The sequence below is a fragment of the Canis lupus genome, chromosome X, assembly GCF_003254725.2.
Source record: "Canis lupus dingo isolate Sandy chromosome X, ASM325472v2, whole genome shotgun sequence".
Classification (NCBI taxonomy): Eukaryota; Metazoa; Chordata; class Mammalia; order Carnivora; family Canidae; genus Canis; species Canis lupus.
The window spans coordinates 108,626,753-108,698,841 of NC_064281.1; the positions used below are offsets into that span (position 1 = coordinate 108,626,753).

The 72,089-nt window shown below is 39.7% G+C and overlaps 1 long non-coding RNA gene across 1 annotated transcript; it reads right to left on the bottom strand.

The window, feature by feature from the left end:
• Positions 1-17,989: 17,989 nt before the first annotated feature.
• On the bottom strand, positions 17,990-55,380 carry LOC118353673 (uncharacterized). The gene is made up of 2 exons (XR_007409278.1): positions 55,308-55,380; positions 17,990-21,128 (listed from the first exon to the last, which is right to left on the bottom strand). It is a non-coding gene; the product is annotated as an uncharacterized LOC118353673 (long non-coding RNA).
• Between the last annotated feature and the right edge of the window lie 16,709 nt (positions 55,381-72,089).

The window sequence follows — 72,089 nt, forward strand, 5'->3', positions numbered from 1 at the left end:
CTAGAGTAGGAATGACTGAAAAGGCATCTCATGTATTTAGAGGAAATTCAAAATACAAACCTTTGCCCATAGTTGCGTGAAAAGAGGGCTCAGTAGCCCTGATGTAGAGATTTCTGGTCTTTTGCAGCTCCACTGCTTTAAGAGGGCCTGGTACCTGAAGGCTGGCTCCTACTGGGACTAACTCCATCCAGACAGCTCCGAGTATGTTCATTAGGTGCTGATTAGCTTTCACACAGGTGGGGAAGGGTAGGAGCACAGATAGAGAGGCGGTGCTGATTGTGTTAAGCATAAAACACCATCTGTTTCCCAAGTAAGAAAAGGAACCGCATCCGTGCTCCCTTTTTTTTTTGTATATTTTTTATTGGAATTCGATTTGCCAACATATAGTATAACACTCAGTGCTCATCCAGTCAAATGCCCCCCCTGAGTGCCAGTTACCCAGTCACCCCACCCCACCCCCTCCCCCGCCCACCTGCTTCTTGAGGCATACCAGGCGGCCACTGAGACTGCTGCTCCTCCTTTGCCTACTCTCGTCTTCTACTTATATTTATGGGTCTCAAAGAAAGTTGGGAAAAAGTAAGAAAACAGCAAATTATCTATCTGAAGGCTGTTGAAAGAGATGCTAAGTTCCTAACCATCACATTCAGGCTTGCTGATCAGAGTGAATGGGAGATTTTTTTTTTTTTCCTAATGCAAGCATTGTACTTGGCTTGAAAATAGAATACTACATTGATTCTTTTTCAATGTAAGCACTTTTTCCCCCCCAAAACAAGCAGACTTCCCAGTTAGCCTGCTCTTCAAGGCACTTTAATATGGTTTTGTTTAGGACCAAAGAATGCAAATGAGCTGAAATGCAGATTCCCCTTTTCTAACAAAATAAACAGCCTGGAGGCGCCTGGGGGAGGAGGGGCAGCAGTTGCTGGAGTGAGCTGATGGGCACTTGAGTTCACCTGATAAGGGGTCCTCGCTACTTTGTTGCTGCCCACACAGAGCCAGAGGCTCACAATGCTGCACTCATTCCAGCCAGCCTCCCAGAGCAAACCACCCCACCACCTGGCCTTGCCCCATTCACCATTCCTCTTTCCTGATGAAGAAAACTTTCTTGCCCAGCAGGTGGTGGGGGGGGGGCCCACAGTGCTATGCAAAGCTTCTCCTCGCTTCTACTCTTCAATTCATGACCTCACTGGTAAAGAGCCCCATCTTTATTATTGTTAGAGCTCGGCAAAGCCAGCTGGAAGCCAATCAGCGTGACTCCCGCCCCCACCCCAGGCAAATGAGGGGAGCAGGCAGCCTGGCCCTAGAGCCGTTCTGGGGCTTCAGTTCTGTGGGTGCAGTATGAGATGTGCAGCCTGTGGCTGGGAGGGGGAGGAGAGAAGCGAGCCCTGCCTGCCGATGCCTGTCCCCATTGGATTCTCTGGGGCAGCTTTGTTGTACTTCTGGGGGAGTCAGTCCCCAGCACGCTGCGAGGGCAGCTGCAGTGGGGGAAGGGCCGCCTATCACGGCTCTCAGACACAAAGGGCCCTGGAGACTCCTTGACTCTGGAGGCTGACGCCGGATAACTAACCTCCCAGCCTCCTTTTCAAAGCACAGTGGTCCTGGCTGCTTCTCGATAGTGGCCACTTTATTTGTGTGCAGGACAATATATATATTGCCTCAGCAAGAGTGTTTCCCAAGTTAGAAATCAGGTTGCCGATAAGGCAACCCCACCCCACCACCCTTTACCAGAGACCAGTGATGCACTCAAGACCCTCCACCATCCAACACACTTTCCCCCTGCACCTCTTGCCTGACCTCCAAGGGATCCAGATTTAGTGCCTGGTCATCTTCCAACCCCGTTGAGCATACCCTCACCCCCACATTTGAGCAGTGTCATTTCTTCTGTTAGGCTACATTCCCTTCCTTCTTCCACCATGTCCCAATCTATTCTTCAAAGGCCATCTAGACCTGCTACTCTCCAAATACCTCTGGCATTTATTGTCTGTTTACCTTTGGGGCACTTAATATACGTCTTCGAGAATTCTTAATGTGTGCCTTTTCTGATTTTCTTGCCTCTACGGATAGATTGTTAGCTCTCCCAGGGCAGAAATTTTTCTTATATCCCTTTCAGAACTTACTAGAGTGCTAGGAAAATAGCAGGGGCCCAGTCAATATCTGTTCATTTGACCACTTACAGATTGACAACCCTTGATAGCATGGCTTAATGTTTGTTTTTCCTGCATTGGGCCTTTGCCTACCAAAAAGGGGAAGAAGGCAGCTCGGTGGCTCAGCGGTTTGGTGCCGCCTTCAGTCCAGGGTGTGATCCTGGGGTCCCAGGATCGAGTCCCGTGTCGGGCTTCCTGCATGGAGCCTGTTTCTCCCTCTGCCTGTGTCTCTGCCTCTCTCTCTCTCTCATGAATAAATAATAAAAATAAAATCTTAAAAAAAACAAAAAGGAAGAGAAACTAAAGTTTGTGTCTGTACAGTATATGGCTCACAAGCATATATCTGCCTCATTTATTCCTTTCAATAATTTTGTGAGGGTTGTTATTCCTACTGTATAGAGAAGGAAAACCAAGGCTCAAAAAGTGAGATGATTTGCTTTGGTTTACATAGCTGGAAAGTTGCAGTGCTGAATTTTAGTCCAGGTTGGTCTAATGCCAAATCCAAAGATTCTTATTTATTTGGTTTTTTAAAAATGTTTTATTTATTTATTTATTCATGAGAGACAGGGAGAGAGAGAGAGAGGCAAAGACATAGGCAGAGGGAGAAGCAGGCTCCATGCAGGGAGCCCGACATGGGACTCGATCCTGGGACTCCAGGATCACGCCCTGGGCTGAAGGCAGGCACTAAAACCACTGAGTCACCCAGGGATCTCCCCTATTTGTCTGTTTTTTACTATTATTCTGCCTCCCTGACTCTCGAGTACCAGTGTCCGGGTGGGGGTGGGGGACTGTAGTTTAGAAAGAATAGATTTTACTTTCTGATTATGCAGTCATATGTGATTCAATAAGAATTTGATTATTTTTTTTAGACTTTATTATTTATTTATTTATTTATTTATTTATTTATTTATTCATGAGACACAGAGAGAGAGAGAGAGAGAGAGAGAGGCAGAGACGTAGGCAGAGAGTGAAGCAGGCTCCATGCAGGGAGCCTGATACAGGACTGGATCTCGAGACTCCAGGATCACGCCCTAGGCAGAAGGCAGACACTAAACCACTGAGCCACCCAGGCATCCCAGCATTTCATATTTAGTAAAGCATTTTATATGTATCATGCTAGATACTGAGAGGGATGTGGGGAAGAACAAGACTTCTAGGAGCTCATACTCTCACAGAGGAAAAAAATACCTATTGAACCAAATTCAGATAAAAAGCTGGCCCTGACATTGAGCTATAGGTTATGAGGAAATGAGAGAGGGATTGATTTTGACTGAAACTCTCAAGGAAGTAATCTTGGAGAAGGTTGAATATTAGTTGCATTTCAATGGAAGGGTCAGGTTTTTACAAATACAGATAGAGAACCTTACAGACTAGGGGACATTTGGAGCAAAGCAACTAAGGTTGGATAAGTCCTAGGTGTATGTATGGATATGAACCTATTCTGGAGCCCAGCACCATTGGCTGAGTAGTGTTGTGGTCACAAAATCCTGGTGGAAGAGGTCCTATCTTGTTCGCTTTATGCACTATGCCTAGGCCATAGTCCATCTCTAAATAAGTAAGATTCTTGGGCTCAGTGATGCAGTACCTGAAGTCTTCAACTCAAGCGGTGAAGAGCCCAATGTAGTGAGCAACAGATCTCTCCTCTTTTGACTCAATGGCTTATTGCAGGCTCATGATTTCATGGATGGTAAAAGTTATGAAGTCTAATATGAAAGCTGATGAAGTTTAATATGAAAATGAGAAATGGGTTATTAGAAAATGAAGAAAAGGCTATCCTCATTATAAAGTAGCAAAGAACTTGGGTGATTTGTGTTCATGTTCTAGTGTTTTGTGGTCCTTGTGAGCTATGAAATTGGATATTTAAGCTGAAGAAATTTCTTTTTTTTAAAGATTTATTTATGATAGACATAGAGAGAGAGAGAGGCAGAGACACAGGAGGAGGGAGAAGCAGGCTCCATGCCAGGAAGCTGACGCAGGACTTGATCCCAGGACTCCAGGATCGCACCCTGGGCCAAAGGCAGGTGCTAAACCACTGAGCCACCCAGGGATCCCCAAGCTGAGGAAATTTCTGAGCGAAGTATTAAAGGAGTGGCTTGGCTTTTCCTGACTGCTTATAGCAAAATGTGAGAGAAATGACTTAAAGGTGGAATTGCTAAGCAAAAATGAAGCAGAACTTAAAGATTCGGAAAATTCTCAGCTTATCCATAGAGCAAAAATGAGAGCACTAATGGTGTGGTCAAGCAAGCATTTGATAAGGCAATCAGTATGGACCAGCTGTCTCAACAGACACCAGGCACTATTCTTCAAGACAATGGAAGAATGACCCTGAAGGTGATACAGAGATCATCAGGCCTGCCATTCACATTGCAGGCCCAGGGTGCACAGCTCAGAAGACATGGCTGCCTCTACTTAGGTTTCAAAGGGCAAGGTAAAGACCTCAGTCTAGGAGAACCACAGGCACAGGACTCCAACCTGGGAGAGATGCAGGTGTGAGATCCAAGCCTGTCAGAGTTGCAGGGTTCTTGCAGAGGTGCTGTGTGGGTGGGGCCCAGGCAGAGAGCGGCTGCAGAACCAAACTCCCTTGTAGGGATGGCGTCACTACCCTAGTGGATCTGGAAGGTGAGCCATCAAGCCAAAGGGCATCATTAAATCATTCTTGAGCCTTAAGATTTAATGTTGTTTGCCCTGAGGAGCTCTGGGTGGCTCAGCGGTTTAGTGCCTGCCTTCGGCCCAGGGTGTGATCCTGGAGTCCCTGGATTGAGTCCCACATTAGGCTCACTGCATGGAGTCTGCTTCTCCCTCTGCCTGTGTCTCTCTCTCTGTCTCTCTCCTCTCTCATGAATAAATAAATAAAATCTTATAAAAAATGATGTTGTTTGCCCTGTTAGGCTGTGGACTTACCTGAGACCCATTATCCCTTCTTTCCTATTCTTCCCTCATCTATCCTATGCCTGTTTCAACATTGTGTTTTGGAAGCACACTTCCTTGATTTCCAAGGTTCACAGCTAAAGAAGAATTTGCCTTGGGATGAATCCTTACTCAAGTCTTACCCATATCTGATTTAGATATTAAGATGAGGCTTTAAACTTAAACTTTGGAGTTGATGCTACAAGTTAAGACTTATGGGGCTGTTGGGATAGAATGAGTGTCTTGTATGTAAGAAGGATATGCATTTTGGGAGATGAGGCATAGAATATTATGGACTGAATGCTGATGTCCCTCTAAACTTCGCTTGTTGAAATCCTAACCCCCAATGTGGTGGTATTAAGAGGTGGGACCTTTGGGAGGTATCTGGTCATGAAGATGAGGAGCCCTCATGAATGCGATGAGTGCCTTTATAAAAGATGCCACAGAGAGCTCTCTCCCCCATTCCTCTATGAGGATACAGCAAGAATACAGCCATCTGTATTCTCCAGCCACCCCAGGAAGTGGGCTCTCACCAGACAGACTTTGAATCTGCCAGCACCTTGATCTTGAACTCCAGAACTGAGAAGTGTTTATTGTTTAAGTCACTCCATCAATGGTATTCTGTTATAGAAGCACAAACTGACTAAGACAGTCCATGTGGATGGGAAATTCTGGTTGCTCTCTTAAGTCCCTATCTACAGGCAAGAGAGTGTCCTGGAAAAAAGGTAGTCTTTGGAATCAGACACACATGTGTTTAAATCTCAGCTCTGCAACTTTGTAGATTCATGATCTTGAACAAGTTATGGTACCTCTTTGAACCTAATTTTCTTCATCTGTAAAATGAGGATAAAAAGAGCTTCCTTGCTAGGTTATTGTGTGGATTTAAACAGGTAACATATATATGGTAACTGACTCAGTACACATCATATAGTTAAGTCCTCAATATATAATACTGATGAGTCAAATTTTTCTGCTTCCAGCAGAAAGGCCCCCATTTTATTATAATCCATATAAAGGATAGGGACCTTACTTGCTTTGTCTCATACCTAATACATTGCATTGCTATTGTAGGTACTCAAATATTGGTTGGTTGGCTGATTGGTTGGTTGGTTGGATGGATGGATAGATAGATGAGAAGAACAGCATTTAGCAAAGTGTCTGACATATAGTTGACGCTTAATAATTATTCATTAAACTGACTTAAAACCAGCCCAATCGGGTAAGGGACAGGGAAACAGAGACCAGATAGTTCAAGAATCCTTAAGTCTTATATCAGCCATTTTTTCCCCACCAGTCTTTGTGAATGGAGAGTTAAAAGTTTCCCTTCTCCCCTTTTAGTGATCTATCAACCTTTCTAAGATGGAAATTAAACAGATGGTCAAAGGTTAACTTATCAACCAACAAAGTAAAAGCTGACCAGCCACAAGGGTTTCTCTTTTTAAGGTAATTGCTTACTGCTAAGCTCTTGAAAGCAGCATCTTCTGGGAGGCTGAGAGGGAAGATATTCATTGCTTACAGTGAGCTTGAAATACAGCTTTGGTAAGGTCCAGAGAGGCCTGAAATTTGTTTGGGATCCAACAGAGAGGAAAAGATAGTGTTTAATTCATTTTAGATGAAATTAAAAATCTCTACCTTGGAATTGCTATTTCTTTTCCTTTTGTCCTTCTACAGTTTGAAACCAACTCCTTGACAGTTGCTTTCCACTCACTGTAGTAGCCAACATTTGTGTAAAAGGTTTAGTCTGCTCTAAGACTTGGGCTTGTGTCTTCATTAAGGACATATTTGCTGAGCACCCTGCCAGGCCCTGCAACTCTTCTAGTGGCTCATATAAGTTTGCTGAATCCCAGGCAAGTCTCTCATTAAATGGTATTATAATCTTTGTGTGCTAAATTTGATTTCAAGATTTGTAGAGATGCTTCCATCTTATTTATGTCAGAGTAGGCAGCTGCCTCCATGGCAGTAGTGGAGGGATGTGGAAAATAAGTCTACCCTAAAATATCCCTTTCTTAGCAGGCTCAAAACCTCTACCCTTAGCGTTACCAAAAAGGTCAATAGTAAAGGAGGGAGCATTATCTTTTTTGTAGAAAGTCCTGGGTGACAAAAAATGTTTTACCATTCCTGTTAACATGGTGACCCAGTTCCTTGGTCTGCTGAGCTGCCTTGAAGCTTGGCCTCTGAAGGGTTTCCATGGGGCCAAAATGACTAATGCCACCTGAGTTGGGGGCTAGAGAATAGAATACTTGAGTAAGCAACCATGAGATAAGAGGGAGCAGAAAAGATTCCTGAATGGCAGAGCCTGGAACAAATATGATCTGCTTCATAATCTTGCTTCCAAATGACCCTGTAGATGAGCCTCTCTTAACAGAAAGCAAAATGTAGTCTGAGTAACTTCAAGTTCAAATTCAATGAAAACCATACTTTGGGACCATTGCCTACTATTTTGTATGCATTGAATGCTACTTTCTTTGTTTTCTCTGACATAAGCGCATTCATGGTGCTCTCTTTCCAAATGTCATCAGCATTATCACCTAAATTTAAGTTCAGAGGTCAAGGTATCCTTAGTCCACAATAAAAACTCTGCCAAAAAATCTTCTCAGATCTGGAGTAACTGATCTTCCAAAGTTCTAGGGAGGGGATTTTCCTTCCTCTGAAACTAATCTAGACAAACTGAGAAGTTGAAAATGGGCATGAATTATCTTTCATTACACATATGTCTACTTTAGCCCATCTCACTTGCCACAGCTCTAAATGTATAAATAGATCAGGGTACAAGGCAATGGGAAGGAAGGAGAGAGAAAACTGTTGAGAAAGCCAGGACAGAGAGATGCATGGGGACCAGGACAGAGAGAGAGAGAGAGTAAGGGAGGGGATGAGAAAGTGTAAGAACCAAGGAAATGAGAAGAGCTATAAGGCTATATTTTGTTATATGCCAGGTGTTTTTAGAGGTACAGATGATGTAGTAGGAAACAGAACAGAACAGACCTACCTAATCCTTGCTCTCATGAAGCTTACCATTCAATGGGGGGAAGGTAGAAAATAAACAGGATAACTAACTGAAATATACAGTAAGTCAGTGGTAAGTACAATGAAAAAAATCAATTAGGCAACAAGAATAGCAAGCATGCGCCAGGGACTTGCTCTTTTAGATAAGGTCAACAAGAAAGGCCTCACTGAGAAGCTAACATCTGAGTCACTTTCTCAGCTATTCCCTAACTCATAGTTCTTGGTCAGGGTGAAGGCTATTCAGTGTGGAGCAGGAAATTGCAGGATGTGAGGTGATGAGGTTTGGCTCCAGTGGAAACAGTATCTCTTCTGGTGGCAAATGTCCTCAGAGGTCATCTCCTCCAGCTCCTATATCTGCATAAAGGTGGTAAGTGATTTGCCCAAGCATAAAGGCAAGGGAGGAGCAAAGCTAAGAAATCTGTTGTTTTAATTCCAAATCCAATGTCGTTTCCATGTTACCTTGGGGCAATGGGACATAGCTATTTCCTCTTACCCCCTTGAAGAATAGAAAATGTGGATATTACCTTAAATGTTTATGTGAATCTCCTGGGAAGCTTGTTACAAATGAAGATACCAGGGCCCACCACCAGAAGATTCTGATGTAGATGGTTCACAAATCCCACTTTGAGAACTCCACCTAGGCTCTTGGGCAGAATAGTAGACCTTTTTATCAGTTTTGTTTTGAGTCATTTTCAGATCTTAGTTCCTCACTAAAGATGCTTTGAAGTCATTCCATTTGTCCAGCAAGTCTTGTCATATTTTCTCGAAATGGGTCACCATTCTTCTCATCTGTGTTCCTTTAGAATCTTCTGTTATGCTCATTGGGCATGTGAACCCATAAAAGAAATAGTCCAGAGCACAGAGACTGTGAAAAAATGTAGTGGATATAGGGGCACCTGGGTGACTCAGTTGATTAAGCATCTGCCTTCATTCAACTCAAGTCATGATCCAGGGTCCTGGGATCGATCCCCATGTTGGACTTCCTGCTCAGCAGGAGAGTCTGCTTCTCCCTTCCCCTCTTCCCCTATCATCACTTGCTCTCTCTGTCTCTCTCTCTCTCTCAAATAAATAAATAAGATCTTTTTAAAAATGTCATGGATATGAAGCTGAAAAAGAGATTTGAAGGCAGATGATAGAAGAGTTTTAAGGTCAGGCCAAGGAATTCAGACTTTTTTTTAAATTTTTTAATTTAAATTCAATTTGCCAACATACAGTATAACACCCAGTGCTCATCCCATCAAGTGTCTTCCTCAGTGGAATTCAGAATTAAACCTGTTGAAAGGACAGCTTTTATAGAGTTTTCAAGAGACAGATGATGTTATCACATTTTTTTCTCAGAAAAATAAGTCAGGCAAGATTGTGTGGGATAGGTAGTGGTGAGCAACTGATGACAGTAGGATAGTTTTATTAAATAATTTTAATATTTCAATCAAGAGCAGAAATGAGCTATAGCTATGAGCATGAATCAAAAGAGGGCATGAGCAATGGAAGCTATTGGAGAGGTTACAATCCACATGATTTGATGACTGATTGGCTCTGTGTGGTAAGAGAGGATAAAAGAGTCTGAACGACTTCAAACATTCTGGGCTTGCAGTGTCATGATCTGAGATAGGAACTGCTATCTCAGGGAAATAGGAAAGAGCAAATTTGGTAAAGCAAGAGGCAATGGGGCTGCATATTTAAGAGAGGGGTTAGATTTAGAGATCCAGATATGTCAGTGATTATTCAACAAAATCTTTTGAGCACTTGCTATGTTCCAGGTGTTTGGTGTACAACAGTGAACAAAGAGATAAAATCCCTTTCTTTTGTGGGGCTGACATTCTAGCATGGGTGAGGTGGGGGCATTAATAAACAAAATAAATATGTATATTATCTTATAAATCAGAACATAAATGCTATGGGAAAAATATTTGAGATCAAGGGAATGCCTATGATAGCTCCAGAAGAGAGGGACACAAAGGGAGAGTGCAGAGTGAGAAGCAAAGGGGGCTAAGAGCAGATCCTTTGCAACACTGACATTTAGAGTTTGATGGGAAAAAAAAGAGTTTGATGGAGAAATAACAGTGATTAACCAGCAGAGGAGACTAAAAGTGAAGTAGAAAGGCTAAGAGGAGTACAAGGTGATGGGAAGATAATGTTTCAATGAGAGAGTGAGTATCAGTGTCAAATGATGGCAGGCGGGGTCAGAAACAGAAGGCAGAGATGAGGCCATTGAGATCAGAAACTAAGAGGCCATCAGTGGAGTGGCAGAAGCAGAAGCCAACTCATAGGTGTGACTTTCATTTATAGTATGATACACAATTGTAGGAGATTAAATAGAGAATGAACAATAAAGAAGTAGAGATGAGGAATGAAGGCAACTCTTTTTAAAATTTAGAAAATAAAAGGAGCGATTAGGATTGTACCTTGAGTTAGAAAGAAATAAAGTGATGGGGAGCATTTTTGGTTGGGGGATGGTTGTGAGGAAGACTTGGGAGTGTCTGGTGGCTGAGAGAAAGGACCCAATGGGGAGGGAGAGTGTGATCATTAAGAGAATGGGAAATTACTACATGACAGTAGAATTGAGAGTATAAAGAAGAATTTATATTTTGGCACTAAAAAAAAAAAAAAAAAGGCTGAAGTTAACATTGGAAGCAAAAACCAAACTATAACAGGAGACAAGGAAAGCAACAGCCAAGGAAAACAAAAGTTGACTTGAAGATATGGAAGGATTGTGGTGGAAGGGAATGGGAACTGAAGACGTTTATGTTTTATAACTTGACAATTTGAGAAGCATGAAAATGGTCAGAAAAACAATCATGAAGAGATAAATGAGAGAATTGGGCAGCATTGTTCTTGGTCTGATTGGGGTTGTATATATGAGTGTGTTATGGGGTCACTCAGCATGAGTTGCTTGTGTGTTCACTAGGATCTCTATAGATGGGAAGGATTAAAACTATGCGTGCACTAAGGATTGAGTTTAGCACAGTAGTCTCAGAAGAGGAGGAAATTAGGGAAGATAGATTATCATCGCATTTAAAGTAGAAATGGTTGCCTCTGGTTTCCAGAATGGGTAGAACTGGAGGTAAAAGCAAGTGCTGTTGGGAGACAAGAATAGAGAGGAATCAAGAGAAAAAGTCCAATGGACTGTTGGAAGAATAGATTTAGTGGGAATGAGGGAGAGCAGAGCTAGAAGGCTCCTGTTGGAGACAGAGCTTAGAGAGGGCATTTATAATAATTAAGATCTCAAGGTTAGAACCATTTGAGGTAATAATAAAGTCATGGAGTGGCCACTGAGTTGATTGCTCAAGTACAAAGGAGATGAAAGTCACTGGAATAAAAGAGGTTGTGATATTGTGATTTATAAGAAATACATATTTGGTCAGTCAGCTGACCAAATATATATAAGAAACATACAATATAATATATATAATATACAATATAAGATTTATATTATATATTTATATACACATAAAATGTACACATAATATATAACATACTATACACATAATATATGATATATAATAATAGTACATAATATATAGCACATAATACAGAACATATATAGCATACATATTACATATATAGCACACAACACACAATATATAATACATGACATATGTTATATAACATATATACTATACATCATATACAATATATGAAAATATACTATGTAATATAATATATAACACACATATCACATATAGTATATAACACATGTAATGTATAACACATATATCATATAACATATCATATACAGCATATGTAATATATAAAATATTTCATATACAATGTATTATATATTATATTGCATAGTACATATACCATATCACATACTATATGATAATGCCATATATTATATTACATATTACCCATAATGTGCAATATACATATTACTTTATATAATAATTCACTATATATCATATATTTATTAAACCTATTATATATCATATGTAGTATATGGCATATATAATGATACATACCATATCAATATGTATATGTTACCATATAATGCATTATTTGCATAAGATATATAGAATATACCATATATTACATATGATACATAACATATCACACATCACATCATATATGCACATATAATATACACCATGTATTACAGATTGCATATAATATAATGTAATATAATATGAAATACATATAGCATAATATGCATATAACATATACAATATATGATATAATATAAAATACACATGATATATAACACAGTTATGACATATAACACACAGTATGCATAACATACAATACACACAATATGCAACACAATATATAACACACAACATATATCACATGCAGAATACCATATCACATGCAATATGTTGCATATTATATATGCTATATATCACAAATTACATACTGTACGAGCTGCATATATCATATATATGCCACATCATACATCATATATTGTATATCATACCATGATATCCCATGGTTTATTGCATATGGGATGAATTGCATGCTGCATATGCAATATGTGATATATTACATGGGACATATATGCATACTGCATATATGATGTATGCAATATAACATGTCACATATTGCATGCATTTAATATGTGGCACATTATATGTTCTGTATGCAATGTATTGTGTATCATATGTGTAATATGTGATATGTAGTATATCAGATATGATGTATGGTGCATATCTCATATGATATACAGATATGATGTATGGTGCATATCTCATATATACATATGATATATCTCATATGATATATGATGTATGTGATACATCATGTGTGGTATGTGATAAATGTAGTATATAGCATGCATGATGTATGCAGTTTATGCATGTGATATATAATTTATAGTATGTATAATGTATGTGATGAGATATTTCACATATATGTGGTGTATTATATATTGTGTTGCATATTGTGTATGATATATGTTATACCCAATATGTTATATGTCATGACTATGTTATATATTATGTATTATATATTATATCATGTTATATATTGTATATGTTATATACATATAATATATTTATATATTTCCTTATATTATATGCAATATGTAATATATCGCATATATTATATATGCATAAACAACATGTGGTTTATGATATATATTATATTGTATATTATAATTTTTCATACATATTATATATGATATATTCTATATATGATACATTCTGTATGTGATATATAATGCATGTTATACACGTATTATATACATATTAATATGATATACATTACATATTACATATCCTATATTATTATATTATTATGATACATTATGTTATATGTAATATAGTGCATGTAATAATGTATATAATAAATATTAAAAATTAAATGAATTAATATATAACAAGTATATAATGTATAAGTTATTATGTACTGTAATATATATATACTGTATCATATTATATATGTAATATATCATATAGTATGTGATATATAATATATGGTATATAATATATAATGTAATAATATATTTTTCTCATATCTATTTGGTTTTTGTACACAGTTCCTGGCTCAGAGCTCCCCAAACCCTTAGAATTTCCTGAGCAATAGGAATATCTTTTGTCATAATATTTGGTCTCTTGCTTCATGAACTGAGGATTTTCTGAAATTGCTTCAGAGCAATAAAAGTGAAATAGGTTTCTTGTTATTCTTAACAAGCCCCTTTGGCCAAGACTGGATTTATGTTAATGAGGTGACTTTCAAGAAGCACCATAAGATGGAGGTAGGTTGCCAGGGGAACCAATCCTGACTAGAGGATTGGAACTTTCAGTCCTACCCCCTGATTTGAGGGAGGGGAGACAGGCTGGAGGTTGAATCAGTCACCAAAAGCTAATGACTTAATTAATCATGCCTATGTTATGAAGCCTCCATAAAAACCCGAAAGGACTGGATTCAGAGAGTTTCCAGGTTGATGGACACATGGAGTTTGGGAAGAGTGGTGGCCTGGAGAGAGCATGAAATTTCATACCCTTTACCAAGACCTCACACTATATATCTCTTCATCTGGCTGTTGATTCATATCCTTTATCACATCCTTTACTGGTAAACATGAGTGTTTCCCTGAGTTCTGTGAGCTGCTCTAGCAAACAAATCAAACCTAAGGTGGTTGTTGAGATCTCCAATCTGTAGACAATCAGTCAGAAGCACAGGTAATAGCCTGGGGCTCCCAGCCAGTGCCTGAAGTAGGGGGTTGGGGGAAGTCTTGTAGGGCTGAACCCTTAACCTGTGGAATCTGATACTAGCTGTGGGTAGATAGAGTCAGCATTGAATTGAATTCTCAAGACACCCTGCTGGTGTCCAAGAGTTGCTTGGTGTTATAGAGGGAACTGTCCCCGCTCCATTGGAATTGGATCTGGGAACACCAGTTCTAAAAAGAGAGGTCAAGGCCAGTGTCATGTGTGGGTCACGTGAAGACTCAAGTTGTTCAAGAAGGTAAGAGGAGGATATATGATGGAAAGAATATGACAATGTGGGTTCCAGGTTGTTCAGTGGATGCAAAGGAGTGGCTATGTGGGGGATATGGAGATGATTGTGAAGATAGTTTATCTGTCAGATGATGAGGGCTTCAAAAGAGAAGGAGGAGTTATTGATGAAAGGAAGTCTAGAAGATACAGTGGGAAGTCTAGAAACTCCTACTAGTTTTCTTTACCCCAGGAATATATGGAGTGGGGATGAGTGAAGGAACTATAGTTTTGCTAATTAATGTGTAGCCTGTGGACCAGCAGCATCTGGACTCACCTAGGAGCTTGCTAGAGATGCAGAATCTCAGGTCCTACCCCTGACCTACTGAATCACAGTCTACATTTTATCAAGATCTTTGAGTGATTTAGATATATAATACAATTCAAGAAGTACTGAAGGAAGTGCCATTATCAGAGGAAAGCTAATGTTTGGTGAAGGAGTAAAAGAAACTTTCCAAAAAATGTGTTAACAAGGCCTAGGGATGTGTGTAGTTGGCCTAAGTGGAGAACTAACCAGTTACAGTTGGCACTAAGGTATGAACTTACACTGATTAAGATGTTCCTCTGGTGGGGTGAACCCAGCCAGATGATCTTTGTCCTGGGTTAGCTCTGGGTGATGGAGGGAACTGCTTGGTTGTGGCTGCTCAGGCAGCTGGTAAATCTTCCTGGAAGGTTCTTCTTAGGGAAAAACATCAGTGCTTATAGTCTGTAGCTTGGTTTGTAGCTGAGGCCTGGTGGAGTTACTTAGAATAATGAGGCTTCTTGCTGTGGAACAGAATCCATGTTGGAAGGCAATGTGAACATTTTCTCTTAGTTGATGAGATAAATCCTTTGTGAGGTGATCTGTTTTGAATCAATAGTTAAGTGTGCGATGGTGGTGTCAGCAAAGTTCTTTACAGAATGTTTACCCTCCCCACCCCGAGATTTTGAAGTGGGTCTGGGAAAAAGTTGAAAATGTCAACAAAAGAGGACAAAGGTTCTTCCAGCCAAAAACTTACCAAAGTTGCCTTTAGCTTTGTTTACTGCTTTTTCTTTCTATATTTGTTTTACTAGCTTCATCATTTTCCTTTCCAAATAAGAGGTGAATATTAATCTGGCAATATTAATTAAAATACCCTAAAAACTCGAAGTCTTAAAACTTAAATGAGTACAACGTATACTGGCTGAACATATGTGCATGTAATAATATCAATATTGCAAGCCCCTGCTGTGAGAAGCCATAGCAAAGCATTTTTTGCAGACTTACTTCTGGGATCACTAATGATTAATTAGTGTGTATCATAATGTAAAGCAAATGTCACCCTCGCTACCTGGGGTTGCTGTCATTTGAGAGCGGAGCGATTTCCTGTTGCTCCCTGACACTAAAATGTAAACTGCCTGCCACCTTGTGGAAGATGGTAGGTATCTCATGCCCAGAGTAAAAAGCAAGTGAGTCTCTGATCCAAGTTCTCTTGGGAGTTTTCATGGATGCATTGTTGCCTGCAGATAAGTGTAGTAAGAATTGAAATGGAAATGATCACATCTCAATTAAAAATTGCACAACTGCATTTCCTTTCTCATCGTGTATTTCGAAACGGAGGCATTGATACCAAATGGTAAACGAACAGTGTCTTCCCGTTGGACGGCTGTTTCTTGAAGAACCGTGAGGTGGCCAGACCTGCTCGGTGTATTGGCTAGCCCCAAGAGAAATCACAGCTGATTGAGCATTTGAGACCGCTAGCTCCGAGGCAGAGTGCTGGCTACGAAGCAGTGGACTGAATGCCACGCCAGTGGTTCATGTAGTTTTCGACCGAAGTAGGATTCTTGGCGCATTCCGGAGTTTAACCTGCTCCTCGGGGGCCCTCAAATGGCTCTACTCAGGCAGCCATCAGCTCAGTTGATTACTGTAACTCGCTCAATCCCAGGAAAATGTGTGTCCTGGGGAATAAATAGTTATTCCCTAACTCCAATCACAATTTAGAAAACAATTGCATCAGTAAAGGGCCGCTTGGAGGAGACAGGCGAGTAGAGCCGTGGAGGGAATTGGTGTTTGGAAGAGCAAGAAAATAAGACTGTCCGCAAGTTCCCTAACAGGTGGTTTTGGTCAATTTGAGGTGGGAGGGAGTTAAGTGGCTGTTTCATGAAATTGACTGGTCAATTTAGTCAAAATGGTCAATTTGGTAAACTTGGATAGACTCAGTCAGAGTTTTTTCCAGAGGGACTGTGACAACCTGGATTCACTCTCATCTTACAGCCCCAGTCCTTAGGAGTGCAGTCTATCTATCTATCTATCTATCTATCTATCTATCTATCTATCTATCTATCTATCATCTATCTATCTATCTATCTATCATCTATCTATCTAATCATCGTCTATTGGCTTTAAATATCAAATGCACTTCTGGGCTTTAAGTTCATCTTTGCATTCCTGACTTTCTAGTAGTAGTGCAGGAGCTAATCTTAGTGATATCGAGATTTATTTTTAAAATATGGAAGGAGGGACGCCTGGGTGGCTCAGTGGTGGCGCATGCCTTCGGCTCTGGGCTTGATCCCTGACCAGGGATCAAGTCCCGTGTTGGGCTCCCTGTGAGGAGCCTGCTTCTCCCTCTGCCTGTGTTTCTGCCTCTCTCTCATAAATACATAAAATCTTTAAAAAATAAATTTAAAAAATATGGAAGGAGACTATATATTAAAAATAATGTATACCCAGGGTGCCTGGGTGGTTCAGTTGGTTAAGCATCTGCCTTCCACTCAGGTCATGATCCCAGGGGGCCTGGGATCAAGCCCCTCATCAGGCTCCCCTCTGCTGCTCCCCCTGCTTGTGCTCTCTCTCTGTCAAAGAAATAAATAAAATCTTTAAAAAATAATGCATACCTAAACACACTCATAAGTTCAGAGAATAAACTTACAAGTGCCTGAGGGGAGGGAGGATGGGCAAAATGGGTGAAGGGGAGTGGGAGATGCAGGCTTCCAGTTAATACAATGAATAAGTCATGGGAATGAAAGGCACGGCATAGGGAATGTCGTGAATGGCACTGTAATAGGGCTTTATAAGGACAAATGGCCACTACAGTTGTGGAAATCACAACATAATGTATAAATTTATCGAATCAGTACAGTTGTACACTTGAAACTAATGTAATATTGTGTGTCACCTATACTTCAATTAAAAAAATTTAAATAATACACATCTGTTGATGAATGACTTAGGATAGTTTTTTTAAATTATTTTATTTACTTATTTCAGAGAGAGAGAGTGTGCGTGAGAGCGTGCACACAAGCAGGGGGCAGGGGGCAGAGGGAGAAGCAGACTTCCACTGAGCAGGGACCCCAACCCTTGACTCATCCCAGGACCCCAGGATCATGACATGAGCCAAAGGCAGATGCTTAACCGACTGAGCCACCCAGGTGCCCCAGGATAGTTTTGATAAGAACTTAAAATTATTTTTGCTACTTTGCAGCCTATATTTTAATTGAAGGGCTTCCATGCTAGCTCTCCACAACAAATAATTATAGAGTCATCAAAAATAAACTTTCAAGTATTTATTACTATTATTCAGGAACAAAGTTATATATGAACATGTACTCAAAACTTGTATTTCTCCAATGAGAAACCACACAGTTGTACCATCAAAAATGAAATGAATAAAAAATACTACATTCACTCAGTAGAAAATAGATCACTTGGTGACCTTGCCTTTATGTTTCCTTTTATCCAATTTCTTGTAAGAATTTCAGAATGTGCCCCCTCCTTATAAATTCTGATTCAAGCATTTTTATCCCTATTAGTTACCTAGAAATGAGAACTATATCTTTGAGGAAACCCAGTAGCATTTTGACACAATAATGGCCAATGGTAAAAACAAACAAACAAAACAAACAAACAAAAAACAGTTCAAGTATATCACAGTAGTCTCATTCTCTTTGGATATGTGCTCGTGTACATTTTTTGAGACAAGCATGAAGCCGGATATGCAAGTTGAAAACAAACTAACGGGAAAAGCTCCTCATTTTCAATTATGCTCTTGACAAAGTGTGAGTTTAGCGTACGTTCTTTTAAAATATGAATGTAGCTATGTATTTATACCTATAAGAATAAATGTCAACCATGAGCATTTCAATTTTTTAAAGGTACTTAGAACTTAGTAAAGAGTTGGAATTTTGGAAACCAAAATAAGAATTTATGTTTTCCAACTGAGATAAAGCTTTCTGATGGCTGGAATATAGTCTAGGTCCAAAAAGGCACAGTGGTGAGAATAAATAAAATAAATTGCTTCCCAACTGCTGAAAGAGTATAATACCCCTCGTATGATTGTTAACAAGCTGCTGTTAAGGCTGTTCTAGGACCATTCAAGCGGTGGGTCTTAGCTTTCTCTCCCTCAGCATTAGATGATACACATCATTTAAAAAGAGGAAGTTCGTTAAATGTTTTACCCTTTATAATTTCAGGCTACTGGTGATGGACAGAACCGTATTATAATAGAGGTGGAAGTTACTGGTATAAACTATTTTCTTTCACTCATTAGGAAACACTGAGTAGCTCACTTAAGGTTATGTTACCCTGGGGCACAGCTATTATACTTTTAACGGAAATATTCTACTAGACTTGAAACTACTATGCATTTTGTTTATTAAAATAGTGTTTAAAACTACATGTTTGTTACAGAAGATTACACACTAAACAGGAGAGCAGCAAAAATAGTCTCCTTCTATAGTAGAGGACTCAAACTGATAGCGAATCCATCTGCAATTTAAATTCCTTTTTCTATAGGTATTATCTCAGGTCCTCTTTGTGTGTTTTCTCCTGTTTTTCTTTGTGTTAGCTATGGCTTGTGCAATATGAACACTGTGCCTTGCCTTTGGCCCACAGTTGAAGCAGGTTTCATGACATCAGCGTCATCTTGTTCCTCCTCCTGATGTGTCTTTGTTTGATATGCAGTTTCATTTGCTGTCATTGTTTAGCTTAAGCAGTTGGCACTTGGGAAAGTCTGTGGAAACCTTCAATTCATCCAATCAGGATGGGCTGGGAAAAATATCTCTCACTAATACAGACAGCCCCATGTTTGGTTACTCAAGAATTGCATGTGAATTTCAGCCCTGATTAGAAAGAAAACCTTTGGGGGTCACACAGCTGCCAAGGTAGGGGGAGGTGCAGAGAATGGTTGGAGAGGCTTAGATGAGAAAATCTCCAAACAGGAATGACTTCAGGTGTCTAATATTTGTAGTCTTTCGAAAGGGGCATTTGAGAGGTGAAAGGAATCTGATACCTTACTGAGAGGGAGGACGCTGATTATACAAGAGCCCTGATTATATAAGTAGTGAAAATTTGAGTCAATCAGTTGGGTATTTTGAATTCACGACATCAAACAACTGATCTGGCTGTTCTCCACCCCCACTCCTGAGGGGACTAGAAGGACTGGTTGTAGACAGCCTCTTAAACCACTGTTTGGTCTTGGGTTCATGCTGATGATCACAGCTCAGGATAGGGATGTGATTACATCTGCCAGACACTAGCATGCATTTCGATTTATTTTGTTTTTATATCTTCCTTTTTTTTTGTCAATATAGACAAAACACTGGGCTGCACAGTAGAAAAAATACCAGTTAAACCAGTCATTTGGCTGGTCTCCTATCTCCATTTACTGACTAGTTCCACAAAGCCAACTGCTTCAGAAGAACTCTACAGACATAGACTGATCGTGTCCCTAGGACCAGACACAGGAATTAGGAATTAGGACTCAAATTGTACGTTTGCTGACAACAAATGTTGACAGTGTGACCCAGTTGGCAGGGATGCTGAGGTTGATTTAGTTTCAATTGTTCATTCACTCATCCACAGTATTTTTCTTTTCTTTTCTTTTCTTTTCTTTTCTTTTCTTTTTTTCTTTCTTTTTTCTTTTCTTCTTTTCTTCTTTCTTTCTTTCTTTCTTTCTTTCTTTCTTTCTTTCTTTTTCTTTCTTTCTTTCAATCTAATTGGCTTTATTGATTCACGAAGTAGTCAGCATCCCATAGCAAATTGAAGGAAGCTCTTCTCATCCACAATATTTCCTGAGCAGCTACTATGTGGCAGTCACCCTGCTGATGATGAACAAGACAGATCAGTTGCCCGGGTATAAAGGCATTAAAGAGGAAAATTATAATACTGTGTGTTAAAAGATGTGTAACTGACTTTGTAAAAATCTTCTTCCCTTCTTCAACCCCTATTTTCTCAGGCAAGATGGTTAGTTCCTGCTTCCTACACTCTCTCCCATCAGGTGATGCTTTGAAATTCCAAAATGTTCTAACTAACACTTCTGTGTTATGTGTCAGCACTTATTTCGCATCAACTTGAAACTGCCACTGAGTCTGGGAGCACACATGAAGGATTTCTCTGTGGCTAGTTCCACAAAGGAAATCAATTGTGCTCCAGCCCAGCAGCTGTGGGTTGGCTTTGCTTGCAGAGTATACCCTCCTGCCTGTGAAGTGCAAAAGGATCTCTAGCCGGCCGACTTTCTAGCCCAGCTGTGATTGGGTTTGCTCTTATTCTCCTCTTGCAGATCCTGCATCCAGCCATCTCCTGCTTAAGAAGAGCTTGAGACATTGTAACAATCACTGCTACTTTGGAAGGCACCAAAGGGTGTGCCTCACCTCCAGGAGTAGTTTGACAAAGTGAAGACGGTCCTCAATTCTGTCAGTCAAAACAGAAAACATTAGCTTTGGCCAATCCTAGAAATGAGTTGTCAACAAGATCATCTTCAATAAGAGAAATTACTCCCTTTCTTTCTGTAACTCTGTACTCTCTCACTACACACACACACACACACACACACACACACTTGCCTTTTAGGACTGAAATCTTCCTGATTTGGCTCTCAGTAATCTCTTCCTCCAACCTACGTATTCTTTAAATCACTCACTTGACACTTTTGACCCTAGCTATAGTGTTGTTAATACAAGTTCTATCTTTCTCTCACATCCTACATCTAATATTTCAGCAAAATCTTTTGGCTTTTTTTTTTTGGCTTTATTTTTTAAATATGTCCAGAGTTTGACCACTTTTCATCATCTCCACAGCCAATGTCCTGGTCCAAGCCACCATCATCTGTGTCCCAAATTACTGCAATAATTTTTTAACTGGCATTCCTGTTTCTATTCTTGACTCATAGAGTCTATTTTATATACAGCTGCCAGAGTAATTCTTTCAAAACAGACAGTAGATTGTTACTCCTCTGCTCAGACCTCACTATTGTCTGCCCATTATCCTTAGTTATAGAATAAATTATTTACTGTGGCCTCCAGGGCTCTACATATTCTGCTCCATGCCTAGTCTCCAATCTCATTTTGTTTGACTTTCCTCTCTGTTCACCAAGCTCCAGCCACAATGGTCTTCTTTTTGACTCAAACATGGCCAACCTCATTCCTAACTCAGAGCCTTCATATCAGTGATTCTGTCTGCCTGCTTCAACCCAGATCTTCTTATGGCCTGCTTCCTCGCCTCACTCTGATCTCAGCTCAAATGAACTCCTGCCTCTAGATCTTTACTTGATTAGCTCCTTTTCATCATGTGGATCTCAGCTGAAGAATCCTCTCCTCAGAAAAGCCACTTTGCCCTATCTATAGTAATTTTTCTCTCTGCTCTACACATTTTAAAAGTCAATTATGGGATCCCTGGGTGGCTCAGTAGTTTAGCGCCTGCCTTTGGCCCAGGGCGTGATCTTGGAGCCCAGGGATCAAGTTCCGCATTGGGCTTCCTGCCTAGAGTCTGCTTCTCCCTCTGTCTGTGTCTCTGCCTTTCTCTCTGTGTCTCTCATGAATAAATAAATAAAATCTTTTTTAAAAAAGTCAATTACTTGTTATCATTATATCACATAACTATTTGAAATTCTCTTATTTATTCCTTATTCATTATCTCTACAACCCTCTTCTAGATGTGCCTTCCATGAAGACAGAGACGATCTACCTTGTTAATTACTGTATCCCTAGCACCTAGAACAGTTTCTGACATATAGCAGATATGCAATCAGTATTGTTGAATAAATGAATGAGTGAATGAATGCTATGTAGCAGGCACTATTACACAATGAATTGATGCAAAAAAGGAAAATTGGATTAGTACATGATCTGAATAATGCATATGGATATGCTTTTATTTCCAGGTAATAGTTCCCTTCTGTTTTGGTGAGGTATACCAGGAATAGCCAGTGGACAAGCTGCAGTTAAAGTTCACAACTGATTAAAGTCTTAAAAATTTCACTGCTATTGCATGTCAAAAGGTGTTAGTGTTCCACCCACCATGAATGAAATGCTCTCTAAGGAGTGATAAGTTTCCTAAGGAGACTTGCAACTTTTCCTGAATATCCTCTTTCCTGCCTCATCTGTCAAATTCTAAAGAGAAGCACGGCCAGCATGAAGATAGTGGGGAATCATTTACTGTGAGAAGACCCCTTCAGGTAAGCAGCACATTTACTACTCCCCTGCCATAATTTCCCATCACCACCACCATTAACCCATGTACCACCTAAATTCCCCATTCGATACTGAGGCACTCCTCCCTTAGACTGCTGGGCATGCTGGCTGCTGATGACTCACAGCTGAGTCCCTCTCCAGGCTCTGGCCTCATCTCAAGGGAACCACCTCACCTAGCATTACACCCTTCCTCTGGAGAGCAGCTCCTATCTAGGTACTTGATATAGGACTATGGGACCTAGTCCCCTTGCCTCAGTTCAGTACAACTTTGAGGGGCCATCCTAACTCTATAATCCACTGTACGATTGGCTGGAGCCTCTATTGCAACTACATGGTGGTTTAAATTCTTCCTGTGTCCAATCCTGCTTCCCCAGTTCTCTTAGAGGTGTTATTCTGAAAGAACTCTCCTTCTCCAAAACTCCTGTATTCAGATTCTGTCTCAGAGTATATTTCCCAAGAATCTGACTTAAGACTTGATTCTAGGAAGAATATTCTAAAATGGGATTTTGGAAGTGTATTACCCACCAACAAATGCAAGTGAAAACCTTTTCACTGGTGGTAGGGGGAATTATAACATCGATTCCTGGCATCCTGTAGCTCTTAAATTGTTCAGATTTTTATCAGTGGTGAACTGGGATGTAACACCAGAGGAAATGAAGACTGGCAGGAGCAATATCTTGTGCATTTGAGTGTTTGGGTGAAGTAATAATTATAAGGACTGGGGAATTGGATGGCTTTTTTTTTTTTTGAGAGGGAGGGTGAGGAGGGGCAAAGGGAGAGAGAGAGAGAGAGAATCCTAAACAGGCTCCATGCCCAGCACATGAGACCAACGTGCGCCTCAATCTCACAACCCCAAGATCATGACCTGAGCAGAAATCAAGAATCAGACACTTAACAGACTGGGCCACCCAGGCGCCCCTGGATGGCTTTTTTCTGAGATGCTTTTGACAAAGACAATGAAACACTAATGAGGATTAGTAGCTGATTTAAGGTGGAGTGTGAATGCCAAATATCCTTGGCAGCATAGAGATTCTCATCTCTTTCAGCTGAAAGATAGAAAAAGTTGAAGATTGAGACCAAGGCATAACTGTAAGGATCTCAGGTTTCCAGGTAAGGTTGAATTCTCAACCCTAGCAAGTTGGTTATGCCAAGGTCAGGACACTGATGGAAAGAACGGGTACTCTGAGGCATGGGGTAAGGCATCTGGATCAATTCGTTCTAAGTTCTTGACTTCCAAAATTGCCCCAAACTCTCTATGCCTTAGAAATGAGTTACTCCTCCTTGTTGAAGCTTAGTACTCTCCCTTTGCTGGAAGATGTTATAGTATAGTATAGTATAGTATAGTATAGTATAGTATAGTATGTATAGTATTTCTGCCTTGCAAGAAAACATGTACCCCTCTCTCCTCAGAATCTACCACCAGCTCCCACCCTTGCTGCCATATCCATGACTTAAAATTAAGTTACATTACCCAGTCGTGGAAATGCTAGGCCTCTTAAGGGAGAAAAGTGTATCACAAAGGAGCCACAGGACCCATTCACCATGGATTAACAGGGGTTGGGGAAGTATATATGGTACTGGATTCTAAGGGTGCTGGACCAAGAGAAGCAAAACATAAAGTTGGATAAACGAGAATTTTATAAACATAAGATTACTTTACTATGATATAGAACTTACTCTGCCAAGGACCCTGTAGGGTATGCTAACGTGCTACTAGGATGACTCCTAGAAGCTTGGGGAAAGTGACCATTCAACACAAAGTGAAATAAAAATGCTAGAAATTGCATGGCAAATGGTGGAAGAAGAAATCAGAAGTCTCCAGAATTGGTCATGCCCCTGAAAGGGAACACACCACAAAACCAGAAAACCCACCAGAGCTGAAGGTTAGAGAGGTTAAGGCTCATACTCAATATCTCTTGAGTAATAATAACAGAATTGGGAACCTAGGTCTTCTGATGAGAAAGTCCAGGGATCTTTTCAATACACTAGAACTGCCTTGTGGAATAAAGGGGAAAGGAGAAAAAATGAGTGGGAAATATCAGAAAAGGAGACAGAACATGAAAGACTCCTAACTCTGGGAAACGAACTAGGGGTGATGAAAGGAGAGGTGGGCGGGGGATGGGGGTGACTGGGTGACGGACACTGAGGTGGGCACTTGACGGATGAGCACTGGGTGTTATTCTATATGTTGGCAAATTGAACACCAATAAAAAATAAATTTATAAAAATAAAAAAATAAAGCTGCCTTGTGACAATGCAAGAAAGAGAAAACATTAAGTGAATCAAAGACAGTCCCAGAAGACAGTAGGGCATAAGGAAAAGCATTCAGACATTTTCAGATATGTGCATATTTTTTCAACTCGTTTTTCTCCCTTAGAAATTTTAACTGACGCTTGTAGAATGATTTGATCATCCCAAATTCTTTTCTTGAGAAATCCAAGACAACATAGAAGTCATATTTATGGGGAGCCGGCTATGTGTCAAGCACTGTGCAAGATGATTTACAGAATTAGTTCTTATAATCTTCGGTTACCCTATTATTTTACAGATGAGGAAATTGTGGTTCAGAGGGGACAAATAACTTGCCCAGACTTCCACAGCTTATAAGGACCTGCACTGGGAGTTCAGCCCAGGTTGTCTGGCTTCAAAGTACTTGTTACAATAGTTAATCAATCAATTAATCTAGAAGCATTAATTGGCCCCAATTATGAGCTCAGCATTGTGAAGGTGTATACAAGGATTATAAACTAGGCTCCCTGGTCTCAGAGGCTTGATAACCTATATGGCGAGGTAAAAGATTAGGATTAACTGTTCAACTGTGTGGCATAGACTCGTACTCCTCAAAGTACAGGTCGATGGATCAGCAGCATTTTTGTCAACTGGGAGCCCAACCAAAATACAAAATCTCAGGTGCCAGTCCTATTAAATTAGATCCTGCATTTTAATAAGATCCTCTGGTTACTTGCATACATAGCAAAGTTAGAGACATTCTCATATAGATAATCAGTGCTATAGGGAGTAGGCATTAGGTGTCAAGGAGGAGATGCCTGGAACTGGGTTTTGAACTGGGGAAGGATGAATGTTACTCTTCCTGTTTCTTGCAGGTTGGCTTGTTTCTTGTGAAAGCCATTTCTAAGGACCTGGGAAGGGCCTATCTGAGACAAGTAATGGGATGAGAGAGGGAGATAGGGTTCTCTTTGCTTGAAGTATAAGGGAGGGCTTCAGGGAAGCAGTTGAAGGAACTGAGAAGTGATGGGAGCTCAAGGGATGATCGGAGGGGTCCGATTCTACCAACAGGAATGGAGAACGCAAAGATTCATTTACATCTTACTTCACAACCTTCCCTTCCCTCTTCCCTTGCATGATTACCCCCTTAGTAGTCAGGGAGGGGGCTGAGAGACAGACCACTAGCTGGCAGTCTGGGGTGTGAGTGTGTGTGTGTGTGTGTGTGTGTGTGTGTGTGCATGTGTCGTTGTGTGTCTTTGGATGTGCACATACATGCTTAAGCCTCTACCTCTGGACTCCTTTAATGCTATAGGCCTAATTGGCACATTTTAATAATAAAATCTCTTTCCAAATAAGCTCATACCATAGAGCTACATTTTCTCTGGTAAAGCTGAATACAACTGGTCTTCAGTACAATTTCCATTTGCTCTAGGGACTTAAGAACATTAAATGTCTTAGTCTTAACCAAGCACCATTCTAATTAGGAAAAAAATTGCATTAGGGAGCACATGAATGTCTGAGAAGAACACATTCATTCTTGATTTTGATATTTTAAAATATAGCAGATTGCAGAAATGCAGATTACAACGTGTATATAGTGTTAAAATTGCTTTTGCTATTATAAAGATAAAAATAGCTCTTGGTTCAAATTTCCTGCTGCTTCTTTCTAAATGAAGGAGTTAAATACTGAAAGGCAGGTGGATGCTGCCGCTCCTTTAGAATGAGCTGAATAGGGTTGATGGCAGGAGCTACAGGGAAGCTATTGAGGCTGCAGATGCATATGCTGCCCTTACTTCCCACGAAGTTCAAAGTGGGGTGAAGCTGCCTGGGTAATTGGCTATGAAATAGCAAACCCTCTGGATAAAAATGGCCCTTGTACTTAATTACCCATGGTTCTGGGCAGCGGGTAGCCACCTGGTTGATTAGTGACCCTACCTATATTCACAACCACCCAAGTTTAAGCGTGAGTGCAATTGTTAGGACACTGGCACCGAGTTCAATCAGAGGCCTGGGAGTCTCAATCACTTCTGACCACCCTAGGTCCAGATCCCCCACCTTCTAGATCTAAGCAGATGGTTCTACAAAGCCCCAAGGCAAAAGCCCATTTTATAATTGAGTGGGATGAGGACATGCATATTTGTAAAATAGCAACTACAATAGGAATGACTTGATGATAAAAAGGCATTTTATGTGTATAGTACTTAATAATTTGCCAAGCCCTTTTCCTGGAATTTCTATTATGATCTTCACAATAAGCTTGTAACAGAGGGCTGATAGCACCCGTTTTTTAGTTGGATAGATTAAGACTCAGTGAAGTTAAGTGAGTTTCACAAGGCTGCACAACTGGTAGACAACAAAACTGCACTCAAATTGGGATCTTTAGACACAAAATTCAATCTTTATTCATGGTAGTATTTTGCCCTAATTATATCCTTGCAGTTCTGCAGGACTGCTTTAGCCCCAGGATACCTTTGAGTGGGAGATACCCATGTGTGAATCATACACAGGCTTCCAGTCTGTGAAGCAGCCAATCACAGTGACTGTCTTTTATTCCTTCACTCAAGTGTCATAACCTGTTCTAAAGTAGTAACAGTGGCCAACACTTAGTGTGGTACTAAGCATTTCACATGTATTTACTCACTTAAGCCTTACCTTACAACTGACTGTATCATGTATGTTTTGTTTGGTGGTTTTACCAACTCTTGCCTTAATTTTTTTTCCAACTTCATTGAGGTATAATTGACATAAAACGTTGTTTAACTCTAAGGTGTACAGCTTCTTTTTTTAAGATTTATTTAATTATTCATGAGAAACACACACACACACACACACACACACAGAGAGGCAGAGACATAGGCAGAGAGAGAGAGGCAGGCTCCATGCAGGGAGCCTGACGTGGGACTCGATCCTGGGTCTCCAGGATCACACCCTGGGCTAAACGGGGCGCCAAACCGCTGAGCCACTGGGGCTGCCCAGGTGTACAGCTTCTTGATTTGATACATTTATATATTGCAATATGATTACCACCATAGTGTTAGCTAACATCTCCATTGTATCACATAATTACCATTTCTTTTTTGGGAGCCTACGCCCTTAGAGACTTTCAAATATATAGTACCATATTTTTATCTTTAATCAAAATGCTGTGCATTCGATTCCCACAATTTACCCATCTTTTAACTGGAAGTTTGTACCCTTTGATGAACCTTTCCCCAAATCCCCCCAACTCATGGTAACTACCATTCTACTCTCTGTTTCTAACAGTTTGGCTTTTTAAGATTGTACATATAAGTCATATCATATAGTATTTGTCTTTCTCTGTCTGCCTTATTTCACTTGACATATGACCCCAAGAGCCATCCATGTTGTTGCAAATGACATGATTTCATTCTTTCTCATATATATATATTCATATACCCATCTTGAGTGCCCATGGCACCTGAAAAACATTTTTCATCAACAGATATGGTAGTTGTAATGTCCATGAATATAGGTACATAAGTGAAAATGGTCATAAATCATTCTTATCTATTCCTTATATATATATCTATATATATATGGAATTTCTGTCTGTGTCTGTCTGTCTGTCTCTCTCTCGTCTCAAGAAAAGGGTAGATAGATATACATTGCGTATGTTACATTTTCTTTATCTATTCATCCACTGATGGATACTTAGTTGTTTCCATATCTTGTCTATTGTGAATAATGTTGCAATAAATATGAGTATGCAGACATCTCTTTGATAGCCTGTTTTCATTTCCTTTGGATATATACCCATAAGGGAAATTGCTAGAATATATGGTGGTTTTATTTTTAGTTGTTTTGGGGATCCTCCATATTGTTTGGTATAGTGACTTCATCAATTTACATTCCCATCAACAGTGCACAAGGATTCCCTTTTCTCCACATCCTCACAGACAGTTGTCGTCTCTTGTCTTTTTGATGACAGTCATTCTGACAGACATTCTGACACACAACCACATTGTGTGTGGTTTTGGTATGTATTTCCCTGAATTCATTGATTAGTTCAGTTTTTTTCCTGAGTCTTTAGGATTTTCTGTATGTCATACCATCTGCAAATAAAGACAGTTTACTTTTTCTTTTCTTATTTGGATGCCTTTTTTCCTTTCTTTCCAAGCTGTGGCTAGGACTGCCAGTGCTATATTGAATAAGAGTGATGAGAGTGGGCACCCTTGTCTTGTTCATGATCTTGGAGGAAAAGCTTTCAACTTTTCATCATTGAATATGATGCTAGTGGTGGGCTTGTCACATATGGCCTTCATTGGGTTAAGGTATGTTCCTTCCACACCCAATTTGTTGAGAGTTTTTATCATGAACAGATACTATATTTTGTCAGATACTTTTTCTGCATCTATTGAGATAAGCATATGATTTTTATTTTTCATTCTATTAATGTGTATCACATATATTGATTTGCATTTGTTGAACCATCCTTGGATCCCAGGGATAAAACCCACTTGATCGTGGTGTATGATCCATTTAATATGCTGTTGAATTCAGTTTGCTATTTTGTTGAGAATTTTTGCATCCATGTTTTTAAAAATATTTTATTTAATATTCATGAGAGACACAGAGAGAGAGGCAGAGACATAGGCAGAGGGAGAAGTAGGTTCCCCGCAGGGAGCCTGATATGAGACTTGATCCCAGAACCCTGGGATCATGACCTGAGCCGAAGGCAGACACTCAACCACTGAGCCACTCAGGTGCCCCTGCATCTATGTTCATCAGGGATATTGGTCTGTAGTTTTCTTGTAGTGTCCTTATCTGGGCTTGGTATCAGAGTAATGCTAACCTCATGGGTTTGGGAGTGTTCCTTCCTCTCAGTTTTTTGGAAGAGTTTGAGAAGGACTGGTGTTAATTCTTTAAATGTTTGGTAGAATTTACCAGTGAAACCATCTGGTACTGGAATTTTGTTTGGAGGTTTTTGAATACTGATTCAATCTCCCTAGTTGTTATTTGTCTGTTCATATTTCATTTTCTTCCTGATTCAATCTTGGCTAGTTGTATATGCCTAATAATTAACCATTTCTTCTAGATTACCCAATTTGTTGGCATATAATTGTTAATGATAGTCTCTTCTGAACCTTGTAGTTGGTTTTTAATCTCCATTTTATGGTTGAAGAAACTGAGGCACAGAGAGATTAAGAAACTTGTTCATGGTCATATAGTGACAGAGCCAGGTTAGAGAGCCAGGTTAGAAACCCAGGCAGTGTGGTCCCTGAGTCTACCATTTTAGCACTATGTAAAATCACTTCTCTGTGGTAGAATTTGGAAATTCATCCACAGGTCTTAAGATACATATCTAAAATTGATCCATATCAATCTTGTAAATGCCTCAGAAATATGCATCTTTTTTATTGAATTGGGAGTGGGATGTATGAGGGTAGATGGCCGGAGGTAATTGCCATGCTGAGGTGAAAGGAGAGATGAAACTATGAAACTAAAATTAGAGGGGAGGAATATTCTAAAATTGACATCTACATAGTACCAGGTATTGCATTAGTCAATTCACCTATGTCTTCTTTCATCATTATAAGATTTTTTTTTTAGGCAAGGAAACTGAGGCTTAGTGAGTTTAAATAAATTGTCTAACATAGCTAGTAAGTGGCAGATTCATGATTGCATCCTAGGCAGTCTGATTTTATTTATTTTTATTTTTTAAGGGAGGGCAGGGGCAGAGGGAGAGGAAGAGGAAGAGAGAGAATCTTAAGTAGACTCCATACCCCGTGTGGAACCTTATGCAGGGTTCCATCCCATGACCCTGAGATCATGACCTGAGCGAAAATCAAGAGTTGGATGTTTAAATGACTGAGCCACTCAGGTGCCCCATAGGCAGTCTGATTTTAGAGCTTGCTACTTAACACCATCAGGGTCACATAATGACAGTCATTAAACATTACCACTTACTGGGGACATGCCAAGCATTACTTTGAATATTTTATCCGTAACAGCTCACTTGATCTTTACAGTGACCCTGTGAAGCCAGTATTATCATTATCCCCATTTTGAAGATAAGAAAAAAAGATACAGATCCAGTAAGCGGTGAAACCAGGATTCAGACCCACTCTTGCTTATATCCAAAGTTGTTTCCAGTAGAGAAGAGATGGAGGAAAGCTGAGCTTAGTCTGTGATTACCCAGGGACACTGGTGGCTATTTGCTTAGCTGACTCTGGGATTTCAAGAGGAACTCGATAAAAAGCAGATTTTCTTGGATTTTCTCCATAATGAACATCCCAACAATAAAACAGAGGTTGCTACTTCAATGTCACCTTTCTCTTGCCAAACAGTGGGCTACCCTGTGCCCATCTTTGAGTGCCCATGGCACCTGAAAAACATTTTTCATCAACGGATATGGTAGTTGTAATGTCCATGAATATAGGTACATAAGTGAAAATGGTCATAAATCATTCTTATCTATTCCTTAAAGCAGATGTCCTAAGGATTTCTACTCATTAGTGGGTTTCTTTCGTTTTATTGATGAACTGCACCTTTTGATTGAAGGAACTACATCTTTTCATTATAAATCAGAACAAAATAACTGATACTTTCAAACGCAATCTTTTGGTTAATTCTGTTCAATCCCCTCCACAGTTACTGAGATTTTTCTGTATTTTGTTTTATTTTTAGTTTTTCACATATGCTAAGGTTTAGGTTTAGAATTAAACCACAATCAATAAGGAAGCTGGAAATATGACAGCAGTGTTTCCCACAGTCTAGAAGTTATGACATATGTTCTAGAACCAAATTGCCTGGCTTAAAATCCCAGCTCTGTAACTAACTGGGAAACCTTGGGCTGGGTATTTAACTTGTCTTTGTCTCCATAACCCATCTGTAAAATGAGAATATTAACATTCTTTCCTTGTAGCCTTGTCAGGATTGAAGGAGTAAATACATATAGGTGCTTTAAACAGTATTTCAGTGGTAAATTCTCAATACACATTAGCTGTTATTTTCTTAGTTGAATCCACAGAAAATAGCAATTTGAAATATCCTGAAGGACTGTATCAATGATATTTTCCTTTGGTGGAAGACAGGTGAGGGTGGGTTATATCTTTAGTTCAATAAAAGGGGTAAGTGGCTTAGGTTGGAACTGGGCTAGGCTGAGATGCACAAGTTTGTCTGTGATCAGTGTCTTAGAAGAGAACATGGCTTTGAGGTGGTAGTCACAGTATAGGAAGAATGCCATGTTCTAGGATAATTGCATAATCGCATCAGGGTTCTGATCTTGCAATTGACTAAAGATTGTTAAAGCTGAGGTCTAAGATAAGTTCCGACACAGATTAACTCACATTAAGTGTTGAATGAGTGATTACATAATACATACAATATGTGTAAACACATCAGTTAAAAAATTAGAGCATATATTTTTATCACTTACTAATGTCAATGTCATGAAAGTTACTCAGTCTCTTTATCTAAATAGCCCACCATTTAATTGAGAAAGCAACTTAGATTAGATCCCAAGATGAGTTTTATAACAGAATCAGTGTAAGTTTCCTGCCAATGTCTACTCAAAATTCATCTCTGTAAATTGAACACTTTTTTCTTTCTTGCCAAGGGATCAGGCTCAAATTACTTATGATATAAGCCAAAAGTGCTACAGAGTTAAAGTCCTTGGAAACAGCCCTAAACCAATGACAAAGGAGGAGTCAGTGGACATATGATTGAGCCTTAAACAATGCAGGGGGGTTAGAACTGCTGACCTTCAAAACAGTCAAAAATCTGCATATAACTTTTGACTTCCAGAAACCTTAACTGCTAGTAGCCTACTGTTGACCAGAAGCCTTACTGATAACATAAACAGTTGATTAACACAATTTGTATACATATCAAATACTATATTCTTACAATAGAGTAAGCTAGAGAAAAAAGAATGTTAAGAAAATCATAAGGAAAAGAAAATACGGGCAGCCCGGGTGGCTCAGCGGTTTGGCGCCACCTTCAGCCCAGGGCCTGATCTTGGGAACCCGGGATGAGTCCCATGTCGGGCTCCCTACATGGAGCCTGCTTCTCCCTCTGCCTGTGTCTCTGCCTCTCTCTCTCTCTGTCTCTCATGAATAAATAAATAAAATATTTTTAAAAAGTAAAAGAAAATACATTTATAGTGCTGTACTGTAATTATAAAAAAATCCACATATAAGTGGACCTACATAGTTCAAACCTGTGTTGTTCCAGGATCAACTACATACTGCAGCTTATGGTCCCTCCATTGACATAACTCTGGAATTTTCTTCCCTGTCTCCCAGAGTTCCCAGAAGGATTGAGTTCCAGTTGTCCACCATGGCTAACTGGCTTGATTAGCACACATTTTATTGTCTTCCTTTCCTTTGCTGTCACATGTGCTCACTTCCCTCTCAGTGCTTACTGGGATCACATCCCAATAGACTCCTTGCACTGGGATACTTATTTCAGGGTCTGTCTTCGTGAGGGGAACTGAAACCAAGATAGAAAATAATTAGAAACCGTTTAACTGATCTATGAAAATGAAATTCCCATTTTTCTCCCCAAATTTCTTTTCTTCCTCTAAACTAGAACTAGAAGGGTAAAGCTATCACTGGGCATGTTGTTTTCTATTGCTCCTTTTTGCTTTTTCTTGTCCTCCCACTCCTTCATAGCAAGTAAGGCAACTTCAAGACTTCAAGCAGCTAGGCAGACTTCCCTTAGAGGTAGCCCTCTGGTTCATCACGTAGACTTTATTCTCCTTCCCTGTAAAAGTTGCAGCGAAGTACAGTATGCTGTTTTGGGTCAAATATTATAAGACACAACCCCATCTTTATATTGAAGTGCATTTGAGCGTCTCCTATATCAGAACGTTGAGATACAAACATATTTTGGAAAGAGGGCATTTCATCACCATTGTATTTACAGTTTTCCGTCAAACACTAAGCTGATTCTGGCACAAGACACACCTTGGGATTTGGCCCCAAATCCATAAGGCTTGTTGTTTCACCCAGTTAAGTGAGGGTTATACTAGATAGAAGGTTATTTAGGTAAAGAAATAGGGTATTTTTCATGATGTAGGGCTTAGTAAGGAATTAAATATGTCGTCCAAACACACACAGTCTTGCTCTTCCCAACTCACATGATAGGAACACAGTCTCTGTGTGAATCTCCCTTGACAGATTAATTTTTTCTATCACAAGACATGGGTATTGAACAAAGGTTAGTCCCAGAGCAACACTCATATTTTTCACTTTTGTTCCTTTCATTTCCAAAGAATCAATTCTAAATGTATTCTGGTGCATGAAGAAGAGGAGATCAAGAATGATTTCATTGTGCAACTTCACAAACCTAGTAAGGTTTTCAGTTATTTAGAAGTTTTAGTAACTCACTCTGTATTAATTGAGCCAGGAGGTTCAGCTGTGTCAGTGTATCCTGGGGTGCTATTTCTCCTAAGGCTTTGTAGGGAAGAAAGAAAGTACAGATCTAATTTTTCTTGAGCTCATAGCTCTGAGAAGAATATAAATTGATCATGTTTGACTTGTATTTTTTTAAGCTTGTGACTTGCTGTTTCTCAGCGCTGGAAAGGGCTTTGGGTGAGTGTGTGTCCTATGCTCTTCCTTTGTGAGTCCCTAGAACTCTACATGTACAGGTCAACTCCCACCATTTTGTCCAATCTGGATACATTAAGGATTAGATAAAGGAAGGAAAACCATTGCTTTCTTTTGTGTGTTTACCACCCAAGCTAAAGATAAAAGGCTACATTTTTAGTCAACAAGTAACCTTTGCTCATTTCTAATCATGGTATACTTCTTGTGGTGTGGAATGTAAGAAAAGAAAAGAGAAAAATTAGTCACTGTCTTGTAGAAGCCTGAGTATGTCTTTGAAAAGAAATAATTGACAAGTGTTCTTTTGTCATTCTCTGACTTATTTCATGTAGTATCATACCCTCTAGGTCCATTTAGTCAAAAATATTATAATAACATTGTTTGGTGAATGATGATGACTACACTTATAGAGTAACCTACAGAATTGTTGAATCCTTCTGTTTTGCATCTGCTGGTAATATAACACTATATGTTAACTATACTTCAATAAAAAAATAAAATATCTATTCCTATACTTCCCCCTTAAAAAAGGATCTTTTAAAAGTGAAGGAAAACACATTACTGGAAAATAAGACAATTGCAGAACTGCAGTAATAGAGCATTGAGAATAAACCTAGAAGTCACCCAGCCTAGTGTCCTAACCAATACAGGAATTGCCTCTTGAATTCTGAGTACTTCCAGCGATGGCATCTCTACCACCTCCTCAAGACAGCCACTCCATCTCTGGATAGCTCTAACAGTTAGAAAATTATTCCTTATACTGAGCCATTTTCATTTTAATGCATATGAAGATGCTAGAAAAAAAATCAAGCAAGCCATTTGCTAACAAAAGATTCCAAGGCACTGTCTTTATGATGAGCAACTCATGTTAAACCAATTTAATTTCCTTCTGCGATAGAGTTGCAGGTCTTGAATAAAGAGGAGAGCAATTGGCGTAGGACACATCTGGACTTCGCTAAAGCTTTGTGGATCTGCACGGCATTTCCATTAATGAGTTAGGGATATCAGGTCTGAGCTATCCTATTATAAGTGTCTATTCCAAGGGCACTGCACAACTCTTAGAGAGGAACCTGGGACAATATATCCCAGGAACTGCAGAGGTTTGTCCCATAGCTTTACGTTTTTTTCTGGCAAGGTCTGAACTGAGAGAAATAAGAGAATTCCAACTAAATTTGCAGAAGACACCATATCGGGAAATGGGGCTGGAGAATAGGGGAAATGAAAGCTGAAAATTCCTTGCAAGCAAGAGCAGAATCTGAGGTGACCTTAACCAATTAGAAAAATGGTCTGTCAGAAAGAGGCTGACATTTGATGTTCAACAGGGACAGTGCTGGGCAATCCATGTGCTTCCCAAATCCAAACCACATGAATACCTGCTGAGGAATGGCTGGGGAAACCATCACTCTGAATCACACCTTGAATAAATGGAAACAAGACAGGGCCATTGTGTAAAGAGCTGGTATGGGCCTGGGTTTTGTGAACAGAGTTATGATGTACAAAAGCCAGGACATAATTCCTCTACCCTATATTCTGCATTAATAGGGACTTTATTAGATACATTCAGACACTCAGCACGTTAGTCTTCATATAAACCATGGAAGTAGAGAAGCTGGAGAGACTATCAAGGTAAAAAGGATAAAAAGCAGTCCTCCTACAGAATTCGTGAAAAAAGTTGAAATGACTAGAAGACTCACTGTTGACTCCTCATTTGCCTTTCTTTTAGCTGATTTCTCCACACTTACATGACTATAATACCTCCTCTCTGCATTGTTTATGAAATTCTATCTAAAGATATCCCTGTTCAGACCTGTTTATCAGGGAGGATATTGCAAATTTGATTTAACTTTGGTCATGTGTCATGTAGATAAGCCAGAGTGGAAGAAAACATTTGGTGCTAAATGATATTGCCTTGTACCTAGCACTGGGCTGGCACACAGTAGCTACCTAATGACTGACTATGTGTTGTGGGAAGGAATGGGAGGAGGAAGTCAACTAATTGGTTTTTTTTAAAAGTCTGGATCCTCTCTGTCAAAATCAAGTTAATACAAGAATGCTGTGAGGAAGAATATGATTAATTATAAGCTGAAAGTTGCCTAAGGCATTGGGAGGAATCTCTGGAAGAGCACTTAGTTAGAAGAAAGGGAAGATGTAAACCTAGGGCAGTATTATTGATGTCTCTAATTGGTGACATGCTAATATGATTTAAGATAATTATTTGTTTTTCTAATAACTTTCCTTAATTAACCTGCCTCAATGTGTCTAAAGCACCTTGCATGATAACCTGGTACGTACTAGGTAGCAGATACATACTAGTTGTTGTTTTGTAAATTTCAGAATATTTCTTCAATTAAACCAATTATACTGGCACTGATTTCCCTGATTCAGCATTGACATTTCATGCTGTGCTTTGAACTCTACTGAAAACATACTGTAAGAATTTACTTAACTGACCTCTGAAGCATAAAGTCCTATGGCTATCCAGTTTAGCCTTTCAGAACTGTTCAATTTAAAAACCTACTGAATGACTTTTCCACTAAGATCAGGTAGCAGGCAAGACTGTCTTCTCTTACCAGTCCTTTTTAGCATCATAGTGTAAGTCCTTGCTAATACAATAAGGCATGAAAAGAAAATAAATAAACATACAGATTGGGAAGGAAGAAATAAAGCCGTTTCTGTTCACAGATGATGTGGTCATTTATGTACAAAATCTGAAAGAATCAACAAAAACACTCCTGGAACTAATAAGTGATCTTAATAAGGCTGTAAGATACAAGGTTAATATATATAAAAGGCAATCACTTTCCTATATGCCAGCAATGAAAAAGTGGAATTTTAAATAAAAAATCACAAAACCATTTTCATTAGCACCCCAAAAAGTTTAATACTTAAGTATAAATCCAACAAAATATGTATAAGATATATATGAGGAACACTAAAAAGCTCTGATGAAGAAATCAAAGAACTAAATAAGTGGAGAGATTTCTCTATGTTCATGGATAGAAAGACTTAATATTGTCAAGGTATTAGTTCTTCTCAACTTGTTCTATAGATCCAGTGCAATCCCAAACAAAATCCCAGCAAGTTATTTTACAGATGTTGACAAACTAATACTAAAGTTTATATGGAAAAAAGATAAAGTTTATATGGAGAGCCAAAAGTCCTAGAAAAGCCAAATCAACATTGTAGGAGAAAAGGTCAGAGGATTGATACTACCTGACCTCAAGACTTACTATAAAGCTATAGTAATCAAGACAATGTGTTATTGGTGAAATAGAGACAAATCAATAGAACATAATAGTGAGCCCAGAAATAGACCACCTAGATATAGTCAACTGACCTTTGACAAAGGAGCAAAGGCAATATAATGGAGCAAATAGAGTCTTTTTAACAAATGGTGTTGGAACAGTTGGACATTCACATGCAAAAAAATGAACAAAAACCCCAAGTCTAGACACAAACCTTGAACCCTTCACAATAGTAACTCAAAATGGATCATAGACTTAAATGTAAAATACAAAATTATAAAATTCCTATATGACAACATAAGAGAATACCTAGATGAATACTGAATAAATAAGTAATTAAATATCTTTAAAATGACACTGAGCTATCACTACATACATACTCGAATGGCCAAAATCTGGAACAGTAACAATAGCAAATGCTGGCGAGGATGTGGAGCAACAAGAAGCTTCATATATTGCTGGTGAGAATGCAAAAACAGCACAACCACTTTGGAAGACAGTTTGGAAGTTCACAAAACTAAACATATTCTTACCATATGACCCAGCAATTGTCCTTGATACTTACCCAAAGGAGTTGAAACATATGTCCGCACAAAATCCTGCACACAGGTATGTATAGCAGCTTTTTTCCTCATTGCCAAAATTTGGAAGCACCTAGATGTCCTTCAGTAGTTGAATGGATAAATCAGCTGTGGTACATTCAGGCAGTGGAGTATTCAGCACTCGAAAGGAATGAGCTATTGGGCCATGAAAGTCATGTAGGAACCCTAAATGCATACTCCTAAGTGAAATAAACCAATCTGAGAAGACTACATACGTTATGATTCCAACTACGTGACATACTGGAAAAAACAAAACTATGGAGATAATAAAAAAAATCAGTGGTTGCCAGAATTGGGGGTAAAGGATGTATAGGTAGAACAGAGGATTTTTAGGGCAGTGAAAACACTCAGGCATGATATAGTAATGAAGGATATACTTAATTATATATTTGTCCAAATGCATAGAATGTACATCAAGAAAGAACCCTAATGTCAACTATGGGTTTTGGGTGATTATGATTTGTCAACATAGGTTTATCAGTTGTAACAATTGTACCGCTTTGGTGAGAATGTTGATGATGCGGGGAGGCTATGCATATGCATAGTGCAAGGGATATATGGGAAATCTCTGTACCTTCCTCTCTATTTTTCTGTAAAAAAGGGAGGTGGGTGGAGGGATGGGGTAACTTGGTGATGGGCATTAAGGAGGGCACGTGATATAATGAGCACTGAGTGTTATATGCAACTGATGAATCATTAACTCTACCTCTGGGAAAAAAAAAACTCTACCTCTGAAATGAATAACACATTATATGTTAATTAATTGATTTTAAATAAAAAAATAGGTAAAACATTTAAAAAATGCTCAAAAATTAAAATCCTTTAAAAAAATCTACTGAAGCTGAGGTTCTGAGTCACTATTAATCTTTCTCAAATAATGAAGGTCAGTATCTTATTGAAACTTCTAATATTAGAACACACTATAAGTTTTACATATAGCGATGGTGTTTAATTAAATGGTAGATTTGTTGATTTTTTTTAAGTAATGGTAGCTATCCTGGGTGCCTATTCATTCAAGATAAGCTTACTGTAGGTGACAACAATGTAAGTTCAGAAGAGATATTTTTAGTTGAAATGGAAAGAAAAAGTTTTAATGCTTTGTAATGTAAATTTCAACTAAATTGAGTTTTCCAGTTTTATTGACACTTGTATTCTGTGAAATTGAGTGCAAATGACTGAAGAAGGGGTTGCAGATGCAACCAGTCAGTGAGAAAGGACTCATTTCCTTCACTACCACACCTACGGGTCTGGGAGGCTGGGTGAAATTTGGCTCCCTTTATCCTTAGTAAAAGGAAGATTCCTTGAGCAACAGTTGCAGTATGCTCTGCCAATAGAGCTCTGGATGAGCAATCAAAAGAGCCAATTCTTGTTCTTTATATGGCACTTCATCCTGAGGCAAGAAGCAAAATCTTCAGTTGCCTTGCACTCTCAAATATTTGTAATTGATCACTATTCCTGAATGGTCACTATTCCTGAATAGTTCTGAGCAGAACTAGTATAATATTTTTTTTTAAAAGCTAATAAAAAAGATGTGTCAACATGCATTCTCCAAAAGAACCATTGTGAAATGGAATTCCACTGTGCTATAATCAGGCTGATTACTGATCTTGGTTTGCCCTGGATTATCCCATATTTAGAACTGAAAGTCCTGCCTCCTGGGAAGCTCCTTAGTCCCAGGCAAACCGGGACATCTGGTCATCCTGGCTATGGTAGTCTGACTAAATAACACTAACCAGTTGTGTGACCTTGGGTAAATCACTTCTCTCCAGGCCTTAGCTTTCACCTCTGTGAAATAGGGGAATTGGAATGGGCCCTCTCTGAGCTCCATGATTCTATGGAAGTGCATCCTCTGGGTCTGACTCAGTATCTGACTAGACAGAGATCTTGAGATGGTTGCAAGGCCAAAGCTGTCTTCCCTAATATTGGCCCCCAAAACTACAAAAGGTCTCTAAACCTTCCTACCTTCCTTGAATAAAAAACTAGACCTTTGTGAACCAGGCATTTGTGTGGATTTATCTACAAAGCTACTTTTATTTTATACCCATATCATGTTCTTGAGGTAGTAAGTTCCAGAGTATTGCTTCTCATTTTGTAAAATAGTATATCCACGCTGCATTCTAAACTTGCTGCTTTTTCTTTCTCCAATGTTTTAAGTGTCTTCCTTAGCTCTCGGATGCTCAGACTCTTAGTAGTTTTGATGAACAAGCTTACGTTCATATTACCCATAGTGCTCATTCACTGCTGCAGTCCTGGCTGTCTGGTTTGAAGTGTGTGGTTGATGAATTATTGATTAATGAACAGAGGGCTCTCTGAGAGTCTTGCCTTGTCTGTAAATGGGGATAATTATACCCACTCTCAAGGGTTGTTGTGGGGATTAAATGAGATTATGTATTGGCAAGTGCCTAAGACTGCCTGTCTCCTGGTGAGCGCTAGGTATTCCCACCCCCTGACTTAGCACCTTTTCTACCACTACCGTCCCCCCCTCCCTATTTCTTCAACTTTTTGAGGCCTGCTGCCCCCAAACATTGTTACCTTCCTGATCTTTCCACTTGGAATTCATCTCTCCTTATTCTGTACTTTCACAGAATTCTGCAATATTATTTATTTCATTCTGCTTTATGTTACGAGCTCTAAACGCACCCTTCTGTGTTCTGTTCCATGGTGCTGGGGCCAAGACTTTGCCAGCCACATTTCTGCTTCACTAACTGGCTCTCTGTTTGTGTTGGGCTTGGCCATTAGAGGTCACAAGGAGGAGACTACAAGGCTGGAGAAGGAAGAAAGGACCTGCTCTTAAGTTCGTTCCCATTTGGCCTACTGCTTGCTTGCTCATCCTGTGAGGATCAGCCCAGCCTTGCTGCTTTACTTGGTGGAAGGTGGACCTGTTTGCGGCAGCCGCTGAATCCAGTTGGCAGTTTCTCCAACGGTCTCTTTACAGTTTCATCACACTCCACCCCACTTCCCCTTCACCCCAAAGATATCAGCACGAGCCAGCAGCTTTTCCTCAGATGTTTGGGTCCCAAAGCCACAGAGCATTTTCTCTGAGAACAGACACCGCTGCCCCCTCACCTCAGGGGGTGTGGGACACAGGGTTGAGCGGCTTTCCCTTCCCAGATGTTGCAGGTTCAGCTCGGTGGATACCTCCTCCAGACTTTTAAGTCTCAATGGTTCCAAATTTCCCCTCTGTTCTTCCACTTGAGGGGTGCTAGCTGCTCCTCCCAGTCCTGAGGTCCTACTTCTGTGACACCTTAGAGTTCTCATTTTCTCTTTTCAGTCATCTGCGTAACAGCTTTAGGCCTAGTTAACAATCCTTTACAAATTCTGCTCAAATAACTGGCATGGTTTCTGTCTCTTATGGGACGATGTCCATTACAAGGGAGCTGGTTACAGGAGTCACCCCGCCATTCTCTTTGAGGTTCTTGAGGGTGACACCTGTCTTATTCATCTTCCTTTCATTGCTGCGACATCCCCCCTACCCACCATGTCTCACGAAATACCTAAGAGTATACAATAAATGTTTGTTGCTCTTTTTCGTTGATTTGATTGAACTAATTTGGTGAACCCAATGAAATTGTTTCGTTCTAGCATATCTCTCTCCGAGTCCTGAAAAATACTGCCCCTTGTTTTGGTCAAACAGGTGAACTCAAGGGTATGGAAGCAAATCACTGACCTAAAAATGTGTCTGTGGATGTGTCTATTCAATCTAACCTTCTCAAAAATGTGGTCCTGGAACCATATTACAATCAATTTTGAAAAATAGTTTCCCGATGAATGGATAAAGAAGATGTGGTTTATGTATACAATGGAATATTACTCAGCTATTAGAAATGACAAATACCCACCATTTGCTTCAACGTGGATGGAACTGGAGGGTATTATGCTGAGTGAAGTAAGTCAGTCGGAGAAGGACAAACATTATATGTTCTCATTCATTTGGGGAATATAAATAATAGTGAAAGGGAATATAAGGGAAGGGAGAAGAAATGTGTGGGAAATATCAGAAAGGGAGACAGAACGTAAAGACTGCTAACTCTGGGATACGAACTAGGGGTGGTAGAAGGGGAGGAGGCGGGGGGTGGGAGTGAATGGGTGACGGGCACTGGGGGTTATTCTGTATGTTAGTAAATTGAACACCAATAAAAATAAAGAAACAAAAAAAAAGAAAAATAGTTTCCCACGTGATTCTTTGAAACACTATAAAGTTTAGGGCAATATTTAGCTCAATAATGGTTTGAAGGTCCATATATATTACATACTCATATTTCTGGGTTTTTGCATAAATTCTTTCCTCATTCCTGACACATGCATTACCTCCTTTCTTTGACTGAGCCCTCCCTTACTCCCAGGGCAGAATCTGGTGTCCTGTGTCTATGCTCCCATGCCAACCATCCCCACATCTCTTCATCATACTAGTTGTTGCACTGATCATCTATGATTTTGCCCTCCCCATATGACTTGACCTCTTGGAAGGCAGAGGTTGAGTCTTTCATTTCCATGTAGGCACTGTGTATGTTTTGGGAAATGAATGAAGGATTTATATCATCAATACTTGTGGGGATTTGATTTTACATGCTTGCCTAATTATTTACAGAAAGATTAAACAAAGTCCTAGGGTTGATCCTGGGCTTCTACTATATATTCTTCTCTACTATTTATTCTTATTCCTTGGCCCTCTAAAAATTTATCATTATTGGTAATTGCATTTACTCAGCAGATGTCCTTTCCTCTAATAACTTACTAAGGATTATTACAACTTGCCTAGTAAAAGGAACTTTTTGAAATATGCTTTTTGTTGTGTCTGTTTTATTTATAGGGAAAAAGTAACTTTGGGCTTGTAGGAAGGAAACAATCAAAGAGCCTCACTTTTAGATGACCTGTGTTTGCTCTTATTTGGTTCTTACAACAACCTAGATTTGAATTGGTAACAGCAGACATCAAATAAAATATACAAAGATGGAATCGCAGAGAAAGATTATGTTAACAGCAATTTCCAACTCTATGGGAAAGTGCATAAATTCATGGATTGGCAAGGAAAATTGTCTCCCTTGACTCTTTTGTGGTATAATGAGGACCTTCTACATATTTTTAAAATGAAGCCTTTAGAAGCTAGCAACAAAAAGGGATCATTTATATTTTTAGGAATGGATGTTTTAAATCATTTTTCCAAGTTACAGAAGATTTTAGTATTTCTGTGGCTTCATTTTTCAGCCTCCTGAAGGAGATGTATGGCTCTTTGTGAATTAAAGGGATGTATAGAAATGCAAATGTTGCAGATTATAAAATTGTGTAAAAGGACCGTCTGCTAAATTGATTTCAAGCTATAGGGGACATTGTCTGTACACTTAAACAAAAGAGAACAGTAAGTTAACATAAAAAGGAGAGATTTATGTAAAGAACTTAATGCAGAGAAGTGGGAATGGATGCATAGCTTACTTAATAAAAATGGATTTGTATAAAAGCCAGATATCAGATTGTTCAGTTTAATTATCTACCATCTTTAGAATACAATTTTTTTACTTTCAAATTGCACCAGCTATATAAAACAGCATTTTTATTTCAAAAGTGGGACAGTGTGAGAGATCTTAATTCAAGTTATACTATGGGAAGGAATTCATGGCATACACCTTATTAAGAGCAAATTCAGTGTGGATCAAGATATATATTTTGATTGTTTGAGATTTGAGAGTTCTGTATATGTAAATCAAGCCTGTATTATTAGAATTATTAAGATTATGCTGACAGAGGAGTATCATTTAAAAACTTGTCAGAAAAAAAAATAAAAAAATAAAAACTTGTCAGAGGTCTTATTTGAAGAGAGGGGGCAACATGGATTAAAAGGAACAGTGATTAGTTTTAGGGAGTTGTTAATAAGGTTTATAAAGACAGTGAATATCAGCTTATCTAAAGTCCAGATGCTTATTTTCAAATTGTTCTCCTTCCTTCTCTCTGTTATTAACTTTCTGGAAAGAGGTGCTTTATTCCTTTATATTCTCTCTGTTCATTTGCAAAGGGAAATCCAAAGTGGGTTCTAGAGTTGAAGCATTTTGGAATGTGAGAGTAATCTTTTGCATTGGAGACTGAAGATAAGCTACTTCTTCTGGTCACAGATTTTATAACTAACTCAAACCTCTCAGCTTGCCATTTCCTAAATGGAGAGTTCCTCATAAAAAACGCATGTCTCAGCAGAGATCAATGACCAACATTAGAAACCATGGCCCAAGTTCATGTCTTGATGGAAAGGGTAGCTGCATAATGAGCAATGGTTATAATGTCCCATGATGAGCCAGACAGATATTCTAACCCAATCAACTAATTCATCTTGAAAGCATAGTATTTGACTGATCCTTTAGAATTCACTGAACCTGTATTACTTTATTGTTCCCAAGTCTCTAAGAGGTATTTTTTCTCCCATTTTCCTCTTATTGATTCATTGAGCTTTATTCCCTCCTCCACAGTCCCTAGGGCCTTGGCTTATGCCCCTATTATCGCATCTAGTTCATTCTGCCTTTTGTTAATTTTAAAAACAAAGAAGCCAATTTATTGAGCAGTTATTACATGCAAATCACCATACCAGGTGCTGCTACACAGGAAGAGGATACTGGGATGAATAAGACATCTGCTTTCAGAAGAGTTTACAACTATATGGTAGAGTGGACTGAGTTTGAGGAGGGGGAGAGAAGGAAGGGAAATGTGAATATCAGTTTATTGTGGAATTCTAACTCTGCAAAATGAACTATTGGTGGCGTGTTGTGCTCTAAGCTTTGGGCCATTATTGGTATAACCCCCACCCCCACTAGTATTAATTGGTACTACACTGTGAAAAAATGACATAGAGGCTTCTCAGTAATATTGGTAAGTCCCTTTGACAAATTAAACAAACACAGTTGGTGGTTGCCTGGGAGTATGCCATAATAAAGATCTTCTCTGAAACAATAGAAATGTTTTGGGAAGTCTTATATTTTCCTTTCTCCATTCCAGGGGCCTGGTTAATAGCCAATAGCCAGAATTTTCTTCCCAAATACTAACTTAGCACCAGCATTTATTTTTCTTGTAGTTTTGTACTCACCTAGTCTTGCTATCTTTATATTGTAGCCAGAAATAAGTCACAAGGAGGTTCAGATGTTATTTACTAGCTTATTAAACCCATATGACTTTAGGGACACATTTTCTAGGACCCAGAAACTCCTGCAAGCTTTGAAAACTTACAGAATGTAATGTAAGATTCCAACCTGTTAGCTAACGGCACTGTAAATATCACCAATTATTCTCTTTCTTAAGAGCAGTATTAGTAGCTCAATCAACTAACTAACTGAAAGGACAAATGACAGAATGGGCAACTGGCTGCATTATCAAAGCTTTGCATAGCCGCTCAGAGAACACCTTTCCTAATGAGTGAGGTGTCAGGCCCTAATAGCTGGTTGGTTTGGATTTGATAATCAGAAATGAAGTAGTTAAAAGGATTGTTAATTTTAAAATCCATGATTAGGGGTCAGGATGAGACTTGGAAGAGATCTGTAATGACAGTGTACTTTGGGGCAATGTGCTTGCCTAACACAACGGGGTATCCATTAGCAGTCATTGTCCTGCTTCCTTTGGTGTCGGAAGTGCAGAGTGATCTCAATCTATGAAATTGGAAAGATACTATTTGTCAATGGAAGCACAGGTAGTCTTTCCAGGGTGTTAAATTCAGGGGTATGTAGGAGATGGGGGTGGCAGGACACACTAGTGTGGCATACTGAAGGGAGCTTATCTTCCTGCCGGAGTGATCTTGTCCTGCATACGCTTGCTTATTAACTTTCCTATCCGGTTTGACCCATTTGGTAGGAATACCACACTCATGCATCAAAACTAGTACAGAAGTGGGGAGGACTGGGAGACACATTTTACTATTTATCAAGATTTAAGTGTCGATGTTTCAATTGTTTTGAAGAGGGAGTGAGAAAAACACCGTCTCTGTTTCTATGGTCTCTCGGTAGTTTGATGGGAGTAACTTGTGTTGTTTTCCTAGTCAGTCTCTGGAAGCAGTTTATTTAAGGCTGTGCCTAACACAGTGCATGTTACAAAGTAGGAACTCAGGGACAATTTGTTGTGAAAATTAAGGCAGTATGAAATGTATAAAAGACACGTGGTCCATGGTTTATTATCTGAAAGGAAGAAAATCAATGGGAAGTCCGTTCAGGAATATTACCCTGCATTAATATATTTTCAAGAAGTGTGATCCTTTCTATCATAAGGAGAATTTTTTTTCTTTTTTTAAAATTTTGTATCTATATGAGATGATGGATGTTAACCAAACCTATTCTGGTCATCATTTCACAATATATGTAAATCAAACTCTCTTGCTGTATACCTTAAACTTATACGGTGATAAATGCCAATTATTCCTCAGTAAAACTAGAAAAAAAATATGCAAACAATGTTACTTGTTTAGCAAAATTGTAGTCTAGGCTAGAGAGAATGAAACTATTTATATGAATGATATAGTCTTTCAGTTCACATGGGGGCAATGTAGCTGTTTCATTAAAATGGTAATCACCAGAACCTTTGAAACAACCCATTTTGGGTTCATTTGTATTTGGGTCAATTGATCCATCTTAGAAGTAACATATATTCTTAGTTCCAAATCATAGGCTTTTTGTGATATATAGAGAGGTATAATCCAGAGTCAAACCATTCATCCCAATATCCGTTCGTTTATTCGACACGCATTGGATTTCTACACTGGATGAATTATTGTGCAAGGAGCAGAGGGATAAGTTTCCTAAGGGCAAGAACCTTGCCCATTTTTTCTATACTGTATCCCCAGCATCTAGCATAACACATTGAAGGTATAGCCTATCCTTAGTAGGTACTTGTTGACAAGGGGATAGATAAATGAATGAGGGAGGTGACAGACATGCAGAAGTAATTATAATGCCAGACAAAGTAGAAGATGCAGTGAACTCCAGCTTGGGTAAGGTTGGTCATGAAAGGTTTCAGGTAGAGCCCAACATTTGGATTACTACTTTTGGATTGAATAAGATAAGACAGGCAATGCACACACATGCACAGAGGAAGAAAAGCATTCAGGGCTATGGTGACATCACAGATAAAGGATGTAGCAGCATGAAAGCATATGCCATGTTTTGGGAATGATAAGAGTACCAGCGGCTGGAAGGGCAAGGCCAAGTCACATAAGACTCTAAATGTCTTACTAAGGTGTACACCATTGGAAGGTTTTAGAAGTGAGTAATTGGATTCAACATATTAACCAAAGCTTTATGAAACTCTCATTAAGTGTCTATATTGTAGACTGTAGGGAGTATTTGCCTTCACCAAACTTACAGTTAGGATTTGCCAGCAACTGGCATTTCCTTCAGGAAGTATTTCTTCACCCAAGTCCATGCCACTCTATATTTCCCTCATCATAAAATTTATCATTGTGCATTATAATTGCTCATTTAGTTTTGAGTTTCCTTCACTGTACTGAGAGCTCAGTGAGGGCAGAAACAACGCCTGCTTTGTCACTGTAATCCCACTACCTAGGATAGTTTCTGGCATGTAAGTAGGTATTCAATAAACATGTGTTGAATAAACAAGTGAGAAATCAATGAGTCAACAAATCACGTGATTGTACACTCCATCTGCAAAATGCAGGGGAACCATTCAAGGGGTATTTCTCCTGTGAGATGACGAGAATTCATTTGTGAGATTGGAGGGGGGATTGGGATGTCTGTGTATGTTATAGGTGAAAGGCCTTATGATAAAGGGCAGGTATCTGTGAGATACTGGGGACTCATTTACAAGTTGTGAGTTTCTGTTTAAAGTTAGGATTTCTCCAGGATGCTTCAAGTCTCAGGGTTACAGCCCAGCAAATATTTGTTGGAGGACTAGATCAGTTATGTATGCAAAGTGTAGGAGCCCAGTAAATATTTGTCAAAGGCCTACAATCATTCGTTGTGGCAGGTTGTATTTTTCAGAATGACCCTACCCACATATTCATCCTATCTCCCTTACTGATGAGAAGTGGAGTCTGTGTTCTCACATCTGGAGACTGAGTGAATCTTTGTAACCGCTTTCACCAATTGAATACATTAGAAATGAAGCTGTGGGAATTCTGTCTTCTCATAGAGAGAATCCACCCCCAATCACTTTCTCCTTCTCTTACCCCTGCCTTTCTAGACGCAAAATCAGGGGAAGATGGGCAGATTTCTAAAAGCAGTAAACAAACAAGAAAGCCTATAGAGTTAATCATTGAGTAAATGCTAATGAACACAATTCAGTAAATGGTTGATATTTTTCTCATATTTCATTGGGAAGTTAAATTTAAGATACAACAAAAATTATTTCTCTTGATCATCATTAAAATGCAATACAAATAAAAATCTCTCTTCTGACCTCACTATTAAAGCAAGTGTTTTCTTTACCATCTCTCTTCATTAATAATTGCTGTGCTCTAATAAAATTAGAGGATGTGGAAAATAATACTTATTATGAATTCTCTAACACTGGCATGCAAACATCCTTATTAAAGCCGGTGATCTATGTTTTGTTGTTTAAATGTCTGTAATTCTTGCCTTTTATTCTGACTATCCATTTCTTTGCTGAAGAAGCACAATCAAGCTCTGACAGTGTCAACTCCCATTTTTGATGGTAATAAAAGGAAGGGTCAATATCCCTGAGGACAAATGGAATTGTAGAGGGAGCTCCAAAGCATTGAGAAGCATAGGACAACTGCTTTTTGCCGTCTCTTCTTCCTCAATCATACTTTGGAGAGTTAACACAGGGAAGGCAGCAAACAAGTGTCCACACAGATCCCTGGAAGCATATTCTGCGGGAGGAATATTTGGCTTATGGAGATGTCCTCATCTGCACCACACATGGGGAAAGCAGCCTACATCTGGGCCAAATGTTGATGGCATAGAAGAGTCCACTTGCTTGCTTGGTAAATGACAGTGATGAAAGTCATACGTAGGCATGCCAATTGACTTAATCTTTCTCTACTTTCCCAATCACAAACAATTTGGCTTTGCCTATTAATTTTTGTAGATACCACTAAAAGGAATACCATAGCTAATGTTATATCAGACCCAATTACGCTAGTGAACTGCTTCTATTTTTTTTCTTTCATGCTGTGGCATTTCCTTTCCCCTGAAAACACTCTTTCACTCAGTCTAGCAATTAACTGCTTGAACAGTATAATAAGGAAGCAATTAAGAGGTGACAGAGAAAAATTAACACTCCATTTCACATTAAAGGCTAAGTGAGTATCCTTGCCATTGTGAGTTAAATGTGTCTTTGAAAACCTGTAGTTTGGATGTATTTTCCTTTTGAATAAGGAGCCCAGCTCCATGTTTTTTGTCTAGCATCCCAATCTGAAAATGGATGATAACTAATTGGGTGCTGTCTGCTTAAACAGGCTATATTAATTGCAGTTTGTTCTCCTGTAAGTGTCAAGGAAAACAAAATCTTTGTAATGTGTAGGCATAATGTACGGCTGCCTTCATTTGAATATGCAGGCCATGTCCTAGTGCAAATAAAGCAAACTCCTGGATGCAATGTTGCCATGGCAGGCAGCATTTGCATAATAAATAACAGCTATCATGAGACTTTCTTTATGAAGTTCTCTGTTGTGTTGTCAGCTGTAAGAGCCTCCACTAAAGCAGCCAATATTGAGGAAGTAAGAGTGTGTTTTGCTTGCAAATGCAACACCCCAACCGGAGTCACTGTCAAGAATCCATTATTTTAGTTTTGCTGGCTAAATGGGATGGATTGTGTTAAGTACGTACAAGGAATACATAGTGAGCAGTATCAACACACATGCCTGAGATGACAAAAATATGACTTAACTCCAAGACACTTGGTCAGATGAGCTCAGGAACATATCATTAGCTGCTATTTCGTGTCAAGGTCTTTGAGCACAATAGGGGTATCTGCAACTTCGTCCTCTTAAGTATCACTTAAGCCTGGGTCAGATACCTTAGAAAATTGCTCTTGTTTCTGGTGCTATGGATTAGAATGATATTTTAAGGGATGTGGGACATTCCGAATAGCTTTATCCTGTGAGATTCAGTTCTCATACTATCTTAAGGCTACTAGAAGTTTCCTGGTACTTATTTGGGAGCTTTCCTTTAGGCAGTGTATAAATTTTCTTTGATTTGATATTAGCATTCTTTTTACCACTTTCAGAAACCCTTCACCACATATTCTCTGGGACTCAGAGAGATGGAAGGTTAACTGTGTGTGTGTGCGTGTGTGCATGTGTGTGTGTGTGTTCTAAATGGAGGCCTAATAGGTTGTCTTTTATTTCCAAAAAGAAAAAAAGAAAGCGCGTGGAATGAGATTAATAAGAGCATTGCCTTACATGGATTTACACATTCTGCCAATCTCTTTGATGCAGATGAGATCCTCTATTTTTGTTTCCAAGGGAAAAAGTCATGGTCACCATCATCATCATGAGTTGGCTACCGTTTCTTGTGTGCCTATTAGGCCCCTGACCACTGTGTTAAGTGATAACGTGTGCCTTATCTCGTGTAATCCTTATGATCTGTAGAGACTCTATTTTAGGCCTGAGAAAAGGGATTTAAATTTTGTGTTATTTCCCTTCAAAGCTCATGTTCTTTTGGCCACTTAATGCCCCCAGGGCAGAATTTTAAAAAGCGAACATTAATGAGAGCTTCCTGAAACAATGGCTATGTTAATGACTACAAACAGCACTGTATTTTTTTCTAAAGCCAATGAAAATAGCAATATTCTTGACTCTAGGGAAGAAAGGTGTCACAAATCTGGAGCTGATTCTCACCTCTTTATAGCCTGATTTACAGGGGCAAAGAAGTTAGAAAGGAGTCTGCTCTAGATGGAGGCTTAATAGGTTGTCTTTTATTTCCAAAAAGCAAAAAAGAAAAGAGAAAGACCAACTGCAAAACTTCAACAACTCATTTTCAACTTTTAAGAGCTCAGAAATACAGTCTAAGCTATTAAAGACTATTTATTATCCTTTTTTAAAAAACATTTCATCATCTTAAAATATCCCCACTCATACGAGAACTTGCTGTTCAGGTGTCTTCATAGAGCAATTTTCTGTAGCCAAGTTACACATCTTAAAATAATGATTCATAATGGAGATAGGGCAGGAGGTGACCAGAGCATTAGCTAAAGAGCACCATTAGAATATGCTGTTTCAGAAAATAATAAACACTTGGATACTTCAGCTTTTAAAATAAAACCCTTAAAAGCTAGGCATCGGTGACAAATGCAGTAATAATATTTAATAATTGTGGAGGGACTGGAGGAAATGGCCAAAAGTGACCAAACAGTTGGAGAACTTGGGCAAGTTGTGTAGTTAAGATCTGTCCTGCATCTTCCAGAAGGATTTAGGTATTAAAGAGAATTTCTTGCAACCTAGTTTTTTTTCTTTCTCTTCCTTGTGGTTCTTTATATAAATGTCTGATCTGCTGTGGGGTTGGGAGCTAAGGTTTTTTCTTTTTTCCATATTTCTTTTCAATAAGCATGTTCTTCAAACTATACCATGGCCTGTCCAGCCAAGTCATTCTTTGATTATTAGAGTTTCTCTTTGCTGCACCTCATTGAACTTATATTACCAAGGAGCCCAGCTTTTCTTTTACTCTTGAAAATCAATCGTTTCAAAAATAAGATCGCAGTTCCTTTGCGTTATTCTAATAACATGCCAGTCCTTTGATGCGAAGCAGTAACAAATTCATGTTTCATTATTAGGAAATAGCTGGGCTCTTTTACCATTGGTAAACTTGGGCAGCATTTTCCCCAGTGTCTGTATTCCTGGCTCACCCATGACCACATTTCAAAGAGGATGTCGAAATTTAACTATAGCACTAATCATTTGGTCCACTACTACCTGGTCAGAAACTTGGCACAAAACAGCCCTTCATCTTCTCATGAAGAGGATGAGTCGGGGGGAGCAGAAGAAAGGGGAACATTTATGTAAACATTTCAAGTGACCTAACTCATGTTTGAGACCCCAAGTACTGTATGTGTGTGCATGTTGGCGGGGGTGGTATTTAAAAGTCTGTGCATAATGACTTTTCTCCAAAAAACGTGGGAACTTTGCAAAATTTTCAAAGAAGAGAAAGGCCAGGATTCTGTGATGAGGTCGCCATTAAGAACGGAATATTTGTGTCCCTCCAAAATTCTTATGTTGAGACCTACTCCCCAGTGTGATGGTATTAGAAGGGAGGACCTTTGGGAGGTGTTTAGGTCATAAAGATGGAGCCCTCCTGAATGGGATTAGTGCCCTTACAAAAGAGACCCCAGAGAACTCTCTCTTCCTTCCCACCCCACCAGGACATAGGGAGAAGACACTCATTTATGAACCACGAAGCCGGGTCTATTCAGAGCTTGACTGGGCTGGCATCCTGATATTGGACTTCCAGCCACAAGAACCATGAGAAATAGATTTCTGTTTCAGGCATCCACTCTATGGCATTTCATTATAGCAGTCCGAGCAGACTGGCGATCATCCCCATGAATGCCAAATGGTAGTTGCTGATGGGTCCTAACTCTTTGGCACACTTAATGCCCTCTGAAGAGGAGAGACAACTTTCTGATACTTACTCTCCTCTCCTCTTTAGTCTACTGACCACGGCAATACAGAGAACTTCCAAGTCTCTGATTCCTTCTTGTATTTTCTTCCTGGTTCTAGAGATAAGAATATTAATACCTAATATTAATACTAATCTAATATTAGATATTAGATATCTAATATATAAGATATCTTAGCATCTTAGATATTAGAAGCTCACCACATCCATCACCCCAGAAACAGAAACGATCGGTTCTTTAAGACATTCTCTCCACCAGTATCCCTGAACTTTCCTGAATTTGTCAAGGACTCTGTAGCCAGTGCACTAAGGCAGTCCTTTATCAGGGCATTTTCTGTTAGGCTCATCCACTGTCACCACCCAAGACATTAAAGGAGAGGTCCGGAACATTTCCAAGATAAATATCCCTTTTTAAAAATATTAGGTAACTCCACATGATCTGGTGACTGATAAAGTACAAAACACCTAAATACAACTATAAATCATGAGTGTCTTAATGTGAAGATGGAGTTTTGTACTATGAAATACAAGGAGATAAACAGTTACCTGCAAAACAAAAAGTAGGTGGAAAATTGTGATATACGTATGTGAGAAATAGCACGTATACTGTCTGCATAGAATGCGCCCTGAGTTTTTTTCCAAGAACTGTGGTCCTCAGGCTGGGAACCTTGAGCATAAGTAAAGGGGTTTTACACTTTAGCTAAAAAAAAAAAACAAAACAAAAACAAAAAACAAAAACAACCCTGGAGGCTCTCTTGTCCTTTCATTTCCCTAATTGCCACTCCTTGCTAGTGGGGTGGGGAGCAGCTCCTGCCCCTTCAGGCATTTACAGAACAAACTGCACTTCAGGGCAGGGTGACAGTCCTCAGTTCCATATCTGGTGCAAGCGGATTGTGTGTAACTCACCACAGTGTGATAGCAGAGTCCCATTTGCCATGGCTGGTTGAAAACAAAACAAACCCAGCTTTCTTAGTCCCTGTTTTTTCTCAGCTACTCATAGAAAGAAAAAGCCAGGTCTTTTGTAACGTCTTTCTCCAGAATCATCTATCTGCCCTTCTTCTTCCGGGACCCAGCCCACCATGCACACCCAGGCCAGCCACTTTCTCTTAAATCCCCAGACTCTGACATATGCCCAGCCTAAGACAGATTCTATCCCCTTTTTTCCTCCTGACTTTCTAGGCTGAATTTAATCCTTTCAAACAGTCCTTCCTAATTGGATACCTAAAATAAATAAATAAATAAATAAATAAATAAATAAATAAATAAATATACACATAGTACTTGCAACATCTGTGCCGCCATATCTGCTCAGTCCCCTTGGGGTGAGCGTGGGAGGGTGACAGGGCCGAGGAAGGAGTGTTCGTGCTTCTATCCTAGAGCCATCTTTCAGACCCTCAGATCTCTTCTTCCCCTTTGTTCTCTTTCCTGCCAGTCAAATTCTGTCTCATTATAGATGAATATTTTCAAGTGCCCACATTTACATATACCATCCATAAGATAACTTTTGTCTACTGCAAAAAAAGGAGGATGATTACATTTCACGTATAATTGAAAATGGGCTTGTTCATCATGCACATGAAAACCTCAATCAATTATTTGTAATTTGTCTTTGGTCCTCACATCAGTGCCTTGCTGAAGCCTTTCATTGAATGCGTATGTTACTTACCTCGTGAAAGAACTTTCTGGCAATATATTTGTATTCATTATGTAATCATTGGGACCAGTAGAAGATATTTAGCTCTCTAATTCTGAAGCTGTCAGTAAAGCCTCATGGAGCTACAGCAGAATTTAAAATACAAGCAATAGAGTCTTCAGATAGAAAGCCAAAATGCCACTGGGAAAAGCCAGAGTTAGCTGGCCTTTATGCCCTTACAGAGTCTTACATTGTACTTTTGCAGAGCTTAAGAATATCTTAGCATCTTAGAGCTGGATGAAGCTTTGAGATCATTTAGCCCAGCACTCTAATTTAGAAACTGGAGAAACTGAGGTCCAGAGGGAGGAAGGAACTCACCTCAGGTCATATGTTAGTCAGTGGCAAAGACAGGAACCAAGGTACTCAATACAGCTCAAAATTAACATTAGAAATGTGGTTAAATTGCATAATTAATTTCGACACCCTTATTGCCCCAACAAAGTTTAAAAAAAAAAGCACATAAGGAATAACAATATGAATTGCAGGTTTGTTACTTACAGCCAGTAGTACTTACTTCAGTTACAAATGTGTTTCTTTCCATTTCTGATCCCAGATCTAATCCAGAAGCACAGCATGTGTCAGTTCACACTGTGTCATGTGACATAAAGCTACTTAATATAACCTGACTCAGAGTGACATTTCTATTGCACTGCATTGCAGTAGAAAGAAATAACACCTTTTTCACAAGTGGGTAATTATCTCTGCCAGTTGATATTGTTTTGCTATTTGCAGGTAGAAATGGAAAGCAGGTATGTTCTTGAGAGTGCATCTTTAAAACAGATACTAGGATAAAGAATTTATGGGAAATCTATTTGATTAGGGTCACGGGAGTTCAGGCACCATGAGTGAAAGAAAATATGTTTAATGAAAGACATGTTTGCATTGAGAAGCAGTTTGATCGGAAGGCAAAGTATAAAAATTTACATGGGAAGAAAGCCCAAAGTGGGACAGTGATTACAAGCTAAGAGCAGCTTGTCAAAAGTAAAGGACAAGTATTTAAGCCTTCTTTTAAAAAAGATTTTATCTACTTGAGGGAGGGAGGGAAGGAGGAAGAAGAGAGTGCAAGTACGGGGAGGAGCAGAGGGGGAAGAGGAAGGAGAAACAGACTCCTCGCAGAGTGTGGGGCCTCACACAGGGCTTGATCTCAAGATCCTGAGATCATGACCTGAGCTGAAACCAATTGGATGCTAAACCTACTGAGCCACCCGGGCACCTCAAACCCTCTTGATAGAGATACCCACAAGGAAGCTACCTGGATACAGAATATAAATGGTTTGACAGAAAACAAATTACACCCAGAATATGAATAGCACACACTTACTTCTATTTTGAGCATCACTCTAAGAGCTTTCTGTGTTTAAGTCTTTTATTCATCCCTACCACCCTGTAAGGTGGTTATGATTCATTTTCCAATAAGGGAAGCTGAAGCCTGAGAGATGAAATGTAGGAGCTTCCTGGGACAGCTGAAACAGAGTACCACAGCTTGGGTGGCTCAAATGACAGAAACGTAGCATCTCAGTTCTGCAGTCCAGAAGTCTGAGATCAGGATGTGGGTCCTTCTGAAGCTGTGAGGGAGAGCCTGTTCCAGGCTTCTCACCTGGCAATCTTCTCTCTGCATCTCTTCACAATATCTTCTTTCTGTGCATGTCATCTCTGTGTCCAAATTTCCCCTCTTTATCAGCATGCCGCTGATAAAAATTTGGGGCCCAGTATGACTTTTTAAAATATTTTATTTATTTATTCATGAGAGATCCAGAGAGAAAGAGGCAGAGACACAGGGAGAGGGAGAAGCAGGCTCCATGCAGAAAGCCCGAGGTGAGACTCGATCCCGGGACTCCAGGATCATGCCCTGGGCCAAAGGCGGCGCTAAACTGCTGAGCAACCCAAGCTGCCCGGGCCCAGTATGACTTTAACTTGACTATAAAGACCCTCTTTCCAAATAAGGTCATACTCTGAGGTCTTGAGAGTTGGGATTTAAATATATGAATGGGGGATCCCTGGGTGGCGCAGCGGTTTGGCGCCTACCTTTGGCCCAGGGCGTGATCTTGGAGACTCAGGATCGAATCCCATGTCGGGCTCCCGGTGCATGGAGCCTGCTTCTCCCTCTGCCTATGTCTCTGCCTCTCTCTCTCTCTCACTGTGTGCCTATCATAAATAAAAAAAAAAAAAAAAAAAAAAAAAAAAAAAAAAATTAGTGGTTCCAAACACAGCAAAGGTTTAAAAAAAAAAAAAAAAAAAAAAAAAAAAATAAATATATGAATGGGAGGGGGTACAATTCAACCTATTACACTAGGCGATGGGTCCAGTGTCACCAGCTAGTTAATATTGAGCTACAAGTCAAACCCAGATGGTCTGGCCCCAGAGTCCCCTCCAAACCACTCCTTCATAGCATCTCTCCATTTTGACATCAATATCAATAGAAATTTATGCCAGGTGGAACAAAACTTGAAAGATCTATGGGGCCTAGTGATGCAAAAATGTTTCCTCTCGATGCAAAAGTTACCAGAAATGGAAACCGACAATGGAATGCCTAGAACAGTCTCTGATGGAAACCATCACCTGGGGGTCAAGGGTGAGGCTGACTTCCCTTCCCTGACTCATCTACTGTTGTACACTACACAAAGCCTTGCTTCTAAGCATAATCATTGCCTTGCCCTGAACACTTGTGCCTGCACTTGCCTACTCCTAGGCCTCTGCTGTTCCTTCTACTTGGAATGCTTTCAGAATCCACTGGCAAAATTGTATAAACCCTTCAAAGTTTATCTCCAACCTCATCTCTCTCTTGAGATCCAGCCAAATGGTCTTTTTCTCTTTTGAACTCAAAAAACGTTTTGAGACTATCATAGGGCTTCACACCATACTTTCTCTCAGGACACTCATCATATCTGTGCATCTTAACCTTTTAATCTCCCACCCCTCAACTCCATTCACACTCTCCCACCAACAATAGCTTTTATCACACTGAGTGCATTTTTGTGTGTGCAATTCCAGATACTTTATTTAAAAAAATTCCCCAGCTTTATTGATAACAATAGACAAATAAAACTGTATATATTTAAGTAGGTATAAATAAAATAAATAAATAAATATTTAAGTAGGTATAAATAAAATAAAATCTTTATTTTGTGAAATGATTACCACAATCAATTTAATTAACATATCCATTTCTTCGCATACTTACTTTTTTTTGTGGTTGGGACACTTAAGATCTACTCTCTTAGCAAATTTCAAGCATATAATACAGTGTTATTAAATCTAATCACCATGCTATACATCGATTCCTCAGAACCCATTCATCCTGTGTAACTGAAATTTTGTACTCTTTGGTAACATCTTCCACCTTTTCCCCACCCCCACCCCCTGGGGCCCCTGGCAACTACCATTCTATTCTCTGCTTCTAGGAGTTTCACATATCTTGGCTATGGTGAAAAATACTGTAGTGAGTATGAGAGTATGTATATCTCTTTAAGATACTGATTTCATTCCTTTGGATATATACCCAGAAGTGGGATTACTGGATTGTATCTTGGCTCTCATCATCAACCCACAACAAGTATCCCCCCAACACAAATTCTTTGTTTATGTAAGTATCTTTATTTTCATTATTGAAACAACTTTATTCAGATATCTTTGACATATGAAAATTGTATATATTTAAAGTTTACAACTAGACATTTTGATATATGTATACATTGTGAAGAGATTACCACACTCAGGCTAAATAATTTATTCATCACATCTATATACTTGCCATTTGTGTGTGGGAGTGGTGGTGCTGGTGGTGAGAATATTTAAGAAGTATCCTCCTAGTAAATTCAAGTATACAATATAATATTAATAATATTATAATAATATTATAATATCATCACCATGCTAAACATTAGATCTCCATAATTCATTCATCTTGCATAACTAAGACTTTGTTGCCTTTGACCAACATCTCATTTTCCATCTCCCCACCTTGGCAACCACGATTCTATCCTCTGCTCCTATGAATTTGACTATTTTAGATTCCAAATATAAGTGAAATCATGCAGTATTTATCTTTCCACGTATATACATTCTTTAAGAGCCTCTTAGTTCTTCCTGTTTTCAAGACCTCTTCTACTTAGAAGACTCTTTCTCTACTTCACTTCCATGTTTGAAGGTCACTCAAACTCCTCCTCCTTCAAGACAGTTCAGTCATCACACTTCCCCTTTGGAAAGCCTCACAGTCTTTTCCCCAACATACACATGTGTATGTGTGTGTGCACACACACACACACAAAATGGTCAAGTTGGAGCTCCTTTTTGGTACTCTACCTCCAAGGAATCTCTTTATCATAGCACTTGTCACACTTACTATCATGATGTGATTACTTCTCTGCTTTTGTCATTGTCTGGATGTTTTTGAGATCAGAGGCTGTACCTTACTCATCTCAATGTTCAATAGAGACCTGACATGCAATTAAATGACTATTCAGGTATACTACAAATATACCCTTTATTAGGGAATTTCAAGATACTAACTATGAAGAAAAGTAGTTGGACTTCACACAATCTTTAGAAATATAAAAGTTATGAACAAACAAACAAATACATAAACACAGGAACCCCAGTCTTTCCTACTGGAGGTAAATTAGATTATATTAGGATCAGTACCCTAGGAGGAACTTTGGTTTCCCAAAAGATACAGTGTATCTTTAAAATGATTGTTTCATGATCATAGCTGCCATCCCTAACCCATATGTGCTCCTTCCATCAGGTAATTAAAGCCTCTCCCCAGAGCACATTGCTTGTAAGTAGAGCATGGGCTGGATTTCAGCATCTCTTCCACCACCTTGGCCTGGATCCCTTGTGGAGTGGACCTCAATCCCATACAAACATATGCAGTGGACCTCATGGTGTCCCCAGATCATATTCATGGATGGGTCAAAGCAAACAATGGCATAGTTATTGCAAAGTCTGGGCAAATGATCCATTTGTAGTCACTCCTCAGCTTGTCTTATCAGTGGCTATTTTCCAGTAACACTTAATTTTTAAAAAAAATTTTTTTATGATAGTCACAGAGAGAGAGAGAGAGAGAGAGAGAGGCAGAGAGAGAAGCAGGCTCCATGCACTGGGAGCCTGATGTGGGATTCGATCCCGGGTCTCCAGGATCGCGCCCTGGGCCAAAGGCAGGCGCCAAACCGCTGCACCACCCAGGGATCCCCCAGTAACACTTAATTTACAAAAACAGTGGTAGGCCAAATTTAGCCCACTGGCTGCAGTTTGCTAACCCCTACTCTAACTGAAACTCTCATCAACTCTAACCCAAGTATGAGTACTCTTACCACCCTCTAACCCATCACTTTCCCTAAGTTAGAGCCATAGTCATTCATTTGTGTATTGTTACTGACTGCTTTTTTGCTATAGTGGCAGGGCTGAATAGTTGTTATAGAGATTGTATGGCCCACAGAATCTAAGATATTTGCCATCTGGCCCTTTACAGGAAAAATTTGCTAACCTCTAAACTGAAGCAACTGGGTGTGAAGAGAAGTAGATGATTCTAGAGCTATCACAGTTGGACCTTTTACCTTGTGTTTATTCTTTTTATTCCTTTATTTCTTATTTATTAAAATCTTCGGGATGCCTGGGTGGCCCAGTGGTTTGGCGCCTGCCTTTGGCCCAGGGCGCGATCCTGGAGACCGGAGATCGAACCCCACGTCGGGCTCCCAGTGCATGGAGCCTGCTTCTCCCTCTGCCTATGTCTCTCTCTCTCTCTCTCTCTCTCTCTCTCTCTCTCTCTCTCTCTGTGTGTGTGACTATCATAAATAAATAAAAAATTAAAAATAAATAAATAAAAAATAAAATAAAACAAAATCTTCAAACACGAAGAAAAATAGTACAATGAATATTCATCACCTAAATTTAACAATTATTAATATTTTATTATATCTCTTTTTCCCTGAGGTGATATAAAGTAAACTAGATATTTAAACCATGTACATATCCATATGAATCTCTAAAAAAAAATTTAAGAACGTTTTCTCAAATAACTGTAGTGTACTTTGGGATGCCTGGGTGGCTCAGCGGTTAAGCACCTGCCTTCAGCCCAGGGTGTGATCCCGGGTCTGGGGATCAAGTCCCACATCAGGCTCCCTGCATGGAGCCTGCTTTTCTCTCTGCCTCTCTAACTCTGTGTCTCTCACGAATAAATAAATAAAAATCTTTAAAACAAAACAAAACAAAATTGTAGTGTACTTTATATACGTAACAGAGTTAATTTCCTAATATTTATAAACTCATCAGTTTAGGGGTGCCTGGGTCGCTCAGTAGGTTTAAGTGTCAGCCTTAGGCTCAGGGCATGATCCCAGAGTCCTGGGATCGAGCCCCACATCAGGCTCTCTGCTCAGTGGGGAGTCTGCTACTCCCTCTCCCTCTACTTGCTGCTCCCCATGCTTGTGCTGTCTCTCTCTCTCTCTCTCTCTCTCTCTCTCTGTGTGTCAAATAAATAAAATCTTTAAAAAAACCCTCATCAATTTAGAAAGTTTTGGTTGTTCCACAAATGCTTTTTCTCATATAGGATTCATGATGCAGATAATTTTAAAGAATTATTTCCTTGAGAACTCATGCCAACTCTAAGAAATAGATATTATTTTTATTTATTTTTTATTTACTTTTTAAATTTAAATTCAATTTGCCAACATATAGTATAACATCCAGTGCTCATCCCATCAAGTGCCCTCCTCATTGCCCATCACCCAGCTACCCCTCCCCCACCCACCTCCCCTTCCACAACCCTTTGTTACCCAGAGTTAAGAGTCTCTCATGATTTGTCTCCCTCTCTAAAAAGGAGCTGAGTAGGAAAAATTAATTATTTTTTAAAAAATCTATATTATTAGTTTTTCAATTTTATACACATAAATCTCAGTGCTCAGAGAAGTTGCTTTCTCATAGCTAGTAAGTGGCAGGGCCTGGACTTGAACCCAGGGCTGTCTTTTTTAAGTGCTACACCTCACATTATATGCTTCCAAGGACTTGGGCCCTAACTGTGAATTGTGAAGGTAGAAGTCAAAGATGAAGCCCAAAGTCTTGGATTGGAGAACTGAGGGCCATTCACTGAAAGAGAGAATTTAGAAAAGGAGCAGGTTTGTGCCCAGTTATGAACCCTTGAGTGTGAAGTGCTTATGGGATGAAAGTACAGTTTTTAGAAAGAGCCCTTTAGGGGCAGGGTGAGTAGGACTTGCAAGAGGGCAAAGACTTCTAGAGGCAAAGAGGCAGCTGGGAGTCACTACTCTGGTCAAGAAGAGAGATGATGGGCATCTGGACTAGGGTGCTAGAGATGGAGAAAAATGAGCCCTTAGGTTCCATTAGCTGAGATGGGGAACATAGGGAAAAGAAAATCAAGAAAAGGTCAGAGTGACCAGGGTGTAACCAGGAGGCACAGGGTCATGAGAGAGGAAAGGCGGGCAGTGCGAAGGTATTAAAGGGTTTTAAGGAAAGAAATGACAGGATCTTATTTATGATTTTACAAATTCACTCTGGCTTCTCTATAGAAAATGGATAAGAGGGGGCAGGAGTGGAGGCAGAGAGACTAGAAGATAATTGCAGTGTTCCTGGTGAGAAAAGGCAAGGGCCAGAACTAGAGAAATAACAGAGGGGACAGTGGTGAGATGTTGAGGCATCATAAACAAAAGGTGCCGTGGAAGGGAGTGGTGGAAGTTTTACAAAATAGCCACAATTCTTTGATACTCCTCTCATTAATAAATAAGTGGAGTCTCTAACCCTTTAAATAAATCTATGTGGGCCTGAGGCTGCTTTGACCAGCGTAGCAGGATGGAGGCATACTGTGTAACTTCTGAGGCTTGGTCATAAAAGACCAGAACTCCATCTTGTTTTCAAGAACACTTACGTTTGGAACTCTGAGCTGCCATGTAATAAGGCAAACTTTCCTGAGACTGGCATGTCAAAGAGGACACAGGTAGCTTTTCCTGTGGATAGTCCCAGCTGAGCTTGTCTTTCAGCCGTTCCAACCCAGGCACTGGACACATAAGTGATGTAGCCATCTTGGAGGTGGATGGTTCAGCCCTAACAATTGCAACCCCAAACTGTCCACATTACTCCACCTGTCATTTGAGTCATAGAATTGAGCCTTAGGCCTTTATGAGATAGAGAAGAACTAGTCCTGCTGTCTCCAAATTCTTAACCCACAGAATCCATGAACATAAGTAAATGGTTGTTTGATGCCACTAAGTTGTGAGGTTGTTGTTGTGAGGTAGTTGTTGACACAACTATTGATAATCAGAACAAGGCTAAATATGAAGATGTAGAAGATATAGTCTTTGCCTCCAAGGAGGACCATGAGAAAACAGATGCAAAAATAAAAGAATTAGATATACATGTTAATAGTTGTATAAGCCACATTCTACAAAAATATTGGGCAAAAGCAATGAAGAATACCAATGGGAAACTTGCTGTCAGGGCGCTCTACGTGTTACATATTAAATGAATAAAGTCTCATGCATTTACTCCTCACAATAAGCCTATGAGACACAGCCGCTTATGGAGCTTGTTTTTCACATGAAAAATAGTAAGGTATGGAGAAGAAAAGTACTCTATCCTAAGGTCTCAACAACCTGAATTTAAACCCATACACTTGGCCTCCACAGTCTTTGCCTCACACCCCTACAGTGTATGACTTCTTTCAGGCATGAGATACTAGTTATGGAATAACAAAGGAAGCTGAGAACATGTGCTCACATGCTATGTTATCTTCCATAGGACATTTTAGACCATTTTTTTTATTTGCAGGGGTATTACAGACAAATCCAATCATCGATGTAATTTGATAAATGATACCAGTCCCACCAAATCTTTTCTTTGCATGGATTGCCTTCTCACATTTTGTGTCTGTCTTTAGTTAAAACTCCATATTCTCTCTCTCTCAAAAAAAAAGCCCACTTCATTTGACAGTCCTCTCATTTTCTACCTGCACGCAATGATAAATGGAGGTTTTCCTGATATCAACATCCCGCAGCTACAAAGCAGCAGCAGCAGCATCTTGTGGATCCTGAAGAAAAAGGCACTTTGGGATTGTTCCATGCACCTCCTCTTCAGCTGGATCATGCCCACTCCTTCCCCTCGCCTTTCTAGAACATTTCTCCCTGATCCTGAACTCCATTCTATTCTTCGACCACCTCAGCCGTTTTCCCACACACCCGTTGTCTCCTTACTTCCCCACCAGTCTCCGAGGAAAATGTGCTGCTTCTCTCTGAGGCTCTCTGTGCCTCTGATATTCCTAATGCTGTTGTCTCACCACCGTCAAGATGATGCTACTCTGGTTACCTCCTTTGTCAGCTGTCTTCTGTCTAAATTCTAAAAGGTACAAGTCACTTGTGTCTTAAAACAGACAAGCAATCACACTGTTCCTTGATGCCACTCCCCAGGTTAGTTGCAGGTTAATTTTGGTTTCTTTTTCTCATTTTCTTTCAATCCCCTCTGTCTATGTTGTGTCTCTCTTGCCCATCTCCCTTAGCCCCCTGGCAATCCGATTCCTGAACTTTCTAAACTACTCATACTCAGAGCTGCCACAATCTCCCAAACTGAAGCCTACTGGGGCTGTAGCCGTCCTTATGTCAGTAAACTTCTCGCCAGCCCCTCATGACACTGGTTGCTCTCCTGTTCTTCAAAATCTCTCCTTTCTTACAAATTTGGGAACTAGAAGAAGGCTGAGTCTCCTCCCGTTTCAGTGATAGCACACCCCGCAATTTCTTTGCTGTCATCCCTCTGTTCCCAGCTACTGTGGTCATTCCCTGGGATTCCATCCAGTGGCCTCTGCAGAAGATAACAGAACTCTAGTCTTCAAGACTGGACATTTTCCCTGAGTTGATCCTCTAGTATCAACTCCAAATTAACATCTCTGAAATATTGTCTTCCCTTAAAGCTACTTCTCTTCTTGATAATGACTCTGAACTTCAGAGTTGCCTTTGACTTTTCCCTCTTTCTGACACCAATTATGTGCTTGGAGGCATAGAAATCCATGCTAATATTAGCATAAGAAAAAGTAATTAGGAGGCCACACCTGCCACACATACACACAAATCACAGAGTGCATTCTCAAACCAAATCTAAGTGATTTTTGGGTTATTTACTATTTCAGCACAATACGTGCTCTGGCTTGAATCATTGAGAGCTACATTAGCAGTGCCTTTCGGAGTTATGGCCTGGCATCCTAATAGGATTACATTGTGGAATAGCCATTTTATTTAATGGTTTGAAATTTGGGATCTTCCTTTCTTCTAATCCAGAAGAAAGCAATGTTCAAACCATGTTAATTGATGTGTTTTGATCAAGAAGAAGCCAAGGTTCATATGAGGCTTATTTCCACAGTGACTAAGTGGAGGAGTCAACACATCAGTCTTCCGGAGCCCACCACAGAACTCTCATTTCCATTCTTCTATCCAACAACTGACACTCTAAGTAGCTCAGATTCAAATGCAAATGCAAGCACAAGAATGCAGACACACTTTGAAATCAATAACATCGTTTTGTCAGGCAATTCATTTAGTATTTCTAAAAACCAGTGAAGTTTAAAAAACAAGGGAGTTGAAAGCTTGCTCTCCTGTTCCTCGAGTTTTAATGAGCCTATTCCTCACTGTGGGACAGAGAAGCCCTCATTATAACTTGTCAATAGAACATTAGCATCCAAGATGGAGGAAGCCCTGTGATCCCAGTTAATTTTCCTTCTTTTTTTCCATTTGGATATAGTTGAAAAATCTTCTAATGGGAGAACTAGTCATTTATTTGAACTGTTTCTTTCTAAATCATAGATTCATCGACTTAAGAATAGCATGTTACTCTTCTGTGTTGCTAAAATGTTTTTGACCCAGACTTTATATGCTGTGATATTACGTGCTCATAAATAATATGCAACTCTCCTCTCTCAAATGAGCTCCACGAGGGCTGCGGGGAGAGGCTCCAGGCAGCACACTGAAATCGGCGCTGCCTGAACACTGTTGTTTGTGCCTGTCCCACACCACCCTCCACCTCAGCCTTGGAAACAGGAAGGATTGGATTTAGGATTCTGTTTTCGAGGGGGCTTTTGGAGGTAGAGATGAAAAATAGGAGACAATTGGTGGTGGAGGGAGAACAACTCACCTACCCCCTTGACATTTCACTTGATATTGTAGACCTTGAAACCATCAACAAATGTGAGACAAAGCAGAGTGCAAGTTGCCCTGGTCTGCTTTGCTGTACCTGATGGGTGGCTTCACACATCACCATCTTATCTGAGCTATGCTTTGTTGTTTTTAGTTATTGGGACTCACTGATGGCTATGTATAACTGTGATATACAGTTTTGGAAAAAATCTCCCTGATTTTCCCCCCACTTGCTGTCCAGCCCCTGATTCAAGTCAATCTGGTGTCTGTAGTAGACCCTTTGATCACATAATCGTCTTTCCCTCTCCAGATCCTCCACTGTACTCCCTACAGCCAAGCCTAGGATTCAAAACTGAATGAACCAGGCTCACATTCAGTCTCTTCAGATGGAGTAGTCTAAGAGACTTTTAGAGAATGAACTGGTTGTCCATGTTCATTTCCAAAAGTTGTTTAAAGCAGCAAAACAGCCCCAGACCACTAGAACTTTCATAGTATTCTGTATTCTACCAGAAGTCTCATTTGGTTTGTTTCCTAGGATGGGCTGTAAAATCCTACCAGTTTAGCTATAGAGCATTCATTCAGCAAACACATATTCAGTTCTGTGAAACTTTTCATAAATATCCACTATGTGTCAGGCACTGTGCTTGGTACCAGGAATACAAAGGAGGAAATATGAGGTCCTCACTCTTCAGGGAGATTGCATTTTGTGGGAAAGGAAAGATTTGTGAACAAAAATTTTACGCTGAGATTCAAATAGAAGGAGGGAATAGCAAACAACCCAAGGATGTCTTGGCTATAATTATTTTCTTTCCTTTAGTACCCTTTGCCCTCACCAATTTTAGACATTCACAGGTCAAAGCAGTTGTCAACATGTGTCTTTGCAACAGAAATCTCGGTTAACAAAGTGGTCAAGTTCATGCCATTAGCCTGCTTAGTGATGCAATATTATTCACCAAAAATCTGATTGTCTACTACCTTTGGGGAGATTTTGTGGTTCTAATGAGACTCTAGGTTCAGCAAGGCACTCTGTTAGTTAAAGCTTAAAATACAGGATACCTAAGAGCATACTCTGACTCCGTGCTTTCTTCTTTACCTGATTCTAGAAGCAGGACAGCAATGAGTTTTACAGTCACATAAGTTCAAGTTAGAATTCTGGCTTGATTCTTGCTAGTTGTGTAGCCAGCCCTGAGCAAGTTACTTTGTCCATCAGTTTCTGAATCTGTGAAATGGGTATAATAATTGTCCCTAATTTCCAAGGACATTGTGAGACTTGAATGGGCTGATGTCTGTAAATGGCTTGTCATTGTGCCCAAGGCATAGTTGGTATTCAGGAAATATCAGCTCTGACTTATAATTCTGTGCCCCTGCTTAAGAAAATATACAAATAAAAATAATACGTGGTTCTAATCCCAGCTTTTTTTTTTTAAGATTTCATTTATTTATTTGAGAGAGAAAGGAGAGAGAGAGAACACATGAACACAAGCAGAGGGAGAGGCAGTTTGAGAAGCAGACTCCTCTGCTGAGCAAGGAGCCCGACGTGGGACTCAATCCCGGGACCCCAGGATCAATACCTGAGCCCAACAAAGATGCTTAATTGACTGAGTCACCCAGGTGTCCCATCTAATCCCAGCTTTAAGACTAGCCCCACGGTTTTGAATAAGCGGCTAGTACCTACAATAATTGCAGTTGCAATAGATGACTTCCATTGTCCCTTTTAGTGCTGACAGCCTGCAGTTGGCTCATTTCTTGGCATGACATTGTAAGCTCCCGGGCATGACAGTCACCCTGGATGTCCCGCAGGGTCTGGGAGTGCCCCACTCACTTCCTGTGCAGTATCAGGATAATGCTCTGCTTCCAGAAAGAGTTTCCAAAGGCGGCAAAAATGATGTCCCAGAAGGCCTGGTAACGATTTGTTACCCAGAGTTTTAAATGGAATATGTAACTGCTGAGGAGGCAAAGTCTTCTATTAACCCCATAGGGGTTCTCTTAACTGTGTAGAACTAAAGAGATTGTCACTCAAAAGAGATCTTAATTCTAGGGTTTATTCAGTTATGCTTTTTTTTTTCTAGCAAAGACGCTGAAAATTGAAAAAAAAAAGGAGAGATCAAGCATTTTGCCATTACTGTTTGAAATTTCTTTGAACTTGTTAACCCTGTGGTATTCTCAGAACCACTTGAGTGCTTATTATAGAACTATCCTGCATTTTTATAACACCTTGAATATAAGCAACTCAAAGTACTTTGCGACATCATGAACTCTTCTCCTATCTCTGAGGTATTTTTCTGCAATGAAGCCAAGCACCATTTCAACCATGAGTCACATTAGTCACTTTACTCTGCTAACCAGAGAAGATCATGTCCCAGGGACCTTTCTCTCTCTGTTGTCCACATTTTTTTATGTTATTTGGATTTCCATGAGTTCTGAGGCAAAGGGTCTTGTACATTAGGAATCTGTTTGATGGCATTTCTGTGTGCCTCTTCTGTCTGCCAGGGTCAAGATGAATTGTCCCTTATTTGGCTTTTCCCAGACCAAACAAACAAAACTGGGGCAAGGTTTGTGTGCCCTCCAGGGAAATACACTATTCCATTTTTATAAGTCAGCCCACAAAGACCAAGTTCATACAGTGTTATCTGGACAGGTTCATACAGGGAAATAAAGTAATAGTGATTGTGCTAGAGCATCTCTCCGAACACACTAGTTTCAAACCAGTTTATTCCCAGACTGTCCTGTGGATACACCATGTGAGACTGAATTTTGTTTTCTGCTTTTTCTTAAAGTTGCTCTCAGCCAATAAGCAGGATGTTGTGATGGAATGTTTCTAACAGCCTCAGGATTCAATCCGGCTTCTGCCTGTTTGACTTCCTCTGTTGCCATGCCCCATGCTCACACTCCGTACCCTAACTGGAGTGAACTGTTGATTTCTAGAATGAGTTATGTTCTCTAAACAACTTGAAGTGTATGCACAAGCACAACAAGTATTACAATTGCCCTCAATATGCACAAGTGTACATATGTTAAGCAGCAATTGAATGAACAGATATTCTTCTAGACATGGTAACAAGTTCTCTACATGTTCATTCTAGAAATCCAGGAGGACTCAACTTCAAGGCAACAAAACCAATAACAAATAAATCCTCATCTTCAAATGATACAAGAATCTACATTCATCAGAGAGTATTACTTATTTTCTTTCCCGTGATCCTGGTTAACTGACTCTGCTCTGTGCTCCACAGTACTTGTCCTTTCCCTAAACTAAGCATATTTACCCACCAATGTCTAGTACAATGTGTCACAATTGTTGATTGAATAAATGAATTTGTGGATTAGGTATTTTACTTTTAAATATTTATTCTGCCATTTCATATGTAACTTCATCAAATATCACAGCTTTTGTTACAGTATCACCCAAATGTCTTTAATTGAGTCTTTTTATTATTTATTTATTTATTTATAAAGATATTATTTATTTATTCATGAGAGACACAGAGAGAACGAGAGGCAGAGACACAGGCAGAGGGAGAAGCAGGCTCCATGCAGGGAGCCCAATGTGGGACTCGATCCCGGGTTTCCAGGATCACACCCTGGACCGAAGGCAGCCACTAAACTGCTGAGCCACCCAGGGATCCACTATTATTTATTTTTATTAAGATTTATTTACTTGAGAGAGAGAGAGAGAGCAGAGGAGGGGCAGAAAGAGAGAAAGAGAGTCTTAAACAGACTCTGTGCTGTGCATGGAGCCCACCAGGGGGCATGGAGCCCACCGTTGGGGCATTGTGGGACTATCTCATGACCCTGATATTACAACCTGAGCAGAAACGAAGAGGCAGATGCTTAACTGACTGAGCCACCCAGGCATCCCTGAGTCTTTTTAAATTACACCTATTGAATCCTGGTTTTGGGGGGCCTTTATGCCCTAATTGCTTTGTAATGACTTGTAGTGCAAACATTTAGATCCTTTTATTCCCTTCTACCTTAAAACTGAAATATATCCGTGGTTTAAACTGCTATGATACTAAATAGTTACACATACAGTTCAAACTCCCAACTAATTTGCCAAGGGAAATCATGGATACTGGCTACTAAACCGTCATGAATAAACGTAATTTCCCCAAAGAAGCAATGGATATGAACATCAACAAATTCTTCACTTGACCATTGTACATACTCTCTGATGAATGTAGATTCTTATATCATTTGAAGATGAGGATTTATTTGTTATTGGTTTTGTTGCCTTGAAGTTGAGTCCTCCTGGATTTCTAGAATGAACATGTAGAGAACTTGTTTCCACGTCTAGAGGAATATCTGTTCATTCAATTGCCACTTAACATATGTACACTTGTGCATATTGGAGGCAGTTGTAATACTTGTTGGACAAAATATAAATAGAGGTGGATAAGAATAGAGACTCTGGGGGATCTCTGGGTGGCTCAGTGTTTTAGCGCCTGCCTTCAGCCCGGGGTGTGATCCTGGAGACCTGGGATCGGGTCCCACATCGGGCTTTCTGAATGGAGCCTGCTTCTCCCTCTGCCTGTGTCTCTGCCTCTCTCTCTTTCTGTGTGTGTGTGTGTGTCTCATGAATAAATAAAGAAAATCTTAAAAAAAATAGAAACTCTGAATCATAGACTTATCACTGATCGAAACTATCCCATACAAAGAATAAAGAAGAATATTTGCATCCCTATGTCACTACCTGCTCAGCTGGGCCAGAAGGCCTGAAGTCCTCATTTCTTTTTTTTTCTTAAGATTTTATTTATTTATTCATGAGAAACAGAGAGAGAGAAGCAGGCAGAGACATAGGCTCCATGCAGGGAACCCGATGTGGGACTTGATCCGGGACCGTGGGATCACGCCCTGAGCCGAAGGCAGATGCTCAACCGCTGAGCCACCCATGCATCCCGAAGTCCTCATTTCTACCTACTGAAATTCTAACTAACTTTTAAAGTTATACTTAAATGTATCCTTATCAGCAACCTCCCCTCCCCATCACCACCGTGGGAAGGGATATCAGTTTCACAAAAGAGCCCAGAGATCACCTAATTCAGTGGTTCTCAGCCTTGGCAAAATGTTAGGATCACTTGAGGAAGTTTATAGAAAATGCCGAAGCCTGGGTCCCAAATGGGATCAATTAAATCAAAATATGTTGGTCTGAGGTACACCTGGGTATCAGGATGTTTCAAAGTATGCCAGCTGGTTGTGATGTGCAGCCAGAGTTGATAGCCATTGTCCCAAAAATTCACTGTGGCTAGAGCACAGAGGGTGAGGGTTAAGGGTGGTGACAAGGAAGAGAGACTGGAAATGTTGGCAAGGAGTTTGGCCTCTGTCTTGGAGGCCCTAAGAGCCAAGAAGGGGTTTTAACTAGGAAGCAATATGACCAGTTTGGTGCTTAAGGAGTCTAGTTCTTTCATTGACTTGAAACTCAGAGAAATGGGTTTTCTTTTAATCATCTGTAAAATGCAGTGAGTGGAGTAAATGACTTTTAAGGACCTTTGTCATCTAACAGAAAATTATTGGCAGAATCATCATTCCTAACCTAGAAGTGCCCAGACCAATGCCTCCTGTACAGGCTCCATCTGCATCTTCCCTTAAATACAGGCCTATGCAGAACATTGTTATTGTATTAGAGGGCAAGTTCTTCTAAGGGATTTTTAGAGAGGATGACTACTAACAATCGGCTTCTATGTCACCAAGGAGGTAACCCTGATGGAATGGAGGGCCTGCTAATTAGCAGACAAAAACCTTGCAGGCCGAAGCTTACATAAAGGTCTTTCCTTGCTCTGGAAACAGAGTGGCAGCTGTGGGAAAATAGGTCCAGACCCCTCCCTGCCCTTGTAAATATGGGTCAAGAGTCCAACCTGGGTATTTGTTGGATTGAACACTGCTTGTTAAAATTATACTTGAAATCATTATAAGCAGACAGGCCTTTATTTTCTGACTCTTTCCTTCTTGGTGATATCATGGGTAAGTGAGGCCGCCAGAGAGGTGACCTCTGGATGTGGCATTATGTCTGTGCACACATGCATAAATATGGTCAACAATTCATTACTGTGATTTTTGGAAGGGCTAGAGAATATGCTCCAGAGCCCTGTACTGTGGGTATTTCAGTGCTAGACTCTCATGTCTCCCACTTCCAGCCAATGCTGGAGCTTCTTTTTCCTCTTTCTGATTCATAGAACAAC